At 44.6% G+C, this 59,888-nt stretch overlaps 1 protein-coding gene across 2 annotated transcripts; it reads right to left on the reverse strand.

The window, feature by feature from the left end:
* Positions 1-2,362: 2,362 nt before the first annotated feature.
* Positions 2,363-6,534, reverse strand: TOB1 (transducer of ERBB2, 1). Of its 2 annotated transcripts, none has more exons than XM_062506320.1 (2): positions 6,487-6,534; positions 2,363-4,288 (listed from the first exon to the last, which is right to left on the reverse strand). In XM_062506320.1, the coding sequence occupies exon 2, from the start codon at positions 4,150-4,152 to the stop codon at positions 3,181-3,183; it is 972 nt and encodes a 323-aa protein (XP_062362304.1). In that variant the 5' UTR covers positions 4,153-4,288; positions 6,487-6,534; the 3' UTR covers positions 2,363-3,180. The 2 variants fall into 2 exon arrangements, with proteins under 2 accessions (XP_062362304.1, XP_062362305.1); XM_062506321.1 differs by lacking the exon at positions 6,487-6,534 and adding an exon at positions 5,724-6,028.
* Between the last annotated feature and the right edge of the window lie 53,354 nt (positions 6,535-59,888).

Here is a 59,888-nt window from a genome sequence, read left to right on the forward strand (position 1 = left end):
CTGGAGCCTCTGAGCAGCTTCAGGGATCCTAGACTGCAATTCTGAAAAGTTGTGCTGAATTAAGTGATCCCTACAGACCAAAGAACCTTGAACTTATGCTTGGGTGGGGACCTGGAGTGACAGAAGGCACTAAGCAGCACTGAGGGAGTCACATACTTCTATTTCTGCCCTTTCCTTCACTGTAAATTAAAGTCACCTTCCAAGGTTTAACTCACACAGGCAATTCTAAGGAAGCAAATGGCATGTTCACATGAGAAAATACAAAAGAACTTGCACACCTGAGCAAATGCTTCCTTTCTCCCCTTTTTATGTCCTTTCTATCCAAGCAAATGCATTTCCCTGACAGCTGAATACTGGGTGTGCACAAATGACCCCAGTGATTGACCTGACACTTGGTGAGAACAGAATGTTGCAATGTAAATGTTTGGTCTCAGAAATTCAGCACCAAACTTCAGCAGAAGATAAATAACTGGGTGAAGCAGACTAAACACAAAGCAGGCATATCTCATTCCTCTAAGACAATTAAAAAATTATTCACACTTAAACGTTAAAACAAAAAAATCTCCATACTCACATTGAGAGAACTTGAAGCTTTCTTTCTGACTTGTCTCCTTTCAAAGCACCAGAACCAAACCCTGCTCATCAAACCTTTATATTGAAAAATGCTGCAAAAAATGCGTGTTTCAATAGATTTTTGCTTGCGTGGCCCTTCAGACACAGAGCTGGTTACAGGGGAAAGGAATAAATCAGCCTGGGAAGAGGATAAGCTCACTGACCTTTAAACAAATGATCTCAGTTTAAATCACAGGAACAGAAATATTACAGAACACATGAAGTCTCCACTGTCAGAGTTGCTCAGCCCCTTGGGCAGTTAAGGTATAAGTATTGTGCTGTAAATAGTAAAACAGCAATAAATCTTAAAGTCTAGGCATTCAAACAGAAATAATACACAGAGCTGGCATTCTCTGTCTTCCAGCAATTGATCCAGCATTTTTCTAATTCCTCGCAAAAGCAAAATCATGCACTTAAAATGAGGTACCAAATGATACACTTTTAAGGCCAGTGCTGTCCGCGGCTGTGCCGTGAGTGGAAAGATAAACCAGATGGCAAACTCAATAAAAGGGAGCCAGTTAAACAGAGACAGATGAATGCCCAAAAAAAACCCCTTTGCTCCATTATTGCTTTTGAACTGGTTGTCATGGCACTGGAAATGGATACCACTGTCAGCCTCCCACCTCTGCCCAGCCAGCTCTTCCCAGCCTTTGCCCAAAGCGGGGAGCTCAAGCTGCTGTGAAAAGCACAGGCTGCTGCCACCACAGCTCCACTCCCCCCAAACGGGGGCTGTGCATGCAATCGCACCTTTTGTCATGGCAAGTGCATCCAAGAGGAAAAGACTGACCTTCAGTCTCAAATTCCAGTTTCAGAACACTGAAGTTCAGCTCATTTTAATCCTGTGCTCTGCCTGTAGCTCACAATTCCCTGCCAAGAGCCAAGGACTATCCACTTAGCACTGGGTTTCTCTGTGGCCGGAGCTGCCATGGAACATAAGCTCACCTTTGTCAGATTTACACATTAAAGCAGTTTCTCTTCCCCTCAACAATATCCATTAACAAGGAACACTTTGCTGAGCAGATGGAAAAGAGTAAGTGACGCAACTTCAAAATAGCCCTGGAAAAACTGAGTTATTCTGTCAGCCTCTGAATTCTTTCCCCTCCCACTCCCATTTGATTTTGAGATAATCTATTCAGTTAAAATTGTAAAATCTGCTAAAATAAACACCTTAGAATGCCACAGTGTAGTCACATTACATTTCTCTTTTTAATAGAGCATATAAAATGCCAGTTTACAATGGGTTTAGGAAGCTGTTAATCAGCACTTTTATTCAGTTTAGTTTCTGAGCTATTAATCCCTAATACAGAGGCAGAATGCTGATTTGCTGGTCTAGGACCTCCCAAGAGAATAGTTCCAATAATCCAAATGACATGGAAAGGAGACGTTACTGAATCACCTGAGTCCTTGCTAAACACATCCCATCACTCCATAACTCAATGTTCACAGAGCTTGAGAGTCTTAATTTTCAAGGAAAGAAAAAAAAACACAATTCCATTTTGGCTTCAGTGAGCTGCAGTTATGAGAAACAAGTGGAATTTCTTCAAATAATCTCAGGCAAGTCCCTAATGGGGTTCTGTGCTTTGTCAGGGGTATTTTGGGTAAGGAACCCCCCATGAGGTGCAGCCACAGAGCCACCCTTGCCTTTGCTGCTGAGTCAGGCTCTGGTGCATCCCCAGCAGTGCCAGCACAGGGAATGCAGTGCTCACATCGTCAGCAGGACACAAAGAATGCACACACCACCACAGCCAAGTTAATTTTAAAGAATTTTAATACAAACTTAATATAAACTATTTCAGTCCCTCTTAACATGTAAGACACTGACTCAAAATACTTTTATACCTTTTTTCAAGTATTGCACAATGTAGGTACAAAATTAATATTTACGATTACATTTTCTTCCATAATATATAGCAAAAATCTTTAAACTTTTAACAGAAAATACAATTTGTGTTTCTTTTGAAAAAAGCAAATATTTCATACATTTTAATTCCACCACTAAGGAATATTCTGTACACAACTTTTTTACTTTTTTTAGAATTGATGTCTTTAAGATGGATATCTTACAATTTCAGTAAAAAAAATACAACATGAAGCTGCTGCAGCTGTCACAGATCACTGTAGTAAAAAGATATAAATGCAATACCATGTTGTAGAAACAATATATATACTCTGATATTTTACAAACTTTGTACTAAATTAAATTATACAATTAGAAAAAGACCAATAAACCCACCTATTAGTGCCAACTTTTTAATATATATACATATATGTCTGAGCACATATATATATACACATAAAAAAATTAGCCACTTCCTTGCTATCTCTTAAATACTGTAAGAGGCCATATTTTTGAGAGTATATTTTTGTAATGTACAGTCAGTATAAAATAATTTTGTGCTTGGTTGGCAAATGAAAAAATGATGCATGTTGTATTTATCTAACCAAGCCTGAACGTATTCATCCTACAAGCCCTAAAAAAAAAATCTCAAGAGGTGGAAAAAAAGATACACCCTTGGGTACGTGCATTTGAACTTGTACAATAGTATTTACTTGGGTTTCGGTTTATTTTTAGTTAGCCATAACTGGCTGGAATTGCTGGTTAGAATACTGCATGTTGTTTAAACTAAAATTCAAGCCATCCACAAAAGACTTCTCATTTAGACCTCCATAGGCTGCAAACATATCAAAGGCATTACTGTACTGGAGAGGACTAAGGTTAAGGGGGCTGTCACCAGGAAAGATGCTACTGGTACTACCTTGACCCTGCATGTTGGGGAAAATGAATTCCTTTGCGTTAGGAGACAGGGCAGAAGTCTTCTGCTGTTGCTGTTGCTGACTGCCTAGGCCGAGCCCATAGAGAGAGTGCATGGAGGAGGAGAGGGATTTCTGCTTCAAGAGGTCATTGACATTCAAGCCAAGGTTGGTGGGAGAGGTGCGGGCGACCTTGTTGCCACGGCTGCTATTCTTCATTTTGGTTGAGCCAAATTTGGTGGCAGCAAATGTGGCAGTGGTGAAGGTTAAAGGCTGAGTGGAGCGGGGCATGAAGGTCGGGCTCACAGCAGCTGAGTGACCAAAGGGAGGAGAAGGAGAACTAGACACTGAAGATGCTGGGTCACTAATAGGCATGAACACCTGGGCCTCGGGGTTAAAGCTGTTCTTGATTTCCTTATCCAACTCACATCCATTTTCATTATCATCCACATAAAGCACTTTCACTGGTCCCTTTTCACCGATTTGGTATGAAACCTCAAATGGGTCAATCCAAACACTAAGATCCTGAGGCAAGTTGCCACGAACATCATCAATGTCCAAACCACTCTCTTTGGATGCTTGTTCTATGACTGGGTCCACTTTCTCCCCTATATGAATACATCTAAACCCTGATCCTTTGTATGGCTTTTCTGGATACCAGTGCCCTTCATACTTCTTTTTCAGAAGTCTTTCAAGCTCTTCACCAAAAATGTTGACACGTCGTCTGGGAAGCTTATTGTACAAATATGAAATAATAAAATTGAGTGCTACTTGGATTTCAAGCTGCATAGCTGCTGTGCCACAGAGTGTAAGTCTGTTTCAAAACCCAAAGAAGAAAGCGTTGAAGATGCCACAGGGAAACAAAATTTCATTCAAAGTGCTGATTCGAGTTGATTATTATCCTTCACCTTGAGTGCTCTTGTTCCTTTAAGAAAAAACAAAAGCAAACACATCCAAATAAGAACAGCGTAAGATCAAGCTCCAAGGCCCATTCTTTTAGCTTCACTTTCTGCAGAAAATAGGTTACTTTTTAAGTGAAAAAACGTGCAACAAACTGTTTCTGCTCCTGCCTGTGGAAGGTGAGGATGTCAGATTCATTTAGCGTGACTTACAAACAACACTAGAGAGAATGGGCTTGTGTTTACATATACAGCATGGGGCACTTCCAAATCACATGGGCGGGGTGTTTAGTTAATCACAAAGCAGCAAGGATAATTTTTAAGACATCACAGAACTGCCAAGCCTGTCAACGGTTCAATTACCAACCCAGATTTGGATGATTTATAGTACTCAGCTGCAAAATTTAGTACCAGACCATTAGTTTAGCCTGAAAGGTCTTAGTCCAAGGGTTATTTATCACTTTAAAGTTTGGAAACGCATTGACTGCAACTGTAGGCTGCAGAATTATAAAAATGTTAACAGTTGCTTTAGAAGGTTTCATACAAATAGCTAAAATAATGCAACACTTATTTTAAATCCAAGCAGATCTTCTCCCTAAACTCTGCATGGGTAAAACGATGCAAACTGAGGAGAAAATGTCCGCTGTGCACATCCAACAGTTCACACTAAAATGCAGTCAGCACATACATAATAGCTGCACGTATGTTCTGTCAGAAGGCTGGCCAAGACTGACAGATTAATTCACGAATTTTTCTCTTTCTACAAATTATCCTCTATTTTCAGATGCAAGATGCAATGATATACTCAATTATTGTATCGCACTGTCTTGTAGCTCAGATTCCAAAAAGTTCCTGGGCTAACAGGGCTTTTGACAGCCTCAAACCTGATTGCCTTTCTCCTTCTCCATGACTCCATTTTATATTTAATGTCAGATATGGTTGTCACTCCTTCACAAAGGACAAAAGAGAAATTAACTGTCTAAAGTTAAAGAAGGGACAAGAACCAGGTATTAGGACATGAACTGCTAATACAAATCCTGCAGTACCTTGGTATAAACGTTCACACACCTTTGTCAAAAAGTTCCAATAAAACAAAATATGGGGGTTGTTTTTGGCTCAAGTTAAAAGCCCAAAGAGAATTTCAGTTAATAGTGGGCTTTTCTGCACTGCATCACTAAGAACAAAATCTAGCACTAAAGATTAGAGAAATGAGAGTTAAAGGATTTTGATATTAACAATGTGACTACATGGCTTTTTTATTTCTTGTTCCAAATAATCTCCTTTTAATGTCTGGAACCCTATTTCCAAGCCATTCGTTCTCTCCCCAACATGGTATGGGAATAGTTTGAAAGGCTGTATGATAAGGCGACCTTTAAACGTTTGCTGGATCAGCACCGGGTGGGGATAAGGAAAAGATCAAGGGCAAACAGAAGATATTTACAAAAGGGGCACAATCAGTACCGAAAAGCTGATTGGGTGGTTAAACAGGGCATTTAAAAATGATTTATTAATCCATCTGAGCTGTTTCCCTTCCCCCACGTCCTTTAAGGAAAGAATGCTCCTTTCAGAGCGCACCAGGCTGACGCTTGTAAATTTGTCGAAGCGAAACGGATCCACAAAAGCAACTAATCAAACATATCGGCTCGATCGTTTCGAACTCGTTCTTTTTATGCATTTATGGGAAGACGGCAGTATTTCTGGGGGAACCGAGCCCATACGTGGCCCGGCAGCAGCGCCCTGGCAGGAGCCTTAAGCAGTGGGAGTTACATAACCAGGCAGTCGGATCTCATTAGATTTCTGCTCACAGCCCTGGAGCTCCGGCGGCAGCGGGAGGAGGAGGAAGAGCATTTTCTGAGGCCGTAAGAAAGCGAAGGAACAAGAGGAAGGGGGGTATCTGGAGGGCGGGGGGAGGATTACAGGGCCCCTCTCCCGGCGCACAGTCGGGCAGGTCCCGCAGGCGCTGCCGGAGCGGCCCAGCTCCCATTAGTCAGCCGGCACCGCTCCCCGCTCCTCGCCCGAGCGCGGCCGACAGGGAGCGAGCCCTCACAGCCCAGCCGTGCTCTCCCTCCCGGCCCCTTCCCCGAAGAGTCCCTGCACCCAGCGGGATCCCCCCGGGCACCGCGGGGTCGTGACCGCCTCAGCACACCCCGCCCAGGGGCCGGGGCCGGGCGGTGCTGCCTCAACCCCCCGCCCGCGCTGCCCGCGCCTCACGGCCGGTACTCACCCAGGGGTGCGGGGGTAGTGCAAACAGTCCCGGCAGGGCTGTGAGGGCGGGGGGGGGGGTGGGTGGGGGGGGGGCGCGGCTCAGCACCCGACCCCCATCTCCGAGCGCCAGCTCCCTCGGCGAGGATGGGAGGGGAAAGAGGAGAAAAAAAAAAAAAAAAAAAAAAAGGGGGGGAGGGGGAAGGGTCGGAAAAAAAAGGGGGGGAGGGAAGGGGGGGAGGGCAGCGCTGCTCACACCCCCTCGACGGGCACGCTCGTCCACGGCAGCTGCGCTCCCTCTGCTTCTGCCCCGCCGCCCGCCGCGCCCCTACTTATACCCTCCCTTGCCCCGCCCACAGCCGCGCCCCTTGACCACGTCCCGCGCGGCTACGCCGCCCAAGCCCCGCCCTCCCCGAGCTGCGCACGGCTGGCCCCGCCCCCAGCCGCCGCGGCTCCGCCCCCGCCCGGGGCCCTCCGCTACCTCCTCTCCCTCCCCCTCGGCGCGGCGCGCGGGGCGACTCTGACGTCAACGCGCTGCTCGCCTGGCGGCCCCGCTGCGTCACTGCCGACGTCAAAGCCCTGCCCTTGCGCCCCTCAGCCCCGAGGGGCAGGGAGGGGGGGAAAGCGCTGAACTACATCTCCCAAGACCGCCGTGGCCCGTGGGGGCCTCGACAGCATCGCCGGCGAGGCTGGCAGGTGCCGCCTGCACGGCTGAGCACCTCTCAGGGTCTGGGGTGCTCCAGGCGGGCTCCTTCCCGTTGGGGGCGCAGGGCAACCCCTCTCCTCACCCCCTCCCCCCAGCGGCTGGCGGCTAAAAATACTCCCCACAGGTAGCAACGGGCGGCGATTGGCTGCCTGCCCGAGCGGCCGCCGCTGATTCGTCAATCGGGGCCGGGGGGGCGGAACCAGGCCGGGTTTTGGGGGAACGAGGGTGAGAGGTGGCGGGAGGGAGGTACCCGCGCCTCAGGGCCGGCGGGGCCTGGTGTGTGCTTGGGGGGCTCAAGGGGCGTGTGGAGTCGAGTGGATCCGATCCGTTTGGGATGCGGCCCACCCCAGTGTTCCTTAAAACATCCCCGGGTTTGCTCTTAAACACCCCTCGGGATGTTCAGGGTTGGCGCTGGGGCGGTTTCCCTCACGTCCCCTGGAGGACAAATTGTGAAGGGCTGAAGGGCTTCCTTTTTTTTTTTTTTTTAAATAATTCTCCGCCTCTTGCTCTTGTTTGTATAATAATAAAGCATTTGGAAATAACAGTTGGAAGTAATGCGAGGCCTTTTAACCTTTTGGAGCTGAGAGTATATGTGAGAATGGGAGGCAGTAACCCAAAAGCTGAAATATTAAGGGAAAAAACAAGGAAATATTTAGGATTTTCCACAGCTCAACATTTCTGATGGAAGGCTTAATTCTTTATAAAACAGTTTTTATTCACATACTGGGATTGCGGTATTGCAAACAAATTGAAAATCTTGATTGAGACTCAAAATGTTTACAATTTTCCCCTGTATTTCTCACCCATTTTTAAATCTAGAGGGTTGAACATGCCTTCAGTGAAAACTGAGTCACTTATCACTTCGCACGCTGAATGGAAAATAAAATGTGAAGATTATAACATTACAAGCACTGACAACTGGGAGACACTACTGGGAACCGCTGTGGCATCTCCAGGAATCGGAAGGAGAGCCCTGGGTATTTGTTTTGATCAGAAAGAGACAAAGTGAAACAACTGCCTAAACAGAGAAGGTGAAAAGACAAATAGAGGGGGTTGTTTTGTTTTGCTTTTGGTTTGACATTAGAGCTTGTGAGTCTCCGTGGAGCAATAAACACACATTGGCAGGTGACATCAGCTACCGGTGAGGGTTCAGCTCTTGCTGTGCTCAGTGCTGGGGTGGCAGCAGCAGATTTCCCCTTGAAGTAGGAAAAACTGCACAGTGCCAACAGATCAGTGTTTTCAGGTGAGATTTCATAAGGAGCTTTACAAACCTGGTAACTGTTGCTGAGCTGCTAAAAAAAGCCAGGTTTTAAAAGCAGAGACTTTCTTTTAAATGGGTTTAGTGCTACATGAGAAGCATTAGGAGCTGAGTTAAATGTGCAGAGCTAAAAGAGTGGTAATCAAGGCAGACATGGGATCCTTTAAAGCTGTAAAAATCGGGATGTGCTTTTTCTGGGCCTTATGGAAAGGAACCTTCTCATGCAGTCCATGCTGTAGAAAAATCTGGTGTTAAATGCAACTAGATCAATTTTTAGGTCCCTGCCACCCCAAACCGTTCTATGATTCTAAATGTTGATGATGGGTCATTGGCCCAGGAGTAACCTTTTCAAGGATCAACCCCACTTCTAGTGTTCAGTGAAAGTTTCAAATTATCCTTGTTTGTTTGAAAAAATAGCTTTTAAACTGCAGTGACCAGAGTGTGGTCCACATATGGCGTGTCAGAGGTAGGTGGACAAACTGTAGTAGTGTTAAATTATTACCACCTAAACCCAGAGTTTAATCCAAGATCATTTGTATTCTTAAATCCTTGACTAGCTTTTTTATTCACAAGGGTCAGAGTAGGGCCTGCAGTGTTTTTCAGCCCTTTTGATTAATACACAGCAATAACAAAATGTCTGCCTCCCTGCTAGAAAAATCTTTAAATACACAGTCAATACAAAATAACTCCAACAGCAAAATTTTACTCGTGTTGCCAATTCTATTCAGCTGGAAGATTAATCTTAAAAGAAAAGAAAAACTATATATTCTCATCTCTCCTGAGAGACTTTGACAAGTCTTCTTTCCAGCAGAGCAAATCAACACAAGTATTTCAGAGCAGGGCAGGAGGCAGGAATGAGATTAGAAGTAAGGCAACTTTCTTAATCTGTATTAAATAAGAAGGGTTTGATGTCATGCCCTGTTCATAGCCATATCCTGCAATGCTGGTCAGCAGACAGCCATCAGCAACTGAACTACAATTTCCACAGTCTGGGTCTCTGCAGAATAATCTCTAAATCTAAGATCTCTACACTGTAAAACAACTACATTACCACAAAACCTTGCAGAGACTGCACAGACTTGACAAAGAAACCTTTTCTGCTAAAGAAATCTAAATTTGGTTCCTCAAATAATAACTAGCACTCTTTAAAAATCTAAATTAGTATTGTTTATTGATAACACAATGTCCAAATCCAAAATACAGTTTGTTAATCTTAAAAGTTGTTTAAAGAAATTATATATAACCAAGAAAATTTTACTAGTTATGTCAACAAGGACAAGAATTTTAAAGCTGCAGGAAGACAGGCTCAGAATTTCCACCACCCATCCTTTTCATAGAATCCTCTGCCAAATGAATGTTGCTGTACAGAATATATAAGCTTTATCCTGGTGGTGGACATGGAAGTTTGTATCATATGTTCCCGAATAGAGTGCTGTCTCTTTTTTAACATTTTCCTATTTAGGATCACAATTCTCCTCTTAGCGTGGGAGCTTGGGCTTTGATCTTGAAAAAATGGAAAGCTTTCCCCATTGTATTCATCCCTCTCTAGCTCAGTTTTATCCATTTGCTGATTTTAACATGTGTTCCTTTTCCCCACCATCTCTCAGTGTGAGCAACCAGGCCTGGCTGCTCTCCAGCAGTTATCTTAGGACTGAGTTAGAAATGGAATGTAGATTCTCTTACATTTCACTTTTCCAGCAGTGATTTTTCCATAAATACTGATTAGAAAGGGGGTCTGGACCTATCAGGTGTTGCCCAGTGCCAAGAGCTCTCTGACCACAAAGGTTTTTTGAAGTGGGAAACCACAAAATCACCTTGTGACGTTGTTTCAACAGAGTAAAAAATAAACAGGGGCAGGATTCAGGCAGAACAGCCAGGTCACCTCCTAGGTGAGCCCCGAGCTTGTCTCTAATCCTGTGAAGGTTCCGATGTTGGGTCCCAGCGATGCAGAGCAGCTGGGTGGGGGCTGGCACAGCTCAAGCTGCCAAGGAGGTGCTCATGGCAGGATGTGTGCCATGACTCTGTGCAACCTCCTGGCCCTGGGGCAAACAGCCCAGGCCGTGTCCAGGCTTGGTCTTCTGCTGCTCAGAGGGCTGAGGAGTCGGAGTAGTGTCCTGGGAACACACAGGGAAGGGGAGCAGTGTCTTGTCACCAGGTTTGGGCAGAGGTACAGTTGTGACAGGGGGGAAGAATAGGCCTTGAAGTGGAAGGAGGGAAATATTGCAGTAAAAGGGGGAGAATGGAGGACAGATGGGCTGAGAACAACCCAGCATTGATCACTCCATCCTGGAAACCCTGGAAGTTTGGGTGTGAATTCTCGTGGGATGCTCTAGGTCTGGTCTGCCCCAAAGGTTAGCTGGGCAGGCAAATCCAAACACCAGCAAAAGGATTTGCTCTGCTGCTACAGTGTGTGGTGTTAGTGTCTCTGGTGATGCCAAGATTTTAGAAAATTGGCAACCAAGAGCTGGAGCATGAATGCACAGATTGAAAGGCAGGTTCCAAATCTGGGTATCTACAGCTTTGTGTTGGGAGTACACTGAAAAAAACCCTCTAAGTTGGCACTTCCTTAGATATTAGTGACTCTTCTTAATTAAAAAAGAAAAAAGAAGAAAAAAATATATGTATAAAAATTTTCTGGGCTAACATCAGTAGAAGAAACTAATCTGCAGGAGATCAGAGCTCGGAGCTCACAAGGACGTCACTCTCTCCTAGGTGGAATGCTACCAATATTATAGCTTACCTGGAAAAAGTGATAGTCCTGAGCAAGACACAGAAAGCAGCTGCTGGGTAAGAAGGAGTAATAAAACCAGAAGAAAGAAAGATTATGCACCAAAGCTTTTTTCTTCCCAAAGTTTCATTTACCTCCAAGGGTGAAACTTCCAAGTAAAAATGTGGGTTGTTTGTTTTGCCTGAAGATAGTAGAAGGTAGGATCTGTTCTTGAAGAGGAGGAAACTGATAAGCAATATTTTCATAATGGGGTACAGATTCTGAGAAGGCCAGTAAGAAAGAGTGAAATGAGGAATAAGTAATCCAAAACTGCTGTGAAAAGTAATGGTCACAAGTAGATAGAAACTGTAATAGGAGGGGGAGGGAATGGGAAATTTTTTATGAGCATCAGAATTTCCTATAGCTGTGAATAAATGGGCTGAAGAAGGAGGAAGGAAGATTGATTTCATACATTAGAGAGGTTGACCTTTGAAGAAGGTTTTATTAAAATCCAATATAATTTTTTCCTCGAGTTCACCTTTGTGCTGGGATCCTGCCAGTTTAATGTCAGTTAGTTGTGCAGTATCTGTTAATAGATAAAATTATGAGGTGAGGACTGTCCTAGCTGATAGCCATGGAACTTCTAAATTAATCAGCTTCAAGTGCTTTACTATGCTCATTCCAAACAATGATTCATAAACAGTTTTAAAGAGACAGAAAGCTGTTTTTTAAATTGTCAGTACTTTCATGGAGATCAAAAATAAAGACTCACGATGAAGGGCTGATCTTTTGTCCTTTCAGTTTCTGAATAGAATAAGGTAGCTTGGAAACTTCTCACTAGGAATTTACTTTAGAATTTTGTGTACGTAGCGTTTTCCAGGAAGGCAAGTAATTATTTTTTTTCCTGAAAAGGGAATTCCAGGAAAACTCTCTAGTCTTATTCAAGAGAGATACTGAATGTGAAAAGAAAAATAGATAATAAATGGGAAAAAACCATCAATGTAAAGGAATAGCTTTCATTCAGTCCATTTAAACTGAAGGAGGGAGCAATGGAGGGGTGACTGTTTACCAAAACAATCCAATAAACACAAAAATTCTCCTACTTTTTTGACATTCTGATTATCATCAACTAGGGTAAAAAAAAATAATCTGAGAATTACCAGGGGTCTCTTTTTGAAATAAATTGAAACTCAACTATGTTTAGGCAAAGATCCAGCCAATACCACCTTTCCTGACTAACCACAATGTCCTCTAAGGCAAATCTACACCCTTTGGCTCTCCCAGCAATGGTTTTTGTTTACTTAGGAAGGATCAGTGAAGCCTTCACTGTTTTCTAGTTCTTCAACAAAGTGATGTAGACACACCTTGAATGAGAATGGGAGGAAGGATATTTCCCTGCACTGTCAGTGTGTTAAGAAGATTGGGAGGTACCTCCATTTTTTGCAATAAAATACAGAACGAAATATAATTTTAACATCCCCAGAAGATCTCCCTTGGTTCTTGCCTAAGAATTTAAAACAACCAAGAGCAGTGCAGCTCAGTAAAAAGCCATCCGTATTTTAAGCTTTCAGGCAATCCCTTTTCTCTGGAGCTGGGCTGTTGACTGGGTTTCTTATGCCTTTCTGCATACTTTTCCTATCAGTAACAGTGTTTTATTCTGAGCCCAGGACTTGGAAAGCTTAATTAGTGACTGCCAGGTGACAGGCATAATATCACCTTTAGGAAAGGCACTGGTTAGATGTGTTGATTCTGGGTCTGAAGGCAGTCTGATTTGAGAAGTGCTGAGTTAACCTCCTGTGCTGTCATACTGTGACAGTGTGAGTGATGGTGACTTCAAAGTAAATGAGTTCAAATGTCTGTGTCTTGATAAATACAGTCTGAAAATGGTTCTCACGAGAATGAAAACTATCTTTATGAAAAAAAACAAACAACAAAAAACCCAAAACAAACAAACCAAAAAACAACCGAACAAAAAATGACAAGGGTGTTTCTTTTCAGATGAACAGGAACCCAGTACTTGTGCAGACATGAAGAGCTAGTTGAGTGGAAAGATGTCAGGATATGACAGCTGAAGGTTTGACCCTGAATCTTTAAGGGTATTATTCATGGGGGAAAAAAAGCCAATGGAAATTTCTCTTTGAGCTTGCTGTGCTACAGATCTGGTCCTTACTCAGCTCCTATTAAAGCCCACTGAGTCACAAAGACAGGAATAATGGAAAGGAATGCAGATTCAATCTGTGTGTTTGCTCCTGAGACATACAAAGTGGATTTTACACAGTTTGTGCATCCTGTTCATGTAAGGAGCATTTCATGGCAGACTCAGACTATCACTGGCATTGAAATGATCACTCGGTTCAAATAGTAAATCACTCATTTCCTCTCCAACTTGTGATTCCTAAAGGTGTAATTCCCAATGTAATATAATAAGTGCCTTAGAAGATTAAGCAGAAGGTCATATTAGCATAACATCTTTCCTGAACTGATGTCAAAATGCTGCATAAAGCCACACCTTGAAATCCCTCAGGACAGTGCTCATGGGCCTTGCCAATAACATAATTTCACAGAGATTCTCCTGTTTCACAGGTCACAGCTCTTTACCCTGTGATGGCTACATTGAGCCACCCTCGTGTACCTACATATATATGACCCACTTCATTAGAACAGAATGTTTTCTCTAGAACACACAACCCAGTAGGAGCCATTATCTCATGTGCTATTATTAATGCAAAGACTTCAGACAGCCCCTGCACGCAGCAGTGGATCTGTGCTACTCTCAAGAGTAGCTGTAACTAAGATCTTCAGAAGCAGGGATAAAACAACCATGTCACACAATTACATTGAGTTTGGCAATGGGAAGAAGAGATTTCTTCTTGATCCCACATGACGATTATCTTCCATGCTAGGAAATGAGCACTAGGAGTGACATACTTTTTATTGTAGCTAATGGAACTCAGATTTGTAAAGAAAGTGATTCTGCTTTGTGACCATATTATCTAAATTGCTTTGTCGCCAACGCATAAAAAATTGAATATAAAATTGCCTGAGCATAATTGAGTGCTGACTCACCCCCCGATTAAGGTAAATGCTGGAGTGTTCCAGGGTGCCTTGGAGCTTTCTATAGTCTCACAATCCTATGTGAAATCTCCTGATTGATTTTTTTCCTCCTCCAAGCAAACTTATGTTTCATGCTCCTATTTGAGGTGAGATGCTACAAATCCAGCTGCTGTAACAAGACATCTTCCCCCTGCTTCATTATCTTGATCAATTTTCAGCTGAAACTCTCATTTTTCATCCTGGCTGGTGCAGTTGCCTCCCTTATGATTATTCCAACTCCTGGCTCTCCATATTCATAGCTACTCTTTGAGCTCCAACTCTAACTCTCTAGTTTCTACGGCTATATAGCTGAGGATTTTTTCTCACAAAAAGCTTTTCCATATATTCTCACAATTTCATTTCAGTCTAATCCCAGGCTGCATACACACAACACTGCTCAAAACAGACTTCTAGTAGAAGTATCTGCATACAAGAAAATACAGACACGAGTATTTTAAATTGATTTTTCTAAATCTTGAAAATAGCTTCATACTCATTTGGAGGTATAACTGTGTAATTTTGGTTAAAACCACAAGAATTCTCAGGTTTTGAAATATAAGAAGGGCAATTGTAAGAAGCAGTGCCAGGGACCTGAGGTGAACTGAGCCATGGATACTGGGCAGAGAGCTCAGATTTAGCTGACTGTGGCAATAAGTCAAACCAGCACTTGTGCCTTCGGTGATCTCTGTTTCAACTCTCCCTCAGGTAGTGAAAGGAAAGAGCAGAAGAAGGCCTATGACCTAAATGAATTACAGCAATTATCAACCAGCAATCCTGCCTACAAAGATTTGCAAAAGATGCCAGCCCTGAGCTGGAGGATCTGGAAATCAAAGCAGTCATGGAAGTGGCAGAATTTGGTTTTGTTTCCAGTTATCTGTGAACATCTCCTTTCTGGCTGAACTATTGCATGAGCAGCCATTGAAAACCAAGTAAGGAAGAGGCTGAAATTTGTTTCCTTTATATGTGGGACTGGTTTCATATCAGAAAATGAAGAGTAACTTCGGCACATGCATTGGGCTTAGATTTTCCAAAAGAACTTGTCGCTGCATAGCCCAACCTTGTTCCTTACCAGGAATTGTAACTTTTGTTGTCTGATAAATGCTTTGCCTCAAAGAAGATAAATCACATTTATCTCCAGCTCCAGAGAGATAATAATGCAATTGTTCCTTCACACCAGGAGATCTGCTCCCTGGAAGTTCTCTTCTGATTTGGATAATATTTTCTCCAAGAGCTTCCTTCTGTAGAATAAAAAGAAATTTAGTTGAAATGTGTTTCCAGAGATGAGTCCTTTAGAATAAAACTAACTGTAAAAAAACAGCATAAATATAGTAAGGAGGAGTATATCTAGAATACAGAGCTGATCTAAAGCTAGGTCAGAATCCAGCCAGAGTTAAGGATCTGGTCTCTTTTGGTTCATTAGCACAAAGGCTGTACCTTTGCAAAATAAAGACACATTAAAAAAATGTAATAGGAGGGGGGAAAAAAAAGGGACTCTCTAATGGTGAAGAAAGCAACACATTCTGAGACTAAAAAAAAATGTCTGAACCCTTCAAAGACAGGAGTGAAATACATAAAAGCATCCATGGCTTCCCCAGACAGGTTGGTGTTGGTTGTTACACCCAGCCCAGGCTGCATTTGACAGCTCTCTCACTTATATTGCCAGAAGTGTGTTTTGAAAACCCAGTATTCCTATCCAAATTGTTCTTGCTAAATGTTTGACAGCAGCCTACCCAAGTGACACCCAAATGGGCACAATTAATTGTTAATGTCCCCAGTTCAGCTGAATGAGGGAAGTGCCTCGATGACAAGGAAGGACATCACTGGGAAGACTCAAGGGAGGCAGAAGGGGGATTGAGGGGAGCGATCGATTCGGTGTCTGCAGCCACTCCAACATTTAAGCTCTTCATCTACAGCAACGGGTGGGTTACTCAGCTGCCTTTTACTGTCACCCTGCCAGGAGGAGGGCAGGTAGAGTAGGGAGCAGAACACCCTTGGCTGGAAGTCCCAGCTCATTCTGCAGCAAAGATAAGCCCTTGCATGGAAAATCTTTAAAGGGATGAGGCCAGGCAGACTGTCACCATGGGCATCTTGGAGAAGGCAATCAGTCCTCCCTTTAATAAATAGAGATACAAGATGGTCAGGGAAGAGCATGCTGCTTAAATGGCTTGGAAAAATGGTCTGTCATCCCTGATCCACAAAGTGATGGAGGCTCCTGGAGAAACAGCAACACCTGTGCCATCAAACAGGAGCAACTCTACTGGTCCTGCCCTGCAGCTTGTGCTCTAAACCATAACTAATGAGTGTAAAGGCCCTGACAAAGAAAAGCTTCCACAGAATCCCTTTTCTAAGGCCTTTGATTTTACTGGAACATGCACAGCAGTAAAATTCATATAGCCAATGGGAAAGCCATGTCCTGGCCTGACCCTGCCACAGAAAACAGCAAAACAAAAGGGCAGGGATTTGGGGTCATGTTTGGGGAGGATCCATGATTCAGCATGTCTGTTTACTAAATCTCCTCTAATTTGTCATGTAATGAAGGAGTGAGACAAACACCTGCAGCTCCAGGCTGCTGCTTCATTGTGAAAAGGTACAACCTGAGCAGTGACGAGCATCTGAGGAATAAATTATTTTCAATTAGGACAGTAGGTCAGAAAGAGCAAGATGATTCATATCCAGGATGTAGTCCAACCCTCCACAATAATACTCAGCAATTCTGTTCAGCTTTGCTCCTTCAAAGTGCCCACAAACACCCCATCCTTTCCATGGCACTAGCAGGTAATAGGCAGAGAGGCTTGGGTGTGCACTGAGACCTGCTGATTCCTGGAAAAATTGAGCTAAGCTGGGAAAAAATGCCTTCCCCAGCAACAGGAAGGAATGAGACAGCTCTGTGCTAGTCACAGCATGCCACTGTTTGTTTAGAAATCAGGGAACATAAAGATTCACACCCCAAAATTAATAAATAAGGCACCCAGAATTAATAGTCTCTTTTAGGGAGCCATCTGCATGCAGTTTTCCCAGGAGTAAGGAACAGGTCATGACAGCTGGGGTTTAGGAGTGCTTGGCTCCTAGGTTAGCACCCTGACAATGCCTCTGCTCAGCTGTGCAAATCATATTTTACTTGCTTGACTGTGAGTTGCTGGGCAGTGGGATGTAATTTTCCATGCTTGCAGTTGGCACTGGGTTTTACCTTGACTTGCATCTGACAGTGCATGCTCTGTCAACACTGTTTTGCCTGTTAGAAAATAATAATTAAGAAGCCTGTATGATAGGCATGTATTTGTATCCAAGAATTCATGGCCAGCTCAACTTTAACCTTGTCACCATAGTTTACTACTGTGCCACAAAATGTCTTTTCCAGGTTTACCTGAAGACTGGGATGTAAGAAAACCTTAGGGGTGCCAGACGTTCATTTGGTTGACTTTGATCTCTCTGAAGACAAATCTTTTACAGTTTAGATAAGGAATCTTTTAATGAAACAAAAAAAATTGTGCCACTTATATCAATTCCGGATATAAATATGTGTGCTAGAAATAAACAGGAGCAAGGCAAAAAGGAGACAGCCACGCTCTGCAATGTCAGTCCAAAGTGACTGATGGATGATGATATGGCTAGCTGGGAAGAAAAGTCAATCTAAAAGTCTTGCTTGCCAGCCATCTGGCAGATCTTCCAAAGGATATTCCTGTACAGTGGCACTGAATTGGTACCTGCTTTGCATCTCCTCCTATCAAGAAAGGCCATTTAATGAAGTGAGGATTTTGAAACCTCTACTGTGACTCTCACCTTAGAGACTCATTGTAGCCCTCCCCCCCACCAGTCTGCCATGGATAAGGAATCTTATTCCAGGATTCTTTAGGATGGAAAAGATCTGTGAGATCGAGTCCAGTTGTAACCCAGCGCTGCCAAGCCCACCACTTAACCTTGTCCCCAAGTGCCACACCTGCAATCTTTTAGATACCTCCAGGGATGGTGACTCCACCACTGCCCTGGGCAGCCTGGTCCAATTCTTGGCAGCCATTTAGATGAAGAAATTTTTTTGTAATATCATCACAGGATCATGGAATGGTTGGGGTTGGAAGGGTCCTCTGGAGATGTCTGATCCAACCCCCCGCTAATGCTGACATACCCAGAGCAGATTGTACAAAGATGCTTTGTTGAAAGATCGTCCCATAGTAAAGATGCTCTTGGACATTTAGGGCATCACTGACACAGAGCACACCTGACTCCATCCAGGCTGTTCCAGACCCTCTACCTGTTCACAGCTCAGGGTTCTGTTCCCTTGTCCTGCAGGGGAGGCAGAAGTTGACAGCACCACGATTTGTAGCACATCCATATCCTCTTTCTCCAGAAGCAAGATTACTTCATGCTTGGAGCTGTAGGGCCATGTTTCATAGTTCTGAGCAGGGCTTACAGCTTAATGCTTGTTTTCATGACTGAGTCATTTGGACTCTGTTCCCCAAAAGGCAACAGTAAATATCACCCCTGGCCGTTTCCTAATGAACATAAAGTGGTAACAATTTAATGTCACTTCAAAAAACCCAAAAAAAACTTGCCATGAAAACCTAAAGATCTCTAAAGAATAGGTTGTCTGGATGAATATTAATGATTTCCCCCCCCACCCCCCCTGTTTTATTCAGGTCCATAACTGAGCTCATGGCCCTCCTGGGTTGTGATGAAATGCAATGGCTTGAGACCATAGAACTGGGAATACCAGCACATGGATAACCCTGTCTGAGGAGCAGTTGGATATCTGGTGACCAGACACTCCTGGCTTTTAACATGGGCCCAGTAAAAGCTATTTTCAGCCTAAATGATCTTTGATACTGAAACTAGAGTTAACCTGGATGGTGTGTGGAGGAGATCATCTGCTCTGAGAAATAAACCAAGGGAGAAGGAGGTGGGAGAAGAGTGGGAAGATAACAAAGAAGAGGGAGAGGGATTAATTTGGAAACATGCAGTGATGGAAAAAGGAACACAGGAAAAATGGATGTTGCATCTCCTCATCACTCCCTCTCAGGTCCCTGTCCCTGCTCAACTGCCAGCCACATTTGTCATTTGTAATTCTCAGTCTTCTTAGATAGATGGGGCTAAGAAGCAAATGCTGTCTCAAAGCAGCTCCTTTCACCTTTGCAACTGCCAATTGTAGTAATTTTTAGTCAATTTGGTTTGGTTGTTAATAAGGACTTGATTCTAATTTCACCATGTGCAGCTTTAACTTGTTAACAAGTTGCTCCAGGAGATCTTTATAGGACAGTGGAAACCAGGGAGAGGAAATAATTACAGTGTTTCCACCTATGGTAGTCTGCTTCAGGGCAGGTATAAATAGATCCCTAAGTGTTTGTTCATTTAAAATTTCAGCCCAACTGCTTTCTCAATTGCCAGCAGCAGAATTAATGGATGGGGTTTTTTCTTAAAAAATGAGGGCAAAGATCATCTACTAAATATCACCCTCCCTTCCCTCTAGACTGCAAGTGGTATTTAAAAACTTACAGATTTTTTACCAAAACCAGATGCTGGGTGTATAAAAGTGCAGGCAGTTTTTCAAAGACATTCTATTTGTTTGAAAAGGGAAGGACAATTAGATCAGAAAACTCAATTCAGCTTCAGAACAGAGGAACTTAATGGGGAAGAAAAAGAAGGAGTTTACATTTCATTCACTTGGTGCTTCCAAAAAGCTCTGGACTGGTGCATGCAAAGAGTAGCTCACTTTGGGGCAGCACCACAAGCTTTGAGAAAGCAGTTACTAAAGTGTCTGAAAGCACCCTGCTTCTCTTCAGAGAGCAGAGGGACCACAACAATGCCCAGATGGGGTGGAACGGTGGTCCCAGCAGGTTATGGGGACATTGATCTGTGAGCTGGGCAGTGGGACACTTGCATCCAGCTTGAGCATCCCAGAAATTAAAAAAAAAAAATAATCCTGACTCAAAGAAGGTTTGGAAACCTCTCCTCAGGGCCCAGCACACCTTGGTGCGGGAGGAAGAGGAGCCCAGTGTGAGTGGCCTGGACCTCTCTCCAGGAACAGCACTCCCACAGCTCCATCTACTCATGGCTGGAACCCAAAGCCCTGCCAACATCCATTTTTCCCTGAACCAAATAGTTTAAATAAACTTGCCCAGTGTAGGCTCAAAGAAATACAATAAACATCATTTGTGTGGTTCCTTGGGAGCTCAGCTAATGGGCAGCCTGGAAGGACTTTCTAGGCAAATGTGCTCCTCTGGCCTCCCACACTGAAACCTCACCTTGCACTCCATAGCAGCCCATCAGTGCAAGACCCTGCTTCTGCCTGTTGCTCAAGCTGCAGGTACCACATTTAACCAAGCAATAGCTAAGAAACCAAAGACATTTAACCAAACAATAGCTACGAAACCAAAGACATTTTAAGTGACTTGCGGTGTCTGTTGAGCACCAGTTGCCCTTTTTGTGTTCTACTGTGTCTTCAGTCCTGATGCTCTGTGCTCAAGTCTCCTGGGTCCCATTCAGCTGCAAAAGCCCAAACCTACAGTGAGAGGAACAATCTAATCTGGTAGGGAAATAAAACAGTTGATGACTCATAAAAGCAAAAGGGACAGATATTTGAAAACGAAAATAGAAGAAGAGATTCAGATGTAATTGTGATTCCTACCACAGGAGTGCCTGGAGAAGTAGTAAATTCTGCCACATTCTTCCACTCAAGCCCCCAGCTAGCTTCAGTGGAGCCAGAACTCAAACCTGTGGTTCCAGGTAGCCGTAATAAAGCTTGGATCTGGATTAAACTACTCTTCTGAATGCCTGGGGACGTGGTGGCATGTGGCAGCCTTGGCTGCTTCAGGCTGCCCTGGAGCATTTGAAGGAATATGTTGGTTGGTGACAGCCCAAAGCACTGGGACAGAGCTGACTGCAGCCACAGGAGCTGGGGCTCTGCTGGAGTATGAGACAACCTGAGGGAGAAAGAGCTGTTCCAGGTTTCCCATGGGGAGCTGACTCCAAAATCAACTCTTTTGAAGATGGCAACAATGGCACAAGACTGGGCAGCACAGGCTGCATGTGTGCTCTAGGAGAGGAGGATAGGAGGCTGACAGGTGGAGTCGATGGCTGCTCTTCAGGGGAAGAAGGACCCCAGACTGGCTCAGACACCCTGTGCTGGGGAGGGATGGGGTGTCATCCCTCATAGCCCAGCTGTAACACTTGGAGCTGTCACCCCTGTGGTCCCTCCTCTCTCCCCAAGGCAGCGTAACGAGGCCAGTGGAAATCTGAACAAGAGAGATTTCCTTAACTCAAGGATTCCTATTCAAAGCTACATCTATTGACAGATTTTTTCTATTCCTACACTTAGCAGACGCTGATAGTATTTATTGAGCTGATCTCAGGCACCAGAGCTGGATCCTGACTCTTGATATGCAGGCAATCATCAGAGTCTGTTGTGTTTGCATGAATGTACTAATCCTGCCTCTGCTCCCTGAATGCATAAAGCCATGTATAGGACCACTCAGCTCTCAGAGATTTGGAGATGGCTGCAGAGGGTGAGACAGTGTTTTTAATATGGATAACTCCAAGGCAAGCTATTTTGGTACCTCAGGATCATTAACATTTTTGAATGTCTGAGAAGCTGCTAACATTTATAAGACATTACAACCAAGATTTATTCTCCCAAATGGAGAAAGAGCTCTTATTTTTCACATACAGTCTAGATATTGATAATTTTCTCATTTTCTGATATGACAGGGCTTGGGGATTTTTTCCCCAGTGAGACAAGATGACTGACAGATGGAGATAAGAATTTCTCATAAAGCGAAGCAATGCATTTTTACACAGCTGAGGCTGGAAGAAGGCAATAATTGTCCTAATACATAGGTACACCTCTCCAGAATGGCTGATTATTTACGTCAAGAGTCAGTCATCACTGACCAGAATGCCAGACATGTCTTCCCAAGCCAAGGTGTGAGCTGAGTTCAGTGCAAACAAACCCTCACCCCTCTGCCCACCTGCTGTGCTGCTGTTGGGTGGTGAAGGCTGGTCCTGCATGGTGGTGCTAGCCTGGGATACCCTGACCATGGTGGGTCAGACCAGCAGAGATTCACCAACATCTCTGTCATGGTGAATCCAAGCCACTGTCACAGAGATGGCACTTGGCACAGACTTAGTTCAGTTTTAGGGTCATTCTCAGCAAATGCTGGCGTGCTTGGAGAGCCCAGGAAACTTGGGGCAGGAGTCAGAACTTCCACTGCAGAACTCATCTGGAGACTTAAAAAAAATGACAACAAAAAACACCAAAACCCCCTCAAAACAACAACAGTAATAAAAAGAAAAATAAAAACAAACAAAGAAACAAAACCCCCACCAAACCCCCCAAAAGAAAGCCAGAGAAACTGCCTCCAGCTCTTGGGCTAGGACAAAGCCTTGGAGCAGCAGGAGAGCAGGAGTGCACATTCCCAGTGTCACCACTACTTCTGACCCCCTAGAACAGCTTTGCTTCCTGCAGGGATCCTCTGGAACCCTCTGGCTTTTCCCATGCTAGACCACATCTTGTGGGGTTGTAGCTGTTGCACTGGTGCACACAAGCCAAAATTTACACCCCTTTACCTTCTTTCCTCCCAGCCTCCTCTTCCAGCTGCTCTCCCCTCTCATTATCTGTGTATTCTGTTCTTCTCTGCTGCTCCTAATAGCTCCTGTCTATGCCAAGTCCCATCCTACTCAGCTCTCATTAAACCTCAGACCTTGGGGAGAGCTTTTCTGCATTGATTTCCCAGCCAGCTTTTGTCTCTTTGACATCTAGGTTCTCTTTGTTTGTGCTTTTCTCTCTGAATCTGGGAATCATTCTGCTTCAGTTGGTGCATGGATCCAGGCCCTGATATTTTGTTAAACTCTGTGGGATCTCTTCTGCATGGCAGGTGCAGTGGTGGGTACGACTGCTCCCCTGCACCAGCAGCACCCACGGTCCTGCACAGGCCTTGAGAGGCTGATGTGTATCGCAAGCAGTAGCAAGATTATCCCATGCTAGACACTGGCTTGAGAGAGACATGATCCCTGGCAGATACCAGCTCCAGAGAGACATTTTCCACGGCATCCCTGCCCAGGAGTAGATCCTGAGTTAGTGTAGCAGAGGAACTGATTGTACAGGGCTGTGCTGCTCCAGAGAGAACGGCCTGGGGTCACCACTTCGTGTTTTGTTCTCCTGATGTCTCAGATCAGTATCTCCATAAAAACCTTTGGATCTGAGCAGCCCCTGCCCGCAGCAAGTGCTCCCCCTGGAGCATGACAGGTCTTGGAATATGTGTGCCAAGAGGATCTTTTATTTGGAAAATAAATGCTATTGACTATTTATAAAGCTCGGCTTAGAGCAAGGCAAGGCCAGCAGGAAAAAATGCCACCATAGGTGAGTGAAGGTGCTTAGTGAGGAGTAGGGCAGCCCCAAACTATAAGGCAGCAGTGAGCAAGTAACTTGGCTTTTTCTTTTTTGCCTCCTGCTGATTTAGTCTGAAATTTAGCATTTCAGTGGGCACTTTGTCCTGTTATATGGTGATAAAACTCAGGACTCAATAACTGAGATCTGCTGTCTGGCATCACAGCAATACAAATAACAATAAAGGAAACAAAATAGAAGTGAGTCAGGCTAGTTTTCACTTGGAAAAATATCAGTTATCCTTATTACTCACCAGCTCTCCTCCAGGGTACTCTGCTGGCCACCATTGAGGCTGCAGTTGTAGGGAGGCTGGATTTTGCTCAGGTCCTCCTCAAAAAGGTTCTCCCTGGGGTTTTGGAGGGTTGGTGGTTGCACATGCACATGAACAGGGCTGTGAGTATAAGCAGCCTTTTTGCAGAACAAAAGCCTTTTAGCAGCTGAGCCCAGTGGAACCACAAGGCTGAAGAAGCAGCACAGCATGGAGAGGCCACAGCCTATGGTGGGATGGACAATCCTTGAGACCCAGGTCTTCATCTGGGGGGAAAAAAACAGAGGAGGGAGCCTGGAGGGGGCCACCCTGGCCCTGAGGCTGTCTGAGGTCACCAGTGGGCTCCTGAGCTGTGACTCTGTCATGCCCTGCAGAGCATCATCACAGCAGCTCCGATGCATCCAAAACACAGACAAGTGGCCAAGTCCAGCTGGAAGTTGATTCCTGCTGTTGAGATTTGTATTTATTAATTTGTAGCCCACTTGCTTTCTTTTGGCACCATTTTTCTCTGCAAGTGAAAAATTTCCCCTGAATCACTGCGTGTTATTTCCACTTGTCAAGATAAAGGTTAATGAAATACCAGTAACTGCATCACAAATCCAGCTCCATATCTATCCAGGATTTTATATGGCAAGTTATACTGCACAGCCTGTTCTTAGAAAAGGCTGTGATTAAAAAAAACCTAAAACTGTCAAAGGTCAAGAAATTCATAGTTAGAGCAGCATAGCCTGTGCCCTTCCCTCCTCACATCTCGTCTGCAGGACAAGGAATAAAAAACCTCCTGGACCTGCCACAAACAAGTGCGGGACAAGATTTCCTCCAACACACAAGGTTCTGCAGGACTGTGGTATTTAAACAGCATTTTTGTTTGCAAATGTTGCCTGCATCTGGATAAGGGTTACTTGGATATTTATACATTACGTAAATAATACATAAATACACAAATACCATAGAATCATAGAGGATCTTGAGTTGGAAAAGACCATTGAGTCCTATAAATATATATAGAATTCAGAAGCAACATGATGCTATAATCGACATATATCTGTCTTCAAAGAGCTTTGCACCAGGGGCACAAGGAGAATTTGACATACTTGCTGGAAAAAGGTTTTCGTGCTCTGAACGTGAAACCACCAAGGACTGGCTGAAGGACACTGTGCCCAGGGACAGGGGAGCTGAGACAAATTTTACTGCTGCAAACACCCCTTCAGGATCCACTGGCACAGCCTCATTCCCCAAGTTAAACCCTTGGAAACACAAAAAATGCCCCTGTCCAGCAGCAGTTGGGGCACGTGAGGTTTCAGGAAGGAAGGGAGGAGCTGCTTTGTTTTTTTCTTAGGGAAGGCCAGCAATGGGCTGAGTGTCAGGAACTGTATTTGGGGTGAGTCAGAAGATTGGCATGGGGTGGTTTGCATTAATACCAGCTTGAACACATGCCAGAGAGGATTTCCAAAATTCACAGCCAGTTATTTCTGGTCACAGAATTAGGAGATCCTATAGCCTGTTCTTCCACTCTGAGGCATGCGATCAAAAGCCTGTGGAAATTATTCTGAGATTTGTTTGTTCTGTAAATATGTATTTAAAACCTTGAATACAGATGACTAAGTTTGAAGAAAAAACAAAAACAAAACAAAAACTTCTAACAGAGCAAACCCTCTCACAGAGAATCTTATTCTTCCTTGGAAGTGGATTAAAAAGCATTGTTATGAAATCCCAATGCAGATTTTATTATGGGCTAAATCAGAGTGCTTTGGAGTTTTTGGAATTTGGCTCTGAAGTTTAGTGTTTCAGCCCATGTGCTCCATATAAGAGTAAGATAAATGAAAGGATGTACTTTTTCTTCCTTTTGATATGCAAAGATTCAGATGAAATGCTTGCTTTCCAATCTGCTTTTTCAGTAGAAATTCACCAGAGATCCTATCAACATGAAATACCCTGTGAAGCCTGAGGAGCTCCTGAAATGATTGATGACATCAAGAGCCAAAAGAACATGTACAAAGCATTTGCAGAAAGAGATCCTTAATCACCCTGTGAAGCCTGTTGATTTGTGGCCAACTGCTTAACTTAGAGCTTGTGTTGTCATATATCTAACTTTAAAGTTTAATGAGCCAGTTGGAGAAAGGAAATCTCTGTTAAAAAATTCAGTCCTGTCCCTTCAGCTGCAATGTGAGCAATAGCACACTTCATTGGATACTCTCAGCAAGTCCCTCATTAAAACAGTAGCATCAGATGCGATCTAATTTTCCTAATATTTGTAGATTACAATGCAAGAACAAAAAGATTTGAGATTTTATGTATTCCTGAAGAATAGGTTAAAAAAGGCCAAAACACCAACAAAACAGTGAAAGTTGCTCTTCAGTTTATATGTTAGACCTTTTTCATGTACAAATATTTTACTACTGAAATTGAATATCAATATTATTTTTCTTTTTATTTTTTAAAAAATTGCCCACTAGATGGCTGTAATTGTTATGGCCATGCTTCATTTTGGGTATCGAATTCCCATCTTTAAAAAAAATCTGTTCTTTCTTTTTGTTATTCTTCAGCACATGTTCTCACTCTCCAAGGCAGTGTTTGCAATGATGGGATTCTCACCTTGGAGATTTCAGCTGTTTGTAGGAAATTTAGGTGTCCAAAATGGCCACTGCAATGGGCTTGTATAACATCTAAGGCACAGAAATCTGCAACCATTTTGAAGGATAAAGTGGGAATTCATTTTTCATTATTGAAAGAAATACGTTGTTTTCTGCTAATTCAAGGAACGATCAGAGAGTCGGAGCCCTTTGGAAAGAGTCTCTGATAGTGTGGCATTTAATGTGAGCAGCTTGTGATTACTGTTGGAGCACAAAAACATTGTAAATCTGACGAAGGAGAGCCCAGAAGGCAGGATTGAGCATCTCCTGTGTCCTAGATTCAGCAGAGGAGCTGATGTGAGAAAGAAGCGGGATCTGCTGGAAGGAAAGCTCAAATGATGTATCGCAGGAAAGACAATTTCCCTGCTGTTTGCATGGGCTTAGTCCAGGAGCAGCGGTGCATCAGGGTAGTGGATTTGCAAAGTGTTTGCTGGCTATGGATCCTCCTGCAGTTTTCCAGCAGGTCCACCAAAGGGAATAGGCTCAGGTGCAGAAGGAGACTTTCCCCATTCAGCCAGTGAGCAGGGCACTGACGCTTCTTCTGAACAGAAATGCCTGAATATAAACATCTACATATCTTTGGCAGCCCTTGACTACAAGATATGAAAAGGGAACTGCCTGTCTTCTGTTTTAAGCCAAACACAAGTTTTAAGCAGCATGCAGAGACATTTGCAGGAATTCTCCACCGAGCGTGAGCCAGTAGAGAATCACCCAGGCATTGCTGCAAACCCTCGGGCACAGTGCATGGTTCTGCCAGCAGCACATAAACCTGCCCTTAATGGGAATTACTTCATTTCCATTGAGGAGCTGGCCCACCAGTTCAGCACTGCCCCAAAGGAGTTATCAGGGGCCATCAGGTTTCATAAGACTGAAGTGCAACTTCATTAAGTGTCTTTGAAAGAGGGTTTGTTCAGCTGGAGTGAGAGTAGCTCGGTCAGGGCAGTGCCTGAGGCTCACCTAAAAACACCCCCCAGCACAGCACTGAGCTCTATGGATCATCTGGAAGAGAAGAGAGAGCACCTCTGGAAAAGGAAGTGCTGTGATAAGATTTGATTCAGAGAAATTCAGGACTGCTGTAGTGCACTGGTTTAATACCAGTCAAGTAGATAATTTCACTTATTGCTCACTCTTCCAAAAATACAATGCCAAGGTGCCTGGAGGGCCCAGCTGCAGTCAGACCAAAGCTCTACCTGGATTTCTTCCTAATTCAGTAGAATTTAGCACTCCTTTCTCTGTAGGCACAAGTAGATTCATGCCAGCACGTGAGTCCCACGTGCTCTGGGTTTGTCAGCCAGAGGTTGGGCATGGTCCCTGCCCCTCCAGATTAGCTCCAGGCATTGTCCCCAGCTCATTTTATCATGCTGGGTGTGGGGCTCTGGTTTGCCTTCTGTCCTTTCCTGGCACATGCAAATCCAGGCTACCTGGATATTTAAATCAAGTTCATTGTCATGCTAGCTGAACAACTTATAAATGGATGTTAATCAAGAAAGAATAATGAGCCTTCAAATTCCCCTAAACCGTAAGTAAGGACAAAGTGCTCAAGTAAAACATCCCTCATTCTAAATGGGTCCTTGCTTCTAAGTCTTCTGCATCCACAAAACAGGGTAAAGTAAACACTGAGAAAAATGGGTGAGAAAAGTTAAGTACTCCTCAGGAAGATGGACATCTGTTTCACCCTCTCTTCCTATTCCCTTCAAAGCAATTCATGCCATCATCCTGTAAAACAATCTGAATAAGTCCCTGGAACTCAAGACATTTCTTTGAGATCCTGTGATTCTGTGACTTTTCTGTCTTTCTGCGTCTACAGTGAATCTTGCTGAACAGGTTGAACCAAAACGATCTTCTTACAAACATCCTGCAAATAGATCAATGCCATATCCTGTATCAAACACCCTACCTGGATCCCACTGAATAAATGGATGTCTCTGCTATGAAATTATAAACCAGAACTTCATGTGGCATCATACCCATATAGATTTGAAACAATTTAGCTTTCAGCAGAGTTTTCAGCATTGCAATTCGAGCAGTATAAATAGCCACAGTCTGTGAATATTGCAAAGGACAGGGATTAAGGTCAGCAGCCACACTGCAGTGGTTGGCTTTTGAAGGCTGTTGGGAGCAGACTACAGAAGGTGCAGTGTACCTGGGGCTCCCATGCAACTGTGATGGGGTTGTGGATGCCTTGCATTTCTTGATAATCACTCTGGAGGGATTTGATCAAGAAACAGATGTGTGGAAACCTGCAAGATCATTTTGAATAACAGAAGCTCTCTTGCAGAGAGGACAAGGCTGGTTCAAGACCACTGCACCTGCTCCTGCATGGAGCAAAGTTTCCTTGCTCCATGTTGTCCTAGTGGAGCACAGCTTCCCACTAGCTCACCTGCTCCAAGGAAATCCCACACCACAGGGGTTTGCTGGGCAAACAGTGAGTCACCCCATAGATACCAGCACTGGAGAGAAATAGAGTTAGAGCTGCAATGGTTGCTTCTAACCTCATGTGACTCACCCAAGAAGATGTTTGGGTACTGGGTATTTTTAAAGCTGATAGAGGGCAGGTTAAAATAGGTAAAAAGAAGAAATTCTTCCCAGTGAGGCTGGTGATGTCTTGGCACCGGTTGCCCAGAAAAGCTGGGGCTGCCCCATCCCTGCAAATGTTCCAAACCAGGTTGGATGTGGCTCTGAGCAACCTGGTCTGGTGGAAGGTGTCCCTGCCCATGGCAGGGGATGGAACTGGATGAATGTTAAGGTCCCTCCCAGCCCAAGCCATGTTATGAGTCTGTTTGGGAGAGTGACACACATAAGATGCTGAAATATATTCAAGTACCCCAGAGAGTCATCTGAATTGTGCTAGAGATACACAGCTCAGAGCTGGAGGAAACCCAGAAGGCTGAGAGCAGCCCTGCTGGGTCAGATGGCTGCTCACTTTCTCAGGCTGAGTTGTGCTCACACCAGAGCCAGAAGCCCCACAGCCAGGGGGAGGCTCTGGACAGCATACCTGGGGTCAGGTGGGCCTTGGGGTGGGTCACATGCTTTCTGAGAAGGGACTCTGTCACCTACATTAGTTTTACCTGAGAATTGCTCTGAAACAAAACATTTTGTAAGCCTGAACAGAAACACTGGGGAGCGCTCGGCAGCGAATTCTTTCTCTTGCTGCCTTTTTATTTTGTATGATTTCCAGCAAAAACATTTCCTCTGACTGTTTTCCTCCTAGAAACAGCTTTCTTCCAGACAGGGCTACTGTGCCACTATTTAGCTGGGTAGACACAGGGCTATTTAAAACACAGAGCTGGAACATTAGCAAAACACTTGTCTCATTCCAAGACAAGCAGGGAAGGGAAGGGTGCACATCACCGAGTGCAACCTTGCTTGTCCCCAGGAGGTTTGTGCCTGCGTCATGCCGATTTGTGCTGAATTTAAGGCTGCTGGGGATGAAGTCTGTGGCAAAATCTGACAAGATTTTTTAGAAGCTGCTAGCTCACAGCCTTGAGTATTTATGATTTTTGGCTGCCAGCTCTCACACACGTTGCGGTCAGCAGTTTAATTATTTATCAGCCTCTGTACAGTACCGTTCAAGCAGGAGCCATCAAATCTGATGTTTTGATAATGCGAGGGTAATTGGGTAATTTTTTTTTTCTTCCCCTCCCACCAGCTCCAACCCCCTATTCTGCTGGGAGATGCAGAGTCATAGCTCTGCTGGCTTGGCTTCCCGCCACCTCACTGCTCCTTTAAAACCCCATACCTCCCATTGAAGGAACTCAGTGTCCTGTTCACCAGGAGGACGTCAATGTTTCTATGGAAACTCTTCCCAAAGATTCTTGCTCCTCGCTGCCACTGCTGCGTATTGTATGACTGGCTTTGTACACTGCAATTCATTATCCCGGCTGTGACGAAAAGGGAGCAGCTTTCTGCCCAAGGGGAAAAAGCATTAAAGGAAAAAAAAAAAAATAATACCCAAAACACTAACCCCCCTGCTCCACCACCTTAATATTAATAAATTAAGCCACTAAAACCAAAGGTGCTAAAGTCATTTGGCATTTGAGCTATGAATGGAATCTGCTCGCCTGTGCTCCTTGCACTGAAAAAAACCCTTTCCTGAATAATTAACTCAGCTGAAGAAGCTTATAAATTCTTCGTAAGGTCCTTTCTCCTTCTGAGTAGAGAGAAGAAAATTTTCCACCCCTCACAATTACAATCCTGATGATGAATGAGTGTCACGTAGGTAACAAATGTGACTGAGCAGGAACCCTGTGCATGAAGTGCGTGGAGAACAGGGGAGGCTCAAACCCAGGCTCAGATTTTTGGATTTGAATTAATGTCTGCAAAGGGGATACAGAACTAATAGGCTGAAGGACAATTCACATTAATTTCTCATTTGCCTCAATAACAGGAAATATCCGGGAGCAGCAGAGAATGTGGTGACAACATTTACGTATGTGTCCCTTCCTAATGATGTCCAAAGGTGACCAGATTACTCATCCCTCTGCAGATGAGCTCCAGGTATTACCTACTGACAGGTAAAATGGTCTAGGTTTTGTTCCCACCTTTACCACAGTTTTGCTGTTATTTTGTATTCAGACATCACTGTTAACTGTGAAAATCTGAATTTTCTAGGTGCTGCTCTGAAGGAGCCTGGAACCTGATTTTCTTGACTTCCCCTGGATCACTGATGGGCTCCTGGCACCTCAGGCAATCAGATTTCAGGTGTCCCAAAGCATGTACTTCAAACCCAAGCTACTGAACTCGTGACACTTGCAGAAAGACAACTCCTTAACCCAACAGAACTTTGAGATCTGAAGGAAAACATTACACTTATCTACTTTGCTGGGAACCAGCACTGAGTAAAAATCCGAGTAAAGATGAGAATGATAGGAGACAAGTATTTTATTTTTAAACCTTATGAATTTCTGAGTAGTTCTGCTTTGTCGCTTTCCTAGAGAGGAAGGGAGGAAGGCAGGGTTGGGAAGATCAGAATTTCAAACTCTGCTTTCTCCCTGATACCACACTAAAGATTTGTATTACCTTTAATTGATGTTTCTGAGTGCATCCTCACTGATATACTCCAGCCGTGCCCTTATGCAGGGAAAATTCTATTCTCAGAGCATAATCCAGACCCATACGAACAATGTAGATGTTTCCTGATAATTTAGAAAGAGGAGATGTAATTACTGCCTGTGCTGAATGCACAGCATCTCTCTGCTTGCCAGAGCACTGCAAACCCATGACCCCTTTTGGAATCCATACAGGGAAAGAAGTCCCAAATCCTTCAATGTGGTTCTCATTTTGCCATTTCCATCTTATTAAATATGCTGTTCCTTGTGCCTTTGATTTTAACTTCCTAAGGATAACTCATGCTGAAATTATTTAGAAGGCTCTCAGAGGCTTTTTGATGAAATTCAGGGATCATTCCTGCAGAAATGTGTCTGTCTGTGGGATGTAGGATGGCAGCAACTTGGGCATCTGATGCAGAAAAATGGGGAGGGGGACCCAGCAAGTTCTCCTTTGGGTAACTTGTTCTTTTAAGAAGTGCAACAAAGCAGGTTCTTGTTGATAAGGACTTCCCTTAAATACTTGATGAGGAGGTTGGAACTCATCTGACCTGCTCCAAAACCAGTTGACTTGGCTGTGTCCAATTGCTGTGATTTACAATGAGTAGTTGGAGTGCTTGTGTCTTCTAAATCATCCCACAAGCACTGTGCTTCACTGTCTTCTCTCTAATGGAAGGATATCCAGGGTGAGACATTGCAATTCAAATTTTCATCTCTAGGGTCAAATCTGTCTCAGTTCAGTAAAGCCTGGAAAGCACTGCTGTGAGTGAGGTTTGATGTGAAATAAGCACAGGTCCCTCCATGGTGCAGTCAATCGAGATCAACAGCACAGGTAAAATCACCACCACTGTAATTTCTCTCTGTATCAGCTGCCTCAGGAAAAAATAAAATAAAAAATTTAATAAATAAAAATCAATGACTGAATTGGCCCTGGAGACTGAGTCGCTCCTCTGATTTGGAGAGTGGTCCCTCCTGAACACTTTTCCACATTGCAAAGGCATCACATAATGGAACAATTCAGTTCCACTGACAGCGCTGGCTAAAATAGCCCTAGAGTGAGATAGGGAAGGTGTTGTAGGTCACTGCTGAGGTGCTTGGCAGGGCTGGCAGTGAGAGCCATGCCCACATCGAAAGCTTTTCAAATTGCTTCAACAAGACCAGACTCAGCTTGCAAGCTGAATGCAATGGTTCAGAGAAAAGCAGTTTTGTATTTTGGATTCTTGCAATCCAAAATTGGAAATCCGCTTCTCCCTGTGTTCTGCAGAAGCAGCTTCCCTGTTGACATCCATGGTTAATGGTCAGGTACAGGTTGGCTCTGGAACCCCTTGTCAGAGGAGAGGGCCCAGCTCTCCAGCCTGTTTCTTTCCTGGGATCTGAATTTAATTTGCCCTGTGATCCCAGCTAAAGTCCTGCTACACATAAAATCATTTACTGCTTTAAACTCTTTAAGCATGGCCCTCAGCAGGTCTTAAGAACAAGAAATACCCATTATAACAGTTTATCATTATCTGAATTGGACATGAGGGGAGCAGGAGTTGAGTTCAGCAACCACTGGGATTAAGAGAGAAACAGGAGATCACTTTTAAGGAAAATATCAGCAACCAAACTCATTGTGAGCAAGCAGAAAACACAATCAAAGAGGGACCAGTTGACAAAAATGAGGCTAGATATCACAGTTATTTATCATTATTCTCTTCCTCTTTGTCTTGCTATGCATCCTCCCAAATCTCATGTCTGGTGGAACTGGACATCCCAGAGGGTTCGGTTTAAAACCAGTTCAGGTTAATTCTGCTGAATGGACATGGGTAAGACTAAACCATATGGCTCATGACATAACATCACTCTATTCATGGTAAGAAGCCAAACTGAAGTTCAGTTTATTCCAAAAAGCACCATTTCTAAGGCAGAAGAGCAGCCAAATCAATGACTGAGAGGAACTAGAGGTGAAAATTGAGAAAAAAAAATATATATAAATACACTTACTTTTAAACATTTTAATTTCAAGTCACAGGAAAACCATTCAATGTGTGTCCTGGGGTTTCTTTAAATAGGGAAAGAAGATTAAAATACTAATCTTTGCCAATTTCTCTGTGCAGCAGCAAAAATGAATGTGGCTCAAAAGACTGACCTATGAGCAAAGATTAAGAGCAGCTAAATTTGTATGGCTTGGCTAAGCAGCAACCACAAGGGACACACTGGCAGAGCGCATAACCAGAGAAAATGGAGTATTATTTGGAAAGACAACAGAGTCAGGGGATGAAAACTAAAGAGAGATCAGGCAGAATGGTAAAGTCTCTAAGACTCTGGCCTGTATTTTAAGGAATGAAAGCCAGAATACTCCAAGCATACAAGTAGAAGGATGAACTACACACTGGTGTGAGGCTTCTTGGATGTGACCAGTGACTTTAAGCACTTTTATTCCTGAGTTTCCAAAGAAAATCACCTTTAGAAAAGGGACAGCTTAGCTCAAGCTATAAATCATTTCTTCTCAAGTTCAGCACCCAGCAGCCACAAATCAGTTCTTAAAATCCTGAGTGAAAAATAAACCACAAGGAACAATCCTGTGCTCCAAGGGAATGGACAAGCTAATCTAATACATCTTTGTCATCTGTGGTTTCCATGACAGTTGCATAATCAGACATTTATGTAAGTAGAGGTTTCCTCCTTAAATAGCAGCCTATGATCTCATCTGCACCTACAGTATAACCCATTTGAAATGAAATTATGTGCCAGTCATGTGTACAACTGATTTTTCAATGCTTCTCTCTTATTTTTATTTATTTATTGCGGCACATCACACATGACTAACTCTTCTTGTTGTGGTCTTCTTGTGGACCAGAAATAATCACAGTCCCCAGGTCTGATTAATGGTTGGGCTCACACGTGCTCAGCAATTCAGTGTGAAAAGTGATGGTGTGTCCACAAACCCCAGTGCAGCCTCCTAGAAACACAGAAGGGTTTGGATTGGAAGGGACCTTGAAGACCATCAAATTCCAAGCCCCTGCCATGGGCAGGGACAGGGATTTGTCTTGGTCAGTTTGGGATTTCTCAGGGTCAGAGGAAATCTCCCAGGACAGCTCTACTCCTGCTGCAAAGACTGCCTGGAGACTCCTCTGAACTCATGCAGAGTATCATAAAGCAATGACAAAAATACAGATCCTATATACTATATTAACTGAAATTAAGAAAAGCAGACCCGGACCATGAAATCTCACACCTACTCCCATCTAAGTTCAATGTAACAAGAGTGAAGGCAAGCAAAAGTAACTGCAGTTAAATCTGCATGCAGAAATTCTCAAAAACATCTCAAAAAAAAAAATCAGCTACCTGGAAGGAGTGACTTTATCTAAAGGCTGCAGACATCAGCAGTCTAGGAAGCTGATCCCAGTAGGCAAATAATTCTTAATACGGATGTTCAGGAATATCAGATACTCTTCAAAATCTGTCCAGAAGCCATGTCCAGTGAGTTGATCCTGAAATGTAAGTGATTCTATTTAGACCATCCTCTTAGTGCTTTTTTGCATCACTCTGCATCAACCACTGTGCACAAAAATATGCCCCAACCAGAGAAAAACAGGCAAGAACAGAAACTAAGTCAAATCTGCCAGCATTTACAGCCTCAGATTTGTGGGACTCCTTCCAGTCTTTGGATGTTGTAGCACCTTCTCTCAAAGACCCCACTATTAGAACAAGTATATTATGCACTATTGTTCCCTACATCAAATAATCAGCAAAAATATATTGTCTTGCTCTTCAGCCTCATCTCTCTTCTCCCACTGAAGCTGATTTAGTGACGAAGATAGAGAGAAATAGAGTGGATTGGGGTTTGCAAGTGACTGTCAGTTGGGTTTTGTGAGCCCAGCAATATCTCAGAGCAGGCTTCAATTTTCCCTGAACCCCCTGCAGTTCCTATTAGCCTCGATAACTGCTTCTAATTTTGGCCAGGACATTTGCCCAGATTTTTGAAGGAAGGGAGGGGGGGGGCAGGGAGGTGTCTTTCCCTGGTGCAGAGAGACTCCCACCTCCATGGAGCAAACGTGGGCTGGGTAATGACTTAATTACAGCGAGAATTCCTGCCCTGTCCAGCCAGGCTCTGACGCACGTTACGTAACTGGACTGTTAATGCTTTTTATATGTTGGTGGAACTGAAATTAAAAGAGGAAATTATTCTCCTGATGCTCAACTCTAATCCCCATCTGTCTGTGTTTTTACTTTTCTGCACTTGCAAAGCTCCCTGATCAAAAGGTCTTGAATAGATTCCAGATATCCAATTTAGTTTGCTTATGCAACCCAAAATATTATGGCAGTCTTTCCTGGGGGCGATTAAGAATATATTTTCAGATCCTCCAATTCTCTCTGTTCCAAAAGTGCTAAAAATGGCATAAAGCTTTAGCTCATTCCATACCATTAGCACCACAAACAATTTTTTTTTCTTTCTTTTTTTTAAAGACTTTTTAAGAAGATAGGAATAGTCAAGAGCTTTGCAGGGAAGGAATATATTCTGAAATTTTATTTAAAAAGTAGGACCTGTTAAATCTCCCTAAGCTTTGGGGAAGGTAAGCAGAGTGTATACTGATAGAGCTTTGCAAGGCCTACAGAGGGGGACCAAAGAGGCAAGAAGGGAGCTACAGCAAGAGCTCTCTGTATCCAGACTTTTGCTTTGTCCTATCCAAAGGATGAGCTTCACCTGGACAGCTGGGAATAGATCTGATCTTTCCTACAGTACTTGGATCATCCCCATCTGAAAACTGACACCAATTTTTTTTATTCATTTGCTCTTCTTTCCCAGTCCTTCCCCTGGTGCTGGAGCTATGTGATCAGCAGCTGGTTTTATTAGTGGGAACGAAGAGGCTCCTTATGTTGGAAAATGAAACTTTTACCCAAATCACCAAAAAATGAACACAAAGTGCTGCTGTAATAGTTGTGTTTCATAATTCCTTTGGTTTCTGAGTACAGGATGGGAGGCAGCACCCCCAGTGCTCACCTGTTCCACTGGAGAGAGCAGTGGGGAGAACACTTGGGACCACTGGTGTTTGGCTCACTGTTCTTAAAGATAGTTTTTTATCTTGAATACAGAAGGAAAGTATTTATCCACAGCTGATAATGTGCCTGCTCATATGGAGCAAGCAGCAGCACACAGGATGGGGCCACCCCTTCTGGCCACTGGCCCTGAGTTTGTGGCAGCTACAGAACGATGGCACCACGGTGCACCACTGGGTAAAAAATCTGAATGGCACTTTTTCCAAATTTGGATTAGGAAAGCTGTGATTTAAGGCAGTTGCTGAATCCCAGAAAATACTGTGTTCTGGCTCAGCCAAGCAGCCTTTCTGCTTTCCAGGATAATTTGATTTGGGAGTCAAAGGACTGTCAATCTCCCGGATTTCAGAGAAACTCAGCACATGAACCAAACAGGTGATCCTGGGGGAAGCCCTGCTGATCCCAACCTGCTAAACTCAGTGTCAGAGCATCTCTGCTGACTATTTTGACAAAACACCAAACCCTACCCTGAACATCTCCAGGCTGAGCTTTCCCTTCAGTGAGGTCCAGTCCTAAAAACACCAACACACTTGAAGCCTTAGAGCAGAAAGGGTGCTGGAGAACTCCCATCACAGCCAGCACATCCAGGAGAGGCAACAGGCCTTGGATGTACTCGGCAAAGTGACTTCTGTCAAATCACACAAGCCACTTATTATCTGTATTTCAGCAACACCCACAGGCTTCAGGCAGGGCCCTGCACTGTGCCTGTACAACAACATCCAAATATAGAGCAAGACGACAGCACAGCCACAAAGCTTCACTCACTCCAGAGCATCGCCCCCTTCCCTGCCCTGACAAAAGTCCCTCCAGCCCCAGACTGGGGAGGAGCTGCTCTCGCTTTTACCAGAAATAGCATATTATAAGGTGTTTAGTTTTTTCAGTGCTTTTAGCAGTGTGACAGTTCTAGAAAGGCAGGACGGTAATCATCTGCCAGAACTGCTCAGGTTCCAGGTTTGAGGAATATTTAAGCATATGCTCAAATTCCTTTGTCTCAGGGTTAAAGCAAAGCACGTGTTTAAACACTTTGCTGAGCAGAGGTGGACTTAAGGACACACCTTGCTGTAGGCATGTGCTTAACTACTTTGTAAAATTAAACTGAAGATAATCAAGTGCTTTTGCTGAATCAGGCCCAAGTGCTCTGTAAACCCCCATCCTCTTAAGCAAGGCAGCTTTCAGCAACATTTAATTTGAGAACACGCTCAGAAAATACCATTTAAAATGTTAAAGAGCCAAGAGCCTTTAGAGAGTGGAAATAAATAACTAAAAAGATATCTGAGGAAATCATTAAACTGCACAAACCAGGACTGGGCTTTAAAAAAAGAAACTTTGCCTTGTGCCAGTTCAGCATTTGCACATAGATGAGAGATGCTTTAGCTGCAGGGACCCGAATTGTGTTGGATTTTGCCCCCAGCTCATGTCACCAAAGCTGCCCCCAAGCCAGGCAGATTCAGCCTCACACATTTGCCCCTCAACCCAGCCCCAAAGGGGGTTATTTTGGAGAGGGTGGGAGAAAACCTGCTGGCAACAGACACATTGTGGGCCAGGCTGTGTGTGTGTCCCTGGGTGCCGAGGGTTCCATCCAGGAGAGGTCCCTGATCCAACATTGCTGCTCTCAGCCACGAGCACCCCATGTATAAATAACCCCATATTCCCTTTCTCCCTGACCTTCATGTCTCAGCCCTGTCGAACCAGTTCTGTGCAAATCCAAACTTATCACAGCCACACCTCTGTCCCAGACAGGCACCCCTGGGGGTTTTGGGCTTTCATCCCAGCTGACCACAGCTCAATTGGATTTGGCATCAGTGTCTTTGGGGTGGTTTGCCAGGAGACTTTTCATGGAAAAATGAGGGGTTTCATGGAAAAGGTTTGATAACGGGGTTTGCACATTCTCAGATGTCTTAGCACAAACCAGCAAAGTTTGGGTAGAAGTGGAATGGTAGGTAGAAATGTAGGTAGAAATTAAATGTAGCTGGGAGCGGAAGGGCTGAATGGGTTTGCACTCTGCAGTGTCAAATTCGTTTTAAATAGCAACACTGCCTGTGCTATTTGGGATCTCAGAGGGAATCCCAGCTCATCCTAAAAATATTTCCACCATTGGCTCTTCCTGACCACCCTGTGAACCCATGAGGTCTGGTAGTCCAGAGGAGTTTGTGCCTGTGCTAAAGCAGAGCAAGCTCAGCTCAGCAGTACCTGCCCAGAGATCAGGTATTGGGCAGCAATATTCAGGAAAATATTGTTCCTTTTTTCCCCTTCCCAGGTAGATAACAAAAGATCCACTAAATTGGAAGCTGTGACCATGCTTGCTGGATTAACTGTTCTGGTTTCAAAACAGCACCATAATATTAATATTACAAAAACAGACAAAATAATTTAATCCAAGCCACTATTCAGTGTAACCCTCGCTTTAGGGATTTTGCATCATTATTAAAAATTGCAAAGTAGTGATATCCCAGGTCAGACTGTGACTACTGGAAATAATAGTGTGCAACTGCATTTCAGGCAATTTTAAAATGCTTCCAAAAGTCAATATATAGGACACTGAAACAATCCAGTAAACTTCCAATCAAAAAACTTCCTTTGTTTTCCCTATTGTCCTTGGTACCAGCACTGTCCCAAAACCACAGTGAGGACAAACTCAGCTGTCAGTGTGCCATGGCCACCTCTGCATTTCCCAGGAGGGGTAACTTCATCACATCCCCCAGGGACCTGCCTTGGGAATTCTGTGTTTGAAATGGAGCCCCAAGGTAGTGCAACCCCTTGGGTAAATACAGTTGTGTAAAGCAGTTTATTCCTCTCAAGAGTAGGCGAAGCTGCAGCTGCTGTGGGGACTTTTCATGGATTTCAGCTCTGGATCAGCCCTGTGGCTCTGGTTGGATGGAGCAGCACTTCAGGGTCTGGTGAAAATCTGTAATTTCCCATAGGAAAAGCACTGATCCCTCTAGAAGAAGCTGATCTTCTTCATAAACACCTTTGCTATCACTAGAAACCATCAGAGCTGGACAAGACATATTTGTCACTGGTTACAATACAGACCCTCCCATGCTGATAAAACAAATTCCACACTGCCCTGCTGCAAAATAAATATGTTGCTACAAGACTCTCCACTTTCTCCCCATGTGCACTGCCATTTACACACAAGGGTTAGCAAGAATAGCTAATATGGAAGAACAACTCCCTTCCTTTCTTCTGGAATTAATTTCCAATGAATTGGCATTTTAAATTTCTTGATAGCAAAGCCTAAAAGAAATATGTTTTCACTATGGCCTCGGTGCAATCCAATGGCATTGTAAATCAATCAGAACCACATAAGCCGTCACTCGTAATTTTCTGTGTTCACAGGAAAATAAAATTATATAGTAAGATAAACTGAAGCATTCCCTTTGAACTTTCCCTTTGTTTGAGTTAAACATGCTGGTAGCCACCAAGTTAATCACACTGCAAAACCTTTCAGGTTTGCAAGCTTAGATTACTTTTTTTTAATGAGCAAGTGTTCATTGTGATAGCTTGAATTATACTTTCTGGATGGTGGGAGAATATACAGTTGTATCACATCCCCGCAAACTAAACACACTACTCAGGAAACACAATTAAAATTTAAAAACAAATAATTATTCTTCTTTGCTTCTGTACTGGAGAACCTGACTTGGGGATTATAAATCCTTTTGAAATGTTCTTTTTTAATGATGTCGCTCCTATTCATGCTCCTTTTACAGAATTTTCTGAATTGTTTTTAGTGTTTGGGTCTGATCACTTGACTTGAAAAATGTATTTTCCCCCTTCTAGAGTAACACTAGATCTAAAACCCCTTCTGTTCTGATGTTATGAAGTAGGTGCTCTTGAAACTGCATCTTGTGATGCAATTAATCATCTTGTTTAATTTCCAAGAATAATTGCTATTTCTGCTACAGTAAATCGCTTTTTTCCATTGACTGGAAAGTCTTGGTGGAGTTGCAGGTTTCTGCTCTCCAGTCCTGCCTGCACAATCCAAGGCCCAGCATCACAAAAGCAGCCTCACATCCCCTGAGCTGTGCAGGAGGAGACCAGAACAGCGAGTCCAACCTCTTCCAGCGCCTCTGCCTTTAGTTTGTACCCTTCAGGCAATTTCCTACAGAACTTTTTCCTCCATAAAAGCCTGGGGAACAATGCAAGGTATACATAACCTGATAATTGGCAGCAATTGAGGATTGAATGGGGCTGTGGGAAACAGCCAAACATCTTCTGCAGAGCTCCCTGCACAGCAGCACCTTTGTTCAGCTTTGAATCTCTCAGATTAAACTTTCCAGCAACATTAGTTTTGATAGGTTTTTTTCCCTGTTGTAACAAAAAGCCATGCCAGTTTCAGGAGAAGACGACCCACTCTGATTGGAGGAGAAACAAAACAAAACAAAACAAAAAAAAAACCCAAAACCAAGTGCAAATTGCAAAACATAGCAAGTTTTCCAGGATGGAACGAGCCCAGATGGATTCTCCCGTACCCTTTGCCAGAAGCAGAAGTGACTCAGAGCTTATGTGCTTCATGGTAGAGGCTCAGCACCCTGCAACTACCCCAGAAAGAAGCCAGGGACAAGAGAGTGAAGGCAGGTTCAAAAATCAGACACTTAAAATTACAGAGGACCAAAGAACAGACCCCAAACTGAATCCAAGCTGAAGGACGCGTATAGCGCTTGTTGCTCCTTAGGCATGTCTGTGTGGTTTTCCCAGAAATTTATCTCCTTGTTTCCTTAGTAACCCCTCTTGGTAGAAGCAAATGCACCTGAGCATAGCTTAGCGATTGGAATGTTCTCCATGCCTTGCCACCCCCACGCAGTGTCTCCAGGAGCATCCCTGCTGGCCCCGTCGCGCAGGCTGCGGGGCTGAACGCTGGAGGAGGAGCTGTGCTTGCAGAACGAGGAGCCCGCTAACCAAAAAGTCTCAGCAAAGAACAAAAATAAACCCCCACCAGTCATTTCTTGCAAATGTTGCTCCCAAGGGATGGGGGGGTGGGGGTGGGGAATTGTACTCCAAGATGTACACGAAGGAGCTGCCTACGCCGCTGCGTGGGAAGGGGTTTAATAGGGAGCCGAGAAAGAGCCTGTGTGTAGGAGGAGAAAAGAGCAGATGTTAGCAGTGCCTTTTTGTTTTCCTGGATGGCATGGCAGGCAGGGAAGATGGAAAGAAAAGCTCCCCTTCTGCAGAAATAGAAGCTGAAAATGGGTAAGGCCTTTTCTTGTTGTCCAGGCTGGGCTCAGAGCTGGTTGCAACATCCGTAAGAAGGGGATCAGGAGCTCGCTGACAGCACCACACTCTGACCGTTCTGGAGCACCACAAAAAGAAAGAGCCTTGTTGTGAGACACCAGACTTGGAAATTACTCCACTGTGCTTATGAAGGGTGAAAGAGGTCCCCTTCCTCCTCCCCCAGGGACTCTGGAGCTGGAGACAGTCACAGGCTGCCAGGGGCATCTCCCATCAGGAACCCACTGACAGGTTTCTGAATATACCAACAATTCCAGTTCCACTACAAAAACTTCAGTGACTTTCCAAAGAATCATCTCACTCCCCAAAATAGCCCTGTGGCATGCAAGCACACGTAATGTGATGTGTAACACTCCAGGCAAGGGAGGGATGGGTAATTCACCCCATCAGACATGCACGTTCTGTTCCTGGGCCATGCTATTGCATTTAATATCTTGAATTTTTATGCCAGGCTGTTTGATAATCTCCAATGCAAATTCCAGGTGAATGACAATGCCTGGTGAGCTACTGGACACGCGCAGACCCTTGCTCCTTGTGTGAGCAGAGAGGCTTCTTCTCAGAAGAAAGGACTTGCAGGTAAGATAGGAAGTGCATATTTAATGCAGAACAGGAGCAAACAGTGTCTATGGGTACACAGGACAGGAGGTTGAGAGAGCCAAATGTCTGTACTTAACACAAATACCTTCTGTTACTTGGTTTGCACTGTCATAGGTTTCAGAATCCCTGAAGTTAACCTCTGGCACTGAACTGCACAAATCTTCTTGGAAGATTTTTTTACTCAAGTATTTCACAGAATTTGTTTTTTTTTATAACACAGAGAAGGTCTGGGACTGCATAGATCCTTCAGAAGTGCCTGGGCTCTGCATGCAGGGGCCATTTCAGCGTCCAATTGACTACTCTGGGTTTCTTTTAATGTAGTTTTGTTCACTGGCAGAGGCTGACTGCTGAGACTGACTGCTCACCCCATCTCCCCAAATCTCCTCATCTGAGCAGGGCACAGAGACAGGGGCCCTTTAAACCCTGCATGAATGAGGCTCTCATAAATTCCGTATTTGAGAAACTCTGGCTGTATCCTTGGGTCATTAAAAAAAAAAAATTAAAGCTGCATATAACATACAGTACCCTGTAATCCTGCTGCACAGCCTTGTGCCTGCATAAATCAGCCTCTCATGAATATTGTACTGTACCTGCAACTGCCTGACCCAGGAGTTTAAAAAGGATAAATCAAAGGGAAACAAAGCAACAGTCACAGAAAGGCTTCACAAACAGCACCTGCTTTCTGAGAGCCTTAAAGGTCACCAAGAGCAATCTGAGAAGTGCACAGATTTCAGGGACCCAATCAAAGCTGTAAAAGGAAGAGAGAGCAGATATTTTTCCTCCTCTCTTGCCACAGTGAAGCAAGCCTTGGAATAGACAGCAAACCCTCTGGCAGGAGTTTTGTGGTCATGAAGAGGGACAAGCTGTGGAACACCCAGAGTGTGGAGAGGAGCAGGGAAGAAAAGTTATTTTATAAACCTTGGAGGGGGAGGAGGACCTGAGGTTCAACAGTGCTTTTCTACCAGAAATAACTCACAAAAACTTGGGATTTCAAATTCTGCCTTGGTTAAATATAATGAACCACTCCATGCATCTTTTTTAATTAGAAAAAATTCAAAAGCTTAATTCAAAATTAAAAATTAAGTTTAAGTTCAAAATCTTAAAATGAGAAAAAGTCTATCTTGTCCAGCTCGAAAACTAGAGAGCAGAAACAGCTTTTATTAACAACTTTCACAGGGACCTAGAAAACACATGACAGTGCTCAGGGGGAGGTTTTTATTGCTGAAATATTCAGTAATGGGCAAAAAAAAAAAAATTCAGCCAAGACATGCCACTCTGTCCCGTCCACCTTTCCCAGTTTATTTGCAGCCCAGCAGGTCACCCCTCACAGAATTTGTGCACAGGAACAGCACAGTGTCAGGAAAGGGACAGGGAAAAAAGCAGTGTGAGTCCACCTTTTCTGAATGTATTCTGAGACCATGCACCAAGACTGTCACTCCCTGGCCATTAACTTGCTTTGCAACCTTTGCCAGGTTGAGCACTCTGCCTCAGTTTTCCCACTAGGGAATAGTAGAATTTTGTATTTCAAACTCCATGGTGTTCACCAAGCACCTTATGAGATGCCACTTGAGCTTTGACCTGTAGAATTTTGCACAGGGGTTTTCACAGATTTGCTTCCCTCCAAATTGTGGATTTTTTTCTTCACAGCAGCACCCCCCTTTCAGCTCCTCAGTGCTACTCATGTCAGCCAGAAACACAACAAACCTTGTGCTCCCTGTTCCTATGTTTCTAAATCCTACATCTTGAGACATTCAGAAAAAGTTTGTATTGTGGCCAACAAGCACTGTTAAAGGGTATTGAAAGCTTCTTCCATTGCCATTAACTGAGTGAAGAGAAAACAGATTATGACCCTGCTGTCATAGCACATCAAAATAATTAGTTCAGCTATAAACTTCTCAGCTTACTCAATTTTTTTCTGTTCCTCTTTCTTAAGGTCAAGGCTGCAGCCAAAAGGAGTAGCAGCACATCCCAGAGGAGCATCCCTCTCTTCTGCTTGGATTCAGGCAAAACAGAAGACAAGGAGTGCATCTGTAATCAATAGTCCCAAGGCTCCACAATTACATCATAATTAGAGAAATAATTAGTTCCATTTAGATAGGAAGAGGGGGGGAAAGTGTTAGCAAGCCCACATATATACAAATTTACCTTAGCCTAATTAATGAGTATTTTCAAACTAATTTTAGCTAAACTGCCTTTGTTCTTGTTGGATGATGCTTCTGTATCGACTTGGTTTTATCTTCAGTATACAACAAATCAAATCTACACTAGATGAATATTTTTATAGTTGCACTAATTAGAAGAGATCTCTGTATTTCTATAAGAATGCACTAACAGAGCTGTTTGTGTGAAGTTATTGTTATCCCCACGGAATATTCCCCTGATGCTTGAGGATGCACTTAGGTATTTAGCTACTTTTGGGTGATGTTTATTTTGTACAAGTCACAGCCTCAGTTCCAGACCATGAGCTGCACAATGGTGTATTTAGATCCATCTCTAGTCACTGCATGAGACTTAAAATATTCCTTTTCTTCCTTCCTAACTTCCCAACTTTTTGCAGGATTGTCCATCACAGAACCATCTTTCCTCATGCTCATTCAGGGCTATGCAAGAGGGGACTGGAATCTCTCTCCACTACTCAAAGCAAAAGAAGATTTTCTTCAATTGTGGAGTTTTCACAGGAGCCAGTAAGAGTTAAGCATCCAGCTTGAAAAATATATTTGCACTCAGGCAGGTCTGGCAGGTCTTCAAGTGGATCCTGACCTACTCACAGATATTTTTTCCTGCCTAGTCTCACATGTAACCATATTTTCCAGGTACACTTATCTACCTGTAGCACACAGTGATGTATAACCCTGAAGAAAGCAAAGCGGGTGATTACCTTTCCCCAGTCAAGTGCAGTGGAAAGGTCAGATTTAATATGAAGCTGAGGAGCGATGAAATGACACAGAAAATGTACAAAAATAGAACACAGCCATGCTGGGAGGGAAGCAGGTCTGCTCGTCCCCGTGGAACAACCAGCACAGACACACCATTCATCTCCACACAGGCTCTTTATGGCTGCCTGACCTTTCATTTGGGACCTGGCTCCACTATCATGGAAGATACATTTTTGGGAAGATGTGAATGATTTCCTTCAGAATGGCCTTCAGCCCCCTGTGATGGCTGCCCAGGCTCTGCACTGAGCCACTGACATTCAGCACCCACCAGCTCCTTGAGTGCCCCCAAAGGAATTGGATTGTTCCAGGTTTTTATAATGGAAAATATGTTTTTCCTCAATCCCACCCTTCCAACGGCTGGGGAGCTGCTATGTGTTGTATACACAGTCCTGCAGTTACTTATTTTAATCTTGGCAGTGTCTTTGAGCATTGCTGGACTCCTGCAAAATCAGCATCTAAATGGAAATAAATGCACAATGCTGCAGCTCCCTGCATTCAGAGGAATTCAGTGTGGCCCCTTCCTGTGTCCTAAATGCAACTGGGTGTTTCACAGCTTCTGTATCTAAATTGGGTTTTCCCATGTACAATTTTTTTCCTCTTAGTCCTGCCTAAAACCCAGATCAAATTCCAAGGAGAAATTCTCCTTGGACCACTCACAAGGGCTTAAGCCCCACATCCAAAGCCCTTAGACTGAAGACCAGCTGCAGAAAACAGAAGTTCCATGGTTTCACAGCTGAAAACAAGCTCCTGCTTTTACTCTCCCACATAATTTTGAGTTCAGGATTCCAAGTGCCTTTCTGCACTCGGGTCCATGCAGACCCTTCTGGATGGATGAATGCCTTGAGGGTTATGGGTAAGACCTCAAACCTGGAAGTGGTTATTCTCAAAGATGAAAAAGGAAAATTCCTGAAGGTCTCCATGATAAGTTGATAAGAAATAATGGAGGGTTGTTTCATTTAAACATAAAGAGCAATTCAGCCACAGCATGACTTGTGATAGACACTGTGAAAGTTATCAGATGAAAGTCTGCATGCTAAATCTTTTTAATATTGAAGAGAAATGTAACAATTTACTGTCCATGATGAAGCCTGGGCTTCCTGGAAGGGTACCCTGCCTTGCTGCTTCTCCATGTTCCCTATGTCTGCCTCTGCCTTTCAAATGAGTACCATGAATCACAGCCTAATAGCAATATTTTAAAGAACTACTTCTTTCCTGGGAAGTCAGATCAATCCCACTTAAAAGTGAACTCTGTGAATGTGCCAAATATTTAGAGAGTAAATCTCAAACCCAGGAGAGATCTGCTTCCTTTGTGTGCAGACCCTGAGTGTGATGCAGATACCAGCACTCCCAGCATCTCTTGCAGGCCTGTGGTGTGAGCTCATAAGGCGAATTAAGAAAAATTATATATAAGATCAAAAATAGATTCAGAAAATCCCACCTAAAGCTAATTCTGGCCAGATAAAAAATCAGTATATCATCTAAACTAGTCACCTAGATCTTTCCTATTGCAAGTTTGCTTTCCTCACGGGGCCCCTTTGAGCCACCCGCTCCATCTGAAATGTAGTACCACTGACTGAAGAGATGGTTTCAAACCTCTTTAAGACCCATATGAAGAGTCTATGCCCTGCAGCAAGTTTGGCAGTCAGCACTTTAAAACCTAAACTCAGCTCCAGAATGATGATTTGCATAGTGCATGGTGACTAAAATTAGCCTGCCTCGACTCCATCGCAGAAGGAAGTCCGAGTTGCCTCTGCAGTTTCAGATTTCTTGGCTTTCAGAGAAATTTGCAGCATCCAAGGAACACAGACGTGTGTTCAGTGCAGCCCTGCTCCCCTTGGCTGGGTCTGCTCCCCCAGCTGCACCTCAAAGCTGTCCTGCAGCACCAGCTAAAGCCTCGTCCTTCCTCACATGGGAAACCAGAATGTGCTGAAACCTGCAAAAGCCTTTTTTTCAGTATGAAGTTGTTTGGGAGATGAATTAGTAAGGAGAGAACGCACTGGAGGTTACAAATGGTCTGTCCTGGGGGTAGGAGGGGTAAAAGCTCCTTGAGAGTTAATTAGCACATGAGACTGAGGTTTCTCAGAGCAGAGGGGTGCTGGAAGGTGCTCTGCAGGAAACATGCACCATGTAAAGTTGGGTTAGGACTGGTAGTTCAACCTTCATTAGCTGCTGGATGAAGGTGAGATCCCCAACTTGATTCTCAGCCACTGCCCCACAATATTATTGTGTAAGAGCTTGTGTTCCACTGTCATAATTTAATATTGTGATTTGGCTAGCCAGAGAGCTCACACGCTCCCTGGGTCTCATTTTATTCTGCTGATGAGCAGATGTCCATAGGAGGTCATGCTAGTCTACCATGGATATTCCTGTTGAACTTAAATTATGCAAAAAGTCAGACATCAGCTAAGTGCTAAGCTGTTGTGGCTTTTTGGGATAGGTTTTTAGGTTTTTTCCCCAGCTTGAGATGTGGCTACAGGTTCTCTCCCCACGATGCATAAATAATTCATGCAGTTATGAAGTGGGATCACTCAGGACCTGTGTGAGGAGTGCTGCTGGCTCAGATCCCCCTATCACCTACTGAACAAACCCAGCTCAACTCCCTTCCTTCATCCACCCTTCACCCAGGATCAGGACATGGGCCCTCAGGCCACATTTTACACAGTTTTGGTTCCTCTATCCCTGCAAGGTCCAAGATACCTTTGAATCCAAGGTCACAGCTACCAGAGTCTTGTAGCTTAATATTTGTAGTCAATTTGTACAAAATAAACTTGCTGTAGCAACAATCCAGTTAAATATTTGTTTTTATATTTTATATCAATGCAAGCCAGCAACTAATTTTATCTTCTGCTGTGTTGTAGAATTGAAAGGTAATGATTCACCCTTCAAAATACATTTAAAATTATTTAGTAAGTACTCTGACTACAGTAAAAGCTCAGTGATGTGCAGAGTCCTGGCTGGGTGCAATTAGGAAGAGAGCAGCCCCATGATATGAAATCCTATGATGCATTGAACTTCTGACCTATAGGAGAAATCTGATCATCACCACCCACCTTCTTCTTCATTTCAGCTCTGTTCAGGAAAACAAAAGTCTTCATTCAGCATCAATTTTCTCCACCCTTCACCACTGGAATTTTTATGTGAGCTGAATTAAATGTCAGACTTTGAAGGTAAGGGTCCTCAGTGGCTCAATGACATCATGGTGTCTTTCTGTGTCTTTAGCCATGGTCACTAAGCCTCATTCTGTTCTGATGAGGCCCTACAGGAAAGTGAGGTGCTCCCGTGTCCAGCTTCAGTGTGGTTTAAGCAGAATAAAGTACTGAATGTAGTACTACTGGATTGCTTTTTGACTGAACTGGAGGTAATCGCTGGGTTTTGCCTACTTTAACATTCTCTGCTACATTCTCTGCTCTGAAGATAATAAGCATTAACCCTGAAGTCCTTATTCAGGATTCCCAACATCCCAGGAGAAGTTTGAGGCAGACACAGACTACACGAAGTTTAAAGACCATGCAGAGGTGGTGAGTTGGGGTGGAAGCACCCAATAACCTGTGGCGTGTCACCACCACGGGGCTGACACATCTGCATTGTGCTGTAGAGATAATAAGGCCTTAAAAGACATGGCAGCATGGCTGGATGGAGGCCAGCTCAGCAGTCATGCTTATCTGAGCTTCTGCTCTCCTTCAGGCATGTTGCTCTTTGCTCATCCACAGCTGAGCTCCCTGGGACCGGGGCGTGCGTGAGAGGACAAGGGCTCTACCCACCCCTGCTCTGATAAGCTGAAAATAGATTGAAGGTCTAAGTCAACTACACTTGAGCATGTGATAAAATTCTTTGCTAAACTGGGGCCTAAGTCAGTGTGCTCTTAGGGTGGAACTCAAATAGCTACTCTTGGAGGAGAAAGAACAGGCACACAAATGGAGCCAAAGGTTCTCCTGGGATGAAGGGCTGGGGTGAGTGGCACGAGCCCGAGTAAATGGGGAAACTGATGCAAGAGGAGGAAGGATTTTGTGACGGGCTGTGTGGCTATGGCTTGGGAGGAGGAATTTCCTCGTGGGAATGATGCCAGGAGGGTGAGGAAATTGCTTGCTTTAACAAGCTGAAGCAACTAATGAAGAAGGGCTGAGAGCAAAGATTCTGTGCTGTGGGCAGTGTCACTGAGACAGAGCAGGAGTGGTGATTTGGGTCGTGGGGTCCAAAATAGCACATTGGCTTCAGACCTTGGAAACTCTGCAAGGGTAAAGTTATAGTGCTCCTCATCCCACATAAATATCCGTGGTAACCATTCAGGAGGTCTAGGGCAACAGCTTGTGTAGTTGAGAATGAAAATAAGCCAGGTCAAAGCTACCAGCCCCAGATTTCATCCAAAGTTCTGGAGACTAAGTGTTAGCTGAGTCCCTGGAGCTCCTCAATACACCAAGCTTCTACTGCTGGACTGCCTGTTCTCTCTGTTTGTGCTTCCTTTGGAGGCTTTTGGGCCACCTCACACTTCCTTGTTCTAAAACATACTGAAACTTCATCATGAAATAGGGGAGAGCTTCTGTCCTTCTGAAAGAAATTGTGGAAAAGGTATGGAAGGACGAGAAAGAAATGGTTCAGACTTTTGTCCCTTTTGGAAAACAAGTAAATTGCAATCTGGGTGGAGTGGACCATAACTTCCCAGGAAAACACTTCAGTACCTCAGGAACTACACTTTTAAATCATTAGAGCTATGTGTGCAAGAACAAAGCTTCTCCACTCACAAAGACACTTCGGCTACAGCCAAAAAATCCATGAAAAACAGAACCAACCAACCTCCCAAGAATGCATTCCCCCTAAGGGGGGTTTTGGGCACTGTGCTGGCTGACAAGAGGCTCAGAGCTGTGCAGAAAAGCTGTTTCTGGAGATATTCCTACTACAAAGAGGGAAAGGATATTTCATGCCTGAAGAATCTCCTTGATTACATCTCCATTTCATAGGCACCATCTACAACTGGTTAGAGACTAAAAATGGCAAATATTTTCTGCTCAGAAGAGACCAGCAGCCTCTTTTCTCTTCTTATACCAGAAAAAAATTGTTTTGAACCGACTCGTCTAGATAAATAGCCCTTACAAGTAAGTGTAGTGCTCATGATGAATCTCATGTAGGGATTTACAGTTACTTTTCATGCCACAGATCACAAATTAATCAAGAGAATCTTGTCTCTTGGAAGCTCTTCTATTCACAATTGCATCAAGTCACTGTAGCAGTAACTTGCATGGAAAAATAACATTAGCGATATTTTTATTTTTAGCTGTCTCAATGAAATATAGCAGATGGAAATAAAGAGGAGAAGCCCGTCCTATGTGACTAGCCATCTGTCTGGGGATCAGCAACAAGTGTTTCATGGATCACAGCTAGAAAATTACGGGGTAATTAACGTCAGTCTTCAAGCTACCCTACAATTCTTCACACTCATTATTCTGCTCTATAAAGTGGCTTTCAAACGCCACCCAGAGGTGTGAGAGACATGCTCTAGCACCACCTCTGGCTTTAGAGCACTAAACCTTGGGCTGAACACCAGCAGTTCCCTCCTATCCTGCCCTCCCTCTCATACAAAGCTGGCAGTACCACATAAAATCACTCTCTCAAGTACCAGGAACCCAAGGACTATTCCAGTCTATCTAAATTTGCCTTCAGGATGTTCCTATGCCACCCTCAGTTCTCCAGCATGCCAAGCACTGAGATTTGAACTGGCCTTGCCGTGGAAACCAGGTTGCCAGCTTGAACAAGGGGTAAAGAGCTATTATCCAAAACTAGTTTTTTGTGCTGGGTTTATTTCTGGCATGTGGCTTTTCCAAGTCCGTTGAGTAGCTGGTCTGGAATCTCACTCTCCAAAGCCACTCAAATGACTGCTCTGCTGGAGGAAGCCTGCCTTGTTTAATGACATCCTAAGCAGACACACAATCCTGAGCACTGCTAAAGGTCAGGCAACCTGAGCTTTTGGAGATGAGATATTTGCTCAGTGTTGTCATCGTTACGCCCTCTTGGTGCCCACATATGCTGCATTACATCTCTGGGTTGTTCTCCCCTGTCTTTCTTGGAAAATCAATGCCTTCTCACTAGAAAGGTTTTGTATTTCACCATTAGAGAATAATGCTTATTCTTCTTTGGTAACAGGATATTGTTATCAGGCTGCTTTAACTTTGTTTATTACCTCCATTCCTCCAGCTGCTACAATTCACTTGATACTGGTTTGGTTATTTTTATGCTTTGATTTAAGAACAGTGTGCTCCAAGGCTGCATTTAAAGAAATGCCCAAGGAGTGGAGCCAAGGGAGTTGTCAAGTTATTTACTGGACTGAGCTGAGCCCAAGATGATGCCTTAGGAAATAACCTCTTTCCCTGGAAATCCATGGAAAACTGTTAAACTCTACTATACGGCATAAACATAATTAATCTACACAAAACCCTGGTCACACAACATCTGAACATGACATAGCAGGTGGAAATTGTGTTATTCTTCATACAGGGAAAGTGGCCCCACTGACAGAGCTTAAATCTAGGGAATCCTGTCTGTAAACCTACTTGAGTTTTGGCTGTCTATTACTTTTGTGGCCCGTTTTTTTTTTTCCCCCTTCTGAATGAGTAAGCAATCATAGTTTGCTGGCAAATGCCAAATATTTGCAAACATGTTTCAGTCTGCCCTTTCCAAGCTTGAAGGTAGATTTATAAGTCATGGAAACATTCCCTCCACTGTGCATCGATGCCTTTGCCATCTCCCCCCTCTTCCTTCCAGCCCATCTCAGGATAGATGAAGGAATCAGGGTGGAGATGGGATTGGGATGTCAGTAGAGGGATGCCATCAATCAGCCCCTCCCCTCCCACTTTCCTCTGAAAAAGGAGAAACTTTACCTGTAAGGAAATCACTGGTATGCATCCCAGCTGATCCCACCCAGACTCATCTACTGAGGTGTCAATTAGCAGAGCAGAGGTGAGGGTTGAGTGTGTGCTGCAATTCCAGGTGAACCATCCCCCCAGAGCCGTGTCCCTTGTGGGATTGCAGGGCTCACCCACCTGTGCTTCTGGCTGGTGGGACACCTGGGTGGGGTGGTTTGCTTTGATAGAGTTGATCTGCCTAAGAAATGGGAATTGTAGAGCTTTCCTTGTCCATAAAGACTCCGTGAAGATGATCTAATTAACACACAAAGGGTTGCTAGAGACCTTCAAAGGGAGATCTTATGAGATGTAAAATGCCATTTGTTTTTTAATGAAAAAAGGATAAAGAGATGATCTTAAAAACAAACACAGATGTAGTGTCATGTGCCTCCTGTGCATCTTTTGCTGTGGCCTAGTTTCTGTTTTAGTCGCCTGTGCACATCTGGGTGTGCATATCTGGAAGGGAGATAGAACTGCTTCTGGTTTTTTTTTTACTGCCTGGAAGCTGAACAGACTCAAGAGCTAGTGTGCAGAGGTGCTGCTTTCCAGAGAAGGGTGATCCCCACTCTTACAGCTTTGCTCCACTCATAGCTACACTCTGAGAAGATGTACAGCCAGAAGAATGACTTCCCTGGTACTTTATACCCCAGTTAAGCTAGTAAAGACAGCAAGGTAATTCCTGATGTCTTCCCCATTTCTTCTGGTACAGTTTTGAGCAGCCAGGATATTGCCCAGGGACAAAGATGAAGGGAATTTCTTCATGAGCTTTACCTAAGCCAAATTCCCTAACAATGAACCCAAAAATTATTTTGGAAAAGCTCTTTGCTGTGGTTTCTGTTTCAACCCCAGGAGCAAGGCTGAGCCTTCTGCAGGGCAGGCAGATTCCTTTTGCCAAGAGGGCACCAACAAAGATGCCAAGCTTAGTGCCAAGACCTGGCCACAAACCGTGTCCGTGTGGTGGAGTGGCCACACCAGAGCAAAAGCCTGAATCCACTGCTTTGAGGCTGTCTGGGGTTTGGGCAGGCACGCACTTGGTGCCCTGTGGTGGCACACCCTCAATTTCCCTCATGGATTGTAACAACCTCCCAGCTATCCAGGAACTGGTAACCAAGCCTGGTGTCTTCAGGGGCTGGATGACACACGACACAACCATCCTCCCTCTCCACACTGCCATCCTACACAGAGAAACCCAACCCTTTCCAGGATGTGTTTAACCTGCAGCTCTATCTCCCTGTAGGGATAGACTGGGATTTTTAAATTACACCACTGGGAATTTGTCGCTCAATTCCAATTGTGTTTCAGGGGATTTGGCAAATAAATCACAGCCTTTTTTAAGGCTCTCACGCAAAACGGCAATGAAGACGAATTTGCAGGTTGCCCACAGAGGCTGACTGATGAGGTTCATTTTACCACCAGTTAAATGTTATTTATTTCGTTCATTGTCTTGTTCTAGTTATTCATTTGCCCTGGAAAGCCAGAGTTGGACACATGACATGGCTGGACAAGGTTCTTCTTCCAACTGCCATTCTCTGTTTAGGAATAATACCTAGAAATATCTTTTCCTGCAGAGTCATAAGCCTCCAGCCAGGGCAAACAACTGCTTATTCAGGAGCTCAGATCCAAAGTTTGCCACTGCTCATGGGGAGCTGGATCCAAGGTTTTGGTTTGGCTGATGGTAAAGAAAGGCAAGCAAAGCTGAGTGAATCCAGACCTGAATCATTCCCAGAGTCCACGACCAGGGATTGGGCTGCTTTCAGCTCATCTTCACAGAAGCCCATGGCCGGAGCTGCAAAATCAATTCTGGAGCACCAGAAGGGTTTGAGTAAAAATACATTACCGCTGCTCACATTAAATAAATACGTGAAGTAAGACCTGCTGCGGTGAAGAAAGCTGCACCTGAGTTGTGACATTCGAATTGCTGAGCTGCACCCTTGGGATTTGCACCCTGGGTTTGCCGAGGGGCTGCTCCCAGGGGAGGCACCTGCAGCATCCCGGGCTCCTCGGGAAGCTGCGAGCACGTCCCGGGCTGCAGCACAGCCCCAGGGCTCCGGTCCCTGCGCCGGGTGACAAACAGCGCAGCTGGCGGGAGCACTCAGCCAGCCGGGGGGATGCAGACGGCTCCTGTCGTGACATTCGATCCCAGGAATCCCAGCCAAGGCACCGGCAAGCCCCGGCAGGATCGCTCTGCGGGCTGCAAAGGGCAGGGAAAGGCGCTCGGATGGATGCAGGAGGTGACCCGGCCCCTCGGCGGGATGCTCCCGCAGTGACAGCACAGCTGATCCCCCTTCCCAAACCAAACCCTCCCCCTGATCCCTCATCTCACTGCTCAACACAAACACAAACTGCCCTCTGCAGCTGAAGGAAAAGGGCGACCACATTTCTTGCCTCTGTCTATCCCATCCTGACCGTTCCAGTGTAGGGAGTTCAAGATTCCCAGTATTTTTTGAAGCTTAAAGGCTGCTGAAGTGCAAGTGGTTCCCTGCCTTTACCTTTTAATGATAGCGTTTGAGGGCTGTTTTCATTGCAGTAATGGTAAGAAACTACCAAAAAAAACCAAACAAACAAACAAAAAAAAACAAAACCAAAAGCCAACCCTCATGTTTTTAATCACAAATGGAAGGAGGCAGATATAAAAAAGAGACTTCAAGCCCTTGCCCAAGATAAAATTACAGAGCAGAAAACTCCATCCTACTCTTCAGCACTGAAGGTCTCTTCTCCAGTAAAGCATAGCTCCTGAGCTGGGGTGCTTTCCAAAGGAAAACAAGTTTCAGAGCCATGGTTTTGGATGCCATTCCAGTGGGCACATGCATGAATGCTCTTCTGACCCTCTGCCTCCCTAAGTGCCCCTCAGCTAAATACCTGGCAGCTGCTGGAGCTGACAGCACTGGGGATCCTTATGGAGCAGATCCTTCATAACCCCCTTGAAAATAAAAATATATCAAGCCAGTTCCTGCTGGTGTTGGTGTTACCTGCCCTTGCCAAAACATCTCCTTCAGCTTCCAAACTTGCTGCCCTTTTCCTTAGGACCAGGATGATCATCAGGCTTATTAGGCTAAAGGATCAGGAAGTTCAGGCTCTTATTCTTCGACCTCAATATTTGGGAATTTTACTCCATGGTCTATTTTAGCCACACATTAAATAAAAGATGTGTCGCATAAAAAAGGGAATAAAAGCAATATCCTTATCCAAATACCCTGTGCCTAGTGAGGCACCAGGTGTGCCATGTACTCTGCTGGCTGTTTGGGGTTTGGTTGCTGTTTTTCTGGAGTTGGGGGGTGCAGTGGGTGCCCGTGACCACTCACCCCATCCCAGGTGACAAGCTGGTGCAGCAGTGCCTGCTGCCTGTCAGAACATGTGCATTTTGATCTTACCCATGGCTCAAAAACAACAAATCTGCTTTATTTCCACATCCATTTCAGCAGCATGGGGTTAGGTAGGCTTTGCTTCTCTCTCAGTGGGCTGGAGACCCAAGTCTGAAAAGTTTTAGGGAAAAAAGATGTTATGGGGTGAGAGGAGGAGGGAATAATCCAGGAGAAACTTGCTGCTGCTTCCAGCCAGAGCTCAGGCATGACCATAATGAACATAACCCTTTCCTCCTAATTGTTTTTTCCAGCCCATAAGCCCAAGTTGAAGCTGTGTTTCCAGCCTAGAGGAGACACGTGGAGTCAGTGCTCTCTGCAGCAGAGCTCCAGATCATCTCACCCATCTGTCTGAGCCTGGTTTTTCTTATAGAGATTACAGTGGCACAGGGACATTGCAGCTGGCAATCCTCAGAGTGCCTTGCCCAGAGGGCCTGATGAACCTCCTTATACTGACTGAACACACACAGAAAGACCTTGCTACTGCCACCTGAATTAGTGAGTAGGGAAGGCAGTGTGTGTATTCAATAATACTTCACTTAATACTAAAAGGATTAATTGCCCTGTTCATGTAAGGGAAAGAAAAAATTAAAAGAAAAGTAAAGAAAAAGGAGCTCTCTAAAAGCTTAAATTTGGGGCCCATCACTTTGCTGAGCAGCTGGGCCTCCCACACTGTCTGGTTTGAAGTGAATCTCTCACACGGGGACTCACTGGCTGCTGCTAAAATCTAAAGGCCCATAGCAGCATCCAGCTGGAAATACCTCACACCAAAGCCCTGGGTTTGGGCTCAGCCCTGGCTGCAGCAGAAGCCAGCAGCAGGGGGGATACAGCAGAAAAACAGCACTAAATAAACCAAATATTAGCACCAAGGTTGATACAAAAAGCCACAAAAACCATGCAACAATAAAAAAAGCAAAAACACATGGCAAAAACAAAGTTCAGATGCTGACATGAAGGTGGTTGGTTTGGAAGAGGCTGCCTAAAATTCTCTCTCCTGAGGGCTGTCACATGTCCTATCCCAGCAGGATTATGGCTTGCACACACCAGCACACGTCAGCTTGTATTCATAGTCCTAAAATGTTCCTGTCAGCTGTACACTCCACAAATGCCAGCAAGATCCGAGATGCTGCTTCCCCCTGCCCACCCCTGTTGCTGTTTCATCTGCCTGTTCCATCCATCATCATCCCATCCCCAGCTCCACCTCAGCATATGTTGCAGGAGGAGAAATAGAATTAAGTTCAGAAGATTCACTTTGATGTAACCAGCTGTCTTGCACCACCTTGGACATATTTCCCATGCATCAATTAGCAAAGGGAAAGTGGCAACACTGATGGTGGAGGTCTGGAAGCCTCTGTCACATTGCAGCTAGCCTAAAAGCTGCAGCCCTGATAGGGTGGATTTGAACAAATACAGAGGGTGCCAGCCAATCCATTGAACCCTAACTACAGATGCATCATTGACCAAGGAAATGAGTGACATAAGACAGCAACAAATCACACGTGTACACCTGGGAAATTCAAGCCCCCTATTTAAGGAGGGTCCAGAACAATAAAGAGCTTTTGTCACCTGAATCACCGAGAAGGTCGTTTCTGTCTCCAGTGTTATAAGCCCCTGCTTCACTGCAGAAAAGACTGGAATTACATTGACATAGGGAAGCATCCTCTGCAGGAACACATCCTGCAAAGCACTGCTGTGGATTTGGAGAGGAGTCAGTTCCTGGTGCTCTTCACCTGCTCACATCCTGATTGCCTGTACACAGGATTAAGCAGTGAGTTTGTTTTGCTTCAGGGCTGCAGGCTTGGTTTATTATGGTCAGATGAGTGTGGTTACGTGTTCCTACACCAAATCCAGGTTGTGAGCCAGTGCTGTCACTTCTGGATGCTGGCTGGGGGACGTGGTGGTGGCAGTGACTTGTACTGGGACACTGTGGGCACAGGAGCTGCACTCACAAGTCAGGATCAGCTGAGTGCCTACAGCACAGACATTTCCAGATTGCTGCTTTACAGGAAATGCCTTGTTATTCCATAAAATAACAGGACAGAACACCCCAGCTTATCAGTCAGGGTCCAGACTCACAGCCCAGCAGTTCATACAGGGCAGCAGGGCTGGTTTAGTTCTCTCCAAAACCCCTTCACGCCTCTGCTAAAAGCTTAAATCCCTCTGATGGCCTTCAGGTGAACTCCTGGCATGCAGAGAGAGAAGGGATTATGAAGAGGGCATGGAGTGGTGCTGCTAAACCAGGGGGCAGCAGCTGGGAGAAGCAGCACGGATGGGAGGAAGGCAGACACTGTCTGGGTCGCTGCTCCAGGGGAGGGTTTCCCTATGGGTTGCCCATGCTGTGTTCCTGCTCTCCAGGGAACTCTGCATGGCTATTTCTGTCCCCCTGTCAGCAGCCAGGAGCCCTGGGGTGTTCCTCTCCCAGCCTTGCCGTTTCCTCAAGGGCCAGGTTTCCTCCCTCTGTCCCACCCAGCTCTGGGTCCATGCCAGAGGCCCTGGTTCCAAGGGAGGGGTCTCCTTGAACAGAGCTGAGAACGACAGGGGAGTGACTCGGAGTTACCTGACTCTGTGCCTGTTGTCCTGCTGCTTCCTCGCCTCTGGACGATCCCGGCATGCTGGGAGGACCAGCTGGGTGTGAGATGTGCAGGGATGTGTCTTACCTTGCTGAGACCTCACCAAGCTCACACACCTCAGTGCTGCGAACTACAAAACAAGACCCCCAAACAAACACAACACCCCATTTCTGTATCCTCAGCGGTGTTTGGGAACAGCTCAGACAGACCCACCACGGGCTGGGTTTCCAGCAGGAGTGGCTGTGCCTGGAGTGCAGGTGCTGCCCTGGGATGGGGCTCTGATCTGGGGCTCAGCTGCTGCACAACCAAAACTGTGCCTGTCCCCACAAACCAGCGGGTCCTGTCCCCTCAGGGCATCTCGTTGTGCTGCCTGCAGACAAAAATACTTCCCCACCTGGTGCTGTGGATGAGTTTAGGAAACGGCAATAAGAAACTGAAAATAAAAGGCTGAAAGGAGAGAGATGCAGGGCTCGTACCAGAACTGAGAGTGCTAAAAGTAGTGGTGATAGGATCCATCAGAGCTATAGGTCATAATTAACTGCTTGAGTGTCTTTGGGCATCAAGCAAGTGCCTCTCCAGCAATAGGAAACTCACAGGGGTTCAAAAGGAGAGATGGTGTGTCCTGGGCTCCCAGCTGGACACTGCCAAAAATAGGGGATGTTGGACAGTGCTCTGAGGGGCTGATGCCAGGCACTGGTGGGGCATTGCCCCTCTGCTCTGCGTTAGGCTCCACCACACTCCTTTTACCCCCAGCCATGGAGCTGTGGCGTTTTCCAGGGGGTGAAACAACAGCTCCTGCAAGGAGAGTAAAGGGCAGGGAGAAGCAGGAAGGAATAGTCACCCCTTGGGACATGAGTCACTGCTGTATCCCCACAAGTTCTCAGGAGCTGCTGGGACATGGATACACCAGCAAGATGCAGGAGCAGTTTGCATGAGGCTCAGGCACATCAGCATCTTCTTCATGGTGGTTTTAGAAGAAGCCACAGCTCTGAGGCATCTTCCAGTCTGGAGATGTTTTGTGCTCACTGGGCTGCCCCATCCCAGGCAGCTGCATCTTCTATGGGGAGTTCCCAGCTCCTGAGAACTTGGTTTGATTGCAATCCAAGCTTTCGTCCAAGCCCTGGCTGGTGCTCAAGTGATTTTTCAAGAAATTATCAAGGCAAAACACCTGGATGTGCCCTTTCCTCATTGATGAAGCCTCAGCCTCCCAACACACCTGTGTTGTGCAGAGCATGGCAGAGCCCCCCTGGCCAGCAGGAACTGCCTGTTCCTGAGGTGCCCCCATTTCCCCAGGAAAAGGTGGTTTTATGCCAGTAAACTTCACTAGGGGATGAGCAAGAGTGGTCCATCCAGTCTGGTTCCCTGCTGCTGTGCCCACCCCAGTGCCTGTGGGTCCAACAACTGGCTGAGTGCCCACAGCAGGGATGTCATGATCAGCTAAAAGGTGCCTCCCAAGTAAATTTATGCTGCTTTTTAGTTTCTGTATAGAATATCATGCATGAGATTGAGTGAAAAATGTCTTCTTTAACTCCTCCAGAAGCAGGATTATTTAACTGAGCTGCTATGCCCTGGAAACTTCTGACTCAAGCATTACAACATTGCAATACAGGAGAAATTCAATACCACAACAGCCCTTGGCTAATCTGTTTTCTCTTCTGGGACCAGGAAAGCTCCAACTGGAATAAGGAAATTTAAAACCAGTTCAGCTCTAAGA

Source organism: Cinclus cinclus, chromosome 20 (genome assembly GCF_963662255.1).
Source record: "Cinclus cinclus chromosome 20, bCinCin1.1, whole genome shotgun sequence".
NCBI classification, from domain to species: Eukaryota; Metazoa; Chordata; class Aves; order Passeriformes; family Cinclidae; genus Cinclus; species Cinclus cinclus.

Excerpts from the sequence above, each read along its gene's own strand:
- TOB1 (XM_062506320.1), bottom strand. The coding sequence starts at position 4,152 with ATGCAGCTTGAAATCCAAGTAGCACTCAATTTTATTATTTCATATTTG.